Source organism: Sus scrofa, chromosome 4 (genome assembly GCF_054392235.1).
Source record: "Sus scrofa isolate SSC_HxYL_T2T_F1_AM1 chromosome 4, Sscrofa_HxYL_maternal_Yorkshire_Landrace_v2.0, whole genome shotgun sequence".
NCBI classification, from domain to species: Eukaryota; Metazoa; Chordata; class Mammalia; order Artiodactyla; family Suidae; genus Sus; species Sus scrofa.
Genome location: NC_139386.1, coordinates 92311053 through 92371549, shown reverse-complemented (window position 1 = coordinate 92371549; position 60497 = coordinate 92311053). Strand labels below are relative to the sequence as shown.

General features: G+C 38.6%; 1 protein-coding gene across 4 annotated transcripts; it reads left to right on the top strand.

Annotated features, from left to right (window-relative positions):
* Positions 1–26372: 26372 nt before the first annotated feature.
* Positions 26373–60162, top strand: UAP1 (UDP-N-acetylglucosamine pyrophosphorylase 1). 4 transcript variants are annotated; one of them, XM_005663152.4, is made up of 11 exons: positions 26373–26432; positions 29963–30299; positions 40629–40833; positions 43284–43459; positions 44980–45152; positions 50014–50207; positions 51567–51707; positions 52519–52707; positions 53820–53867; positions 58337–58403; positions 59591–60162. In XM_005663152.4, exons 2-11 carry the CDS (start codon positions 30020–30022, stop codon positions 59681–59683), a joined length of 1566 nt encoding a protein of 521 aa, XP_005663209.1. In that variant the 5' UTR covers positions 26373–26432; positions 29963–30019; the 3' UTR covers positions 59684–60162. The 4 variants fall into 4 exon arrangements, with proteins under 4 accessions (XP_005663209.1, XP_005663206.1, XP_001928678.3 ...); XM_005663149.4 differs by having other exon boundaries at positions 53817–53867; XM_001928643.7 differs by lacking the exon at positions 53820–53867.
* The last annotated feature ends 335 nt before the right edge of the window (positions 60163–60497 follow it).

Here is a 60497-nt window from a genome sequence, read left to right as displayed (position 1 = left end):
CCAAGAATGAGGGTGCTATGGCAGGCTCCTCCCCTGCCTTTGAGCATGCAAGTTAACAATGGGGCTTCAATGGCAGACCCAGATTCCTGCCTACACACACCGCCAGTTGCAGCTTAGACCACAGCCCCTTCGGGCTGTCTCTGGCAGCCAACTCAAGTCTCTCCGGGATCTTTCTGTTAAAGCCAGAGTTTCAGCACCCAGCCCTGGCATGTACCAGCAGGTGCACAACCTAGGCTGGAGAGTGCAGGGAGGTGGCATGGATCTTCTGTTCTGGTCTCTCTGTTTTGCCTGCTGTATGTTGGTTGTATACTCTCCTCTGAGCCTACTCCGAAGTTCCCTTTCTGTCTTGGCTGATCTCCCCGCAGCAAATGGGCTTCCTAGGGTGGTGGAAACTTTGCAGGTTCCATCCCAATTCCTTTTTTTTTTTTTTTTTTCTTTTTCTTTCATCCTGCCCGGTTACATGGTGATCTTCCTTACAATTTTGATTGTATGAGATCTGCTACTGACCAGCAGGTATCCTTTGAGAATTGTTCCGCATGTAGATGTATTTTTGATGTATTTGTGGAAGGAGGTAAACTCCATGTCTTTCCATTCTGCCGTCTTGATCTAGCCCCCTTTGGGAATTTGCCACATTGTTTTATCTCTTGTTCTTCCCCCTTTTTATACATAAATAAATGAAACTCTCTTTTTCTGAGCCATTTGGTAATTGCAGATATCATAACACTTGACCCTTAAGTAATTCAGTAAGACTCTCCTAAGAATGAAAATATTGCCCTCCATAACCATGAAACTTTTGCCACCCCTTGGAATTTAGCATTGATACAGAAATATTCAATATACAGTCTATATTCAGTTTTTCTCAATTGTTACAATATCTTTTATAACCTTTTTTCTCTCTTCCTCAGAACACAATCAAAACTCTTGTATTTTACATACCTATTGAGAATTTGTGGGATGTTATTCTCCACAACACAATTTGGGAAAAACTGGCTTAGACTGTGTATTTAAATCTGTCCCTTTTCTTTTAATTTAATTAAAATGTGTTTTAGGGGAAACAGTGTTGCCTGGACTTTATGCTTTATCCTTTGCATCACTCAATTATGTTCACAGGGGAAAGTAGAAGTATAATTACTAAGTACCCGAATATGCCTGACAAAATAGTAGATATTCAAAAAATTATTCAAAAAAAATTATTCAAAAAAAATATTCAAAAAATTAACGATCTTCAAGAGTATGTCTTGAAATTTTAGTATGCATTAATTGCCAAAAATGCTCAGACTCACAATAGGTTTTTTAAAATTCTATTTTTTTTTTTTTTGCTTTTTAGTGCCACACCTGTGGCATATAGAGGTTCCCAGGCTAGGGGTCCAATCAGAGCTACAGCTGCTGGCCACAGCCACAGCCACAGCCACAGCAACACCAGATCTGAGCCACGTTTGCAACCTATACCACAGCTCACGGCAACACCGGATCCTTAACCCACTGAACGAGGCCAGGGATCGAACCCACAACCTCATAGTTGCTAGTCAGATTGATTTCTGCTGCGCCACAACAGGTACTCCTCTAATGACATCTTTTGTAAATTCCATTCTCACAGAAAATTTGGGAGAACTGAAGTATGTTTCCTTCTTGTCTTTTTTCTATGTCACTAAATATAGATTTGGAGCAGAATGGCACACTGAAAATGGTCTATGTTTCAGGGCCTAAACTTAAAAATATTTTAATGGAATTTGTGACTTTAAAAGGAAAGGGAAGGAACAAGTAAGATCCAAGGAACCATCATAATTGACAAATGTCCTGGTGATCATTTAATAAAAAAATAAACTTTTTATTACACAAAGTTCCATGACAAATAATGCTTCACACATGTTTGGAAATCATCCCAGACAAAATCCCTGGGCCACTGCTGATTTACGAGGTGTAAAATTTTGACTCAGTGAGGCATTCTGGTCCTCATTTGTAGCTAAACTAAGAAATCATTCCCAGTTTCTTTAGCAAAGTCAGTTATATTGCATCCTAAATTTCTGTATTCTATGAAGTAGATGATAGGGTTATCATAGTTGCCCACTAATAGCTGGGTTTTCCTCCAAGAAAACTGAAGGCATGGTATGAATGTTCTTGCTCATCTGGAGTAAATACTACTGTATCAAATTTGCCAGGAGAGGTTTCTTTCTAATAATGTCTGCCTTTGCTCATCACTTATGGTATTAGATTAATGTTTCTAGACCTTAATCATACTTAATAATTCTAAGAGTTAAGGAAAATTCTGTTCTTAACCAAAACTGAAGGATCACTTCTGTTCACTCAGAAATAACAAGTGTTTAACTTCCCTTCAGAGTCACTTTATTGTCTAGATAGCTAATATTTCGTGTCTCCTTTCCTGTGATCTAAGTGATCATAACCATTCTCATTCAGCTTCAATCTATGTGTCCAACACAGGCTAATTTTTTTATCCTAGCCATTCCCCCCCCCTTTTTGTTTAATATAACAAATATCCTACTAGATGTTTCTACTTGGATGTCCTGTGGATACCTCAAATCTTGATATGTCCAAAACCCAATATTCAATCTTTATCCCATACTAGAAAAGCTGAATTATGCCACATGCTAGAAAGCTGAATTGAATAGACCAAAAAAACAGAAGGATGTATCATAAGGACACAGTCAAGTTCATAAAATACAAGTGTAGCAATATAGCCATGTCTCCCACAGAGATAGGAACCAAAAATTGGGGAGCTGCCAGTTTTCTCTTGGGTTAGTTTCTTAGTCCCTGCTAGTTTTGGGGTGTGCCTACTTTAATAGTGTCTCTCCTCTTCCTGCTACTATTACTATTGCTGTCTTCTCTGTTTCCCCACCTGTTGAGTGGCTATGGCTGCCCACAGCATAAATCATTAAAATTCCAGCCGCAGTTAAAAACTCTGGCTTTCCATAGGCCCAGTCACAAATTACCTTTTAGAAAAGAATATCTAATTGGCACAGTGTTTTTAAGTGTCCATTGTAAATCAGTTGGGTATGACCATATGTTGACCTACACTGTGCAAAGACTACTGTGGACTCTTCTTTGGAAGGGGCAGTGCCACGAGAAAGGACAGTGGCTCATTATCTAGGAAGATACCTCAAAACCTACCTTGACCATATTCTCTTTCCTGGTAATAGCCTATACACCCAATGACCTACATGAGAAACATAGGAGCCACCCAATTCTTCATTGTCAATATTCAGTCAAGTCCTGCCCATCCTGCACCTTAAAGATCTTTTAAGTTTAGTCCTTGGTCTCTTTTTTTTAATGATTTTTATTTTTTCCATTATAGTTGGTTTACAACGTGTTCCATCAATTTTCTACTCTGCAGCAAAGTGACCCAGTCACAAATACATATACATTCTTTTTCTCACATTATCCTCCATCATGTCCCATCACGAGTGACTAAATATAGTTCCCTGTGCGATACAGCAGGATCTCATTTCTTACCCACTCCAAATGCAATAATTTGCATCTATTAACCCCAAGCTTCCAGTCCATCCCATTCCCTCCCTCTCCCCCTTGGCAACCACAAATCTGTTCTCCAAGTCCATGAGTTTCTTTTCTGTGGAAAGGTTTTCAGCAGAAATTCTGTTCTGATCAGATTCCTCCACTTCTTGAAGCTCTTCAATGGCTCCCCAAGTTTAGACAGTGTTTCCCAAACTTTCTCAATCAAGAAATTACCTGGAGTGCTGGTTAAAAATACAGAGTACTCCTCCCTCTACATCAGTAAATTTGTGGTAGAACCTGGTCATTTTTGTTTTAACAAGCATTTCAGTTGCTTCCAGTGTTTACCAAACTCTTCTCCATATCCACTGCCTTCTCCTCAACTCTACACTGGTCACTGGACTCAGTGTTCCAATATTTGCCTAGAGTACTTTGTCTAGTTTTGTTCATCATTGCTTGGCAAACAACTACTCATCTTTTGAGAATCAGCCCATGAACCATCACCTTTGTAAACCTGTGGTCTGTGGGTTGATACCAGTACTCTGTTCTTGATGCCTCTGTGAACCTAAGGGTCCACCTCTATTAGAATTTCTTCACACCAAATAACTTTTCTGTTTCTTTTCATTGCATATGAGAACTTTAAGAGCAGTAACTGTGTTTTATTTGTCTTACAGCTAAAAGGACATATGTCTTATTAGGAATGGTACATTATTCCTGTCTGGGAAAGAGGGAGTTAAAAAAATGATACCTGTCTTCTCTGAACCAAGTCCTAAATTTATTGAGATAAAGTGGTCAGGCAAATGGATATCACATAGCTACTGCTTACTGATATTACAGCTGGAGAATGCAGTGTAGGTGCATGACCACAACTTCTTAATATTGCATCATAGAACTATACAGACCTAACACCGAATTTCAGCCTCTCCTGGTAAGTGCAGAGGATTTACTACTAAGCTTACCAAATGGCTGACATTTGCAGAAAGCATCTGCTTTCTGCAGAACCAAAGGAAGTTATGAATGCCCAGTTCCTATTCCAAAATTTATCAGTGAGTTCACTCCTGATACTCTGAAGATGAGTGGGTATGAAGATGAAAGTCTAAAAGTGCTTCTTCCATGTGGAACAGCAGGAATGGAGACTAAGTATTCATTCAACACTGAATCAGAATCAGAGATAGTACCCAGCTTGTGGTAAGGCACTTTCTACTTATCATTGCTGCATATCTATTAAGAATTTTAAATCTGACCTTTAGATTGTAGCCAAGAAAGAGAACTTAGAGGTTTGTGCTCTGATGAAAGGTAACACGAAGCGATAGCCCCTCACCAGGTAACACGGAGCGATAGCCCCTCACCTAGGCTGCTTCGAAGCGGTGGTTTGGAGTCACTTTTATGGTTTTCGCAAATTGGTATTCTATCACTTAGAATGGCTTCCATGAACTTATTCGTGTATCTATTCATGCACGTGACCCAACTATTTCCTTCTTCCCTTCCAAAGAAAAATCAGCTAATTGGCCAATCTTTAGGGATTGGGAGGATCTGGAAAGGCCTGTTGATATTGCAGCATTAGTTGGTATCACAAGTGGACATAATGGCAAGGGTTAAGGAATGGAAGTTTCTTTTGCTTTTTGATGCCTATTCTTTTTAATGTTATATTTTCCCCAGTATCTTTTTGGACAGAGTATCAGGCTTACATGCCCACTTACAAAGGCCAAGTTACTAGGGTGAAAGACAGAGGTAAGCAGATGACATACTTGTGCGATGGGGGAAAGGGATGCAGGGTAGGGGAGACAGAAAGACAGAATTAGAGATTTAAGGACCAGGCAAAGGAGGTGACCTGGAAATGTAGACAGACAGGTAAGTCTGATGATAAGGGATTGTATAATTGATCTCTATTGACGTTTTGGATTTGGAGAGACTTCATCACACATTAATTCTATGATTTAAGCAAGCTGGTTAAACTCTACAAGCCTTGGTTTCCTCATTTGTAACAGAGATAACAGTTGATTTACACCATAAAATTGTTATGATGACTAAATGAGCTAATTCACAGGAAATGCCCCAGTAAGGGATTTTTTTCTTTCCATTTTCTTTGTTCTCATCTTTATCCTAATTACTTTGATCATGTCAGGCTACAGACTGAAATTTTCAAAGCTTTCTTCTTTCGGTATTACCTCCAATTTTCTGACCCTGTTGGTTGAGTACACAATTCACCCGGACCATGTTTGATGTAAGAAACATCCTATATAGCAGGACTTTTTGGCAAAGCCATACCTTTAATTTCTAACAAATTTACATTTGGAAAATTCATTTCTGCTTGCAATTGTGGGAAACGTGTCAACTACAATATATCCAGAAATATAGTTATTAAGGCTTTTCCCTTTTTCTCTGTTATTACTGTTATTATTATTTTAAGTTCTTAAGCCTGTCTAAGGAATGATTAAAATAAACTATATATTTTTAACCCTTTGATGTAGGCAAAAAATACTGCAACCATCCAATTTTTATTTCATATAAAACTATTATATACGTTAAAGTTAACCTCATTAATTTCACTGTCAGGCAGATCTAAATGAAGATTTGGACAAGATTTTTGGGCTTTTAATATTATCTTTTCCTTCCAAAGATTATGAATTCTTCATTTTGCTCACAGTTTATAGCTGTGATTAGGTGAAAGGGGATTATTATTTCAGGATGAAAAACTCAGTACGTTGGCTGATGATTACTTCACAAAGAATATTTTACTGTTGATGTAGGTGTGGGCCTATGTGGGCTAATTTTTTCTTAAGCTGTTGGTGTAATATGTCAAGAGTAAAGTTTTGTGGCCTAATTCAGTGTATCCCCAGCAGAACCAGAATTTCCAGTCCTAAATCTCTCTTTATTCATACTTTTCACAATTGGCTTCAACAAAGCTGAAAAATTTTGTAGATATGCCCTCCTTCTCAATGTAGATAGATTACTTTGTTTGGATAAAATCCACACTTGATTCATTGCTTATGACATTTCTTTGAGTTCCAAGAACATGATCTGGGATATTAATTTTCTGGTTTTTCGGGAGAAAACAAAACAAAAAAAAAAAATGCACACAGAGACTGGTAATGATTGACTCAGAGGATGTGAATAGCCTCTGACTGTGACATGTCTCAGCCTTCCAGTTGCCTGAGTTCATAGGCTTTTCATTATTCTTGCACCACACCACTGTTCAGCCCTTCCGAAGTTCCTTAGCAACACAGAAACTTGAAACTTTATTTGTAGAAAGACAAGTTCTCAATCAAGGGTAAACACAATAACTGTGGTCTCCCAACCAACAGCCCAACAAGTGCTCAAAGCCCATCTACAGAAGAAGGCAGGTTTGCCCCACCACAACTGAGTGAGCAACCAAGCCTGCTAGGTAACATAATCCTTCTTTTTCAAGTCTAGGGGATTTGTATGATAAATGAAGTTATATTTTTCCCATCCAAAGACACTGTTCAAAATAAAACAGGCACCGCATTATAAAAATCTAGATGGAGTAATTAAGATGCTAGATATAAGCTCCAAATAAGAAACCAAGGAATCCCCAGTCATTTTAACAGAATTTTGGGGTAGCCATCACAGATTGTAGAATGTACATATATATATTTATGATTTTACAAGCTGCCTTTTATAGCTCCAGAAATAATTCATCTCATCTTTGGGGAAGCAGCTTAATGGGCATTTGGGCTATGTAGATGTGGTACTCGCAGACTAATGTGTGTAAATAAGGAGACAAACTACTCCGTATATCCAAGATTGAGTTCCTTGGGTAAAGAGAATGTTGAGTGGTCACCTGATTATTTGCTTATGAGGAACCCAAAAACATGAAATTGGGCTTGTTTTATTTGGATATCAAAAATATGTTGCTTTCAGGAAGCTAAAAAACTACAGTGCAGTTGGGGTACATAGTGTGTCCATTTGAGATTGTTGGAAACTTGTGCTGTCCCCGCATTCATCTTCCACTGATCACTTCACTAGACCTGAGTCAAGAGCAGATCCTCACCTTGGCCATGGGTTTTTAGAGTCCACACTGATTGATCAGTCAATCTCTTCCATACTCCTCTCTTCCCTCAGTCCTCCTCTGTTCTCTTATAGCCTCTCCTCAATTGAGAGGCCCCATAGCTATTCTTCTTTGGGGCAATTCCAGTCCAACTACTGGAGAAGGAGCAATTTCTTCTCAGTCTCTGCCTCAGCATTTCAGGGGAATGCCTCAGTCTTTGTTAGATGGTGATGATGACTTCCTTCCACTCAGAGTGTTTCAGCTTCTAGTGAAAGAAGAACCATCTGTCCTTCCTGGACTAAGGGTCATAGGGATGCTCCAATTCCAATTGTTTCCCCATCCCTGAGAGCAGACAATGATTTCCTACTAACTTTACCTAAAAACTGAGCAAAACTGAAACTAACCAAAAAGAGCATTGATTTAATTTTCCCCTTAGGAACATCATATCTAAGGTTAAAAAATAGACAAAACATTAAAGATTGCTATTGATTTGGCTGCTTCTTTAAAACAACACACCCTTGGTTATTGAAGATTTGCCTTTTTCTGCGCCTGGCTGAAAATTACTTTTGTTTCCTATTTTTTGAAAAGGGGAAGCACCAACTCAAATTAGAATTATTTTCCTCTCTAGTCCAAGTTCTCTCCTGATGGTAGTCTATCCTACTGTCAACAATAATTTTTAAGGGCAATGCAGTCTCAACCCATATTTATATTTTAAAAATTCTTAGAAGATAAAATATGCTCTCACATGGAAGAAAAATTGTACATCTAAAGAGTAATGTAGTTTTCTTGGAGCTAAACATCTGGTTTCTCCTCAAAGAACAGAATCTTTGCTTTCTTTTTGTAAAACCAAAATGTATGTCTTAGGCAGTGTTCAAGTTCAAAGGACTATGGTGTATCTCTTCTATCCCCAGTAGCTGGTATGAGAACAAAGATTTTTCCAAATCTTAGAACCTTGGAAGAGGGCTATGATCTTCAGAGGCGAACAGTAGGAGATTTATTTCCCACCTCCAGCTAAAGTCAAAACAGACAGGAGTTCCCATTGTGGAGCAGCAGAAACGAATCCGACTAGGAACCTTGAGGTTTTGGGTTCGCTCCCTGGCCTTAATCAGTGCTCAGTGGGTTAAGCATCCAGCATTGCTGTGAGCTGTGGTGTAGGTCGCAGACGTGGCTCAGATCTGGCGTTGCTATGGATCTGTTGTAGGCTGGCTGTAACAGCTCTGATCAGATCCCTAGCCTGGGAACCTCCATATGCCTTGGGTGCAGCTCTAAAAAGACAAAAGACAAAAAAAAAAAAAAAAAAAAAAAAAGAAAGAAAGATACATACACACATACATGGATTGAAAGGAAGGAGGGGGAGGGCAATAAGCTATGATGTTAAGTATGTCTTTCCCTAGGTGCTATCATTTTAAGATGTTTCTGGACAGAGGAATCTTTTCTGTATTGTTAAATTTTTTAAAAAGAAATATATGTCTCATTTACAGGTATAGAAAACCCACAAGCATTATTTTAAAGAGGGAATAGAGGGTAGGAGAGTATATCACACCAGTAGCCAGGTATATACTCAGTAAATGTAAATCCTATATTATCCCTGATACAAAGGAACTAGCTGTACTTCTAGTGGGAAAAAATAAAGTTAAAATGTGACACTCTAGAGCAATAAGCCTCTAAAAGGCTGTGAAAATCACCTCTACTGCCTCAAGCAGCCAAAATTATAAAGGGTTATTAAGTCAATGGATGTTCTGTTAAATCCCTTGAGAATATTTAATCTATAAAAATCAGAGAGCAGCACTCCTGGCAGCAAATGCTCTCCCCCCAAAACAACTCTAGAACTAGACAAAATTCCAAAACCCATCACTTCAGGGCTCTGGGAAAAGTCCAAATGACGCATTAAGGAGTATTTTTTCATGAGAGACTGATGAACTTCTGTATAAGAAGCCAGCCTGTGGCGTTCTTGCCTGGGGTGCTTCCATCTCCCCAACCACAATAGCTTGATGTGCCACCAAGGCAGGGCTGGCTATAAAAACGAGCAGCTTCACTGCTAAAAGTGGCTCGCTTGATTTGGGTGGAAAGTGAGAAACCTATTGGCATTGTCAATTAAAATAGCAAATTTGATTAGAAATAAATGGGTTTATTTATTTCTGCTTTGGGAAATATCCCCAGTGTTCTTACTTGCTGTAAGTAACTAAGTTTTTCTTTCTCCCAAAAAGAAAAGAAGAAAGAAAGAAAGAAAGAAAGAAAGAAAGAAAGAAAGAAAGAAAGAAAGAAAGAAAGAAAGAAAAAGGAAGGAAGGAAGGAAGGAAGAAAGAAAGAAAGAAAGAAAGAAAGAAAGAAAGAAAGAAAGAAAGAAAGAAAGAAAAAGAAAGAAAGAAAAAGGAAGGAAGGAAGGAAGAAAGAAAGAAAGAAAGAAAGAAAGAAAAGAAAGAAAGGAAAGAAAGAAAGAAAGAAAGAAAGAAAGAAAGAAAGAAAGAAAGAAAGAAAGAAAGAAAGAAAGAAAGAAAGAAAAAGAAAAGGAAAAAATGGGTGAACTTCATGTTCTGGAAAATCATGCTTCTAAAAATATTCTCATATAAAAAAGCCTTAGGGAATTCTTTGCTAGTAGGCTTGCCTTCAAGAAATACTGAAGGAAGTGTGTATACATGCTTTCTTATTGGAATTTGGACCATAGTTTGCTTTGAAGATATAATTGGGAATTTGAGGGATCTATCTATACTTGGTACATTTATAACTGTTATTATTTTTGAATATTATGTTCAAAATAGAACTTACCTATTAAACATCTAAGCCTGGAATATTAAAAAAAAAAAAGGAAAAGAAAAGAAAGATATACTTTAGGTTGAAAGGAAGTGACACCAAATGGCATTTTGAATCCACAGAAAGAAATAAAGAGCATCAGAAATGGTAAATATGTGTGTAAACATGACTTAGATATATTTTCATCTTTTCTTTAAAAAGAGACCTAAGATTTTATAAAGGAATAATTTTAGCTCCTTACCATTGAGTTTATTTATTACATATAAATATGTAATACATATGAGAAAATGAAGCTATATTGGAGCAAATTTGCTATGCTTTACTAAAATTGTCCCTATTAACCAGAAGTAGATTGTGAAAACTTACAAGACATATTGTATTTTTTTAAAGTAGCCACAAGAAAATAACACCCCAAAATTATAGTTAAAAAATCAATAGAAGAATTAAAATGCTACACTAGGAATTCCCATTGTGGCTCAGTGGTAACAAACCCTACTAATATCTGTGAGAATGCAGGTTTGATCCCTGGCCCTGCTCAGTGGGTTAAGGAGCTGGCATGGCAATGAGCTGCAGTGTAGGTCACAGATGCAGCTTGGATCTGCGTTGTTGTGGCTGTAGTGTAGGCCAGCAGCTGCAGCTCCCATTTGACCCCTAGCCTGGGAACTTCCATATGCCATGGGTGCAGCCCTAAAGAAATAAAATAAAAATAAAATGCTACACTAAAAATATTTGTTTAACATAGGGAAAGCAATAAAGAAGGAACAGAAGACCAACAAAGACATGAGACATAAAGAAAACAAATAGCAAAATGGCAGGTGAAAATCGAATCATATTAATAATTATATTAAATGTAAATGAGCTAAATACTAATTAAATCACAGAGATTATCAAACTGACTAAAGGTCAAGATATAACTATATGCTGTCTGTAAGAGAGAATGCTTCAGAATTAAAGTCACAAATACGCTCCTTAAATTCTCTGGGATCTTCCTAGAGGGCATGGGAACAATCTAATCACATGAGCCCTTCAAAGCAGAGAACTTTCTCTAGCTGGAGTCAGAGATGTGGCAGAAGGTAAAATCAAAGAGATTCAAAGCTTGAGAGGAAATTTACCTATCTTTGCTGGAAAGTGCTGCAGGGAAGTCATGAGAAGATACACCAGCAACTTCTAGGAATAGACTACCCTGGGCTGATAGCAGCAAGGAAATAGGGGCCTCTGTCTTATAATCACAAGGAACTGAACATGGGTAACACCCTAAATGAGTATGGAAGCAGATTCTAGAGCCCCCAGTGAGGAGTGCAGCTCTGCCAACACCTTGACCTTAATCTCTTTAAATACTGAATAAAGGACCCAGTTGAGCCTACCTAGATTTCTGACCTACAAACACTCATGACAAACTTGTATTATTTGAAGCCATTAAATTTGAGGTTACTGGAGTTCCCATTTTGGCTTAGCAGTTAAGAACCCATCTAGTATCCATGAGGATGTGGGTTTGGTCCCTCACTTCATGCAGCAGGTTAAGTATGCAGTGCTGCCACAAGCTGGCTTGGTGTGGCTGTAGTGTAGGCTGGCAGTTGCAGCTCTGATTTGACTTCTAGCCCAGGAACTTCCATATGCTGCAGGTGGAGCTGTAAAAAGAAAGAAAAAAAAATGAGATTATTTGTCACAGAAGGCATATAAAATTAATACATCCATTTATATAAGAAAGATTTTATAACATTTATAAAAATCTGGCAGTAGCTAAATAATGATTTCAATAGCTCCCTGTCAGAGGTGATTCGTGGAATGGTTGGAAGGTAGGACATGACGACTTGTAAAGTTCCTTTGAGGATAAGATTCTGTCCTCTTAAAATGTGTGTCTAGCAAAAGTCACACATTGAGCTAAATGATATGGGTAAATCCCAATAGTTGCTATGGTCTATATACTATATTTTAAGTATTGATAAACACATATTCATGTTTATTTCTTAACTTTTGTTTTGAATACTTTTAGAAAGAAACACTGCAGAAGTCAGAAATGCATTTGTTTTTCCCTGTCCTTAATGCAAAAATCTAAGATCAAATTTCCCCCAAAGTATATGAAATAAAAAAAAGCTAAACATGATGTGAGCTTTCATGAAATAAGGAATGTTTCTGCAAAGTAAAATATAACATTATTTTATGGTAACTTTGTTACTATAGAATGTAGTAGGCTTATTCATTGCATGATACTGATACCATTGTCTTTTTTAGACATTACAATGCAATATTTATCTAAATGGGTAGTGAAGAGATTATTTACTATTTTTGAAATTAAAGGGTTGAATGTATAGATTTATTAAAACAGTAATTGAGAACAAGAAAATTTTAGTTAGGTAATTATGTCTTCAAATTCAAAATCTGCCACCCGTATGAGACCTTGAAAAAGTCATTTACTATTTCTAAGCCTAAATTTATTGACACAAAAGATGAGGATGATATTGATACTAAGCTAGTGGCTTATTATGAAGACGAAATGAAACTATATGAAAAAATCCATTTAAATTTAGTAAAAATCATTTAATGCGTTTTAGTTATTTTTGAGAAGATCTTAGTGCTTTAGAAACATCCTTGCTTTCTATACCATAATTTACTTGATTGATATTTATTTCTTTTGTTGAAATTGTTGATTTCTGAGACACATTATGGCAGCATAGGACCACTTCAGGGGCACTGTTTAAAGAAACTGTATTTTAGGACTACTATTATGCACCTGAGACACAATGGAAAATTACCTATATTTGTAAGTAACTAAAGGATTTGCATATACTAATTTTGTACTAAACCTTTTTTTTTTTTTTTTTTTTTTTTGGCCACACTTGCATGTGGAAGTTCTTGGGCCAGGGATCAAACCCATACCACAGCTGCAGACCTGTGCCACAGCTACAACAATGCCAGATCCTCAACTTGCTGCAATGCATGGGGACTTCCAATTTTATACTAAACTTATCAAATGTACTTTGCTGTGCATAACAAATGTCAATATACTTAATAATGAAATTCTGGAAATCTACCAATCTTATAACTATAATATTTAGGGGATAGTTCATAGCTACTTTTATTGGATCAATCGTGAAGAGAATGGGCAATGAAAAAAATGACTAGAATAATTATTAGAAAATGTTCTTACATTTTTGTGGTCAGAAAACTTTCAAGTAAAATTGGGAATATTTCATATCATTGGTTAATTTAATATGTCCTTTCCTCATTCTAAAAGTAATCCAAACCAGCTATAATCAGATGCTCTATCAATGAGTCACCAACAGCCTTTTGGAAAATTTCATTCATATTTTTAAATTTCTAAATTACTTTTTAATCAAGTTACTATTTCTGTGTATTAAATTGTGGTCTAAAGCTGAATCTTTTATGGCTAACAATAAATTACAATCTTTAAATAGTTATTTAAACAAAAATTATCTCCAAACAAATATCACTTGTTAAAAAATAGTTATATTAGAACCTAATAAAACCTAGCACTAATAGGATAGTATATTCAGTGCTAAAAAAAGTAAATAAATAAAAGGACAAATCTATTTAAAAAAAAAACAGATATAAGTAGAATTCTATTGCGATGTAATTTAATGAGGGATTTTGGTGGGAGGAAGAGAGATTGTATGTTCATTTCAATCCAAAGGATTTATTCTGTTTTGGGGTGGCCTGTTTATATTTTATCAGTCATTTATAATAACTGCTGAAAATACAGTGCAACTAAATTTATTGTTTTTTTCTATCAAGAGAATGTCTTTTAAAAAGAGCCTTATGGCCAAGACAAAGCCTAGTCAGAAGGTACTTGAGTGAAAGCCAAAAAAGTTATAAGCAAACCCTAGGAAGTTTTTTCCAAAGTTTATGGGTGAGAAGTGAGCTCAGCTAGGGGTGTGGCATCCTAGATGAACTCAAGGCTTCAGAGAAGGCACTGTTCCTTCCCCTTCCCTAGGGAGGGGAGGGTTGGAGGTGGTTTAAAAAGTACTTTAACAAACTTGTTAATAGGAACTGTTCTCTGTGTCAGGCCCTTGGAATGATTTTCTTTCCCTTTTCTCTCCACCCTCCTTTCCTTCCTCCCTCCCATCCTCCCTCTCTTCCTCCCTTCCTTCCTTCCCTTCTTTTCTTTCTGACTTTTCTTCATTCTTTTCTTTCTCTCTCCCTCCCCTCTCCTTACTTCCCTCCTTCCCTCCCTCTTTCCCTCCTTCCTTCCCTCTTTTGTACATTCCAAATTTTAGTATTTATAATACTTGTATAATACAAAAAATAAGAAAAAAACTTAAAAAAAAAACACTAGGAATTTCAGTCTTTGCTTTTAATCTTTCTTTTGCCACATAAAGGAAAATAAGAAAGGAATCTCAAGCGCCACCAACCATGCAAAGGGGTCCTTTGTGCCCTTGATGGGGGCAGCAAGGCCCATCACAATAATTTCATTACAGTGCAGGTCTGTGATATTTGCTGTTTATCTTTTGTCCTATGTTATAGGCATAGAAGATAGAAAGATGGCTTATATAAAATTCATTGGAGACTTCCCACTGCACTCAAGACAAATTCCAAGCTCCAATATGGCTGGAGTTTTGTGAACTAGGTCAGGATATGGACAACATAAGGGAGGGAAGTTAAAGAGAGGAGTGTATATGCGTAGAGGCAGAGGAGACCTTGTAGGACCATGTGGGTCATTTGATGATTTTTCACTTTACTCCAAATGAGATTAAAAAGTCATTAGAGGGTTTTGTGCATAAGAGCAATGTAATTACTGAGATCATTCTAGCTGCTACATTGAGAATGGCCTGCAAAGAGGCAAGAGTAGAAGCAAGGAGATCTTTTAGGAGGCTATTACTATAATCCAGGTAAGAGGTGATGCTGGATTAGATTAGGATGGAAGAGAGTGATGGTGAGAACTGGTAGGAGTCCGGATATATTTTGAAGATCGAGCACATCGGATTTATCGTAGAGTGGATCTGGGACAAGAGAGGATGCCAGCGATGATTCTAAGGATTCTGGCCTAAGAACCAGGAACATGGAGTTACCATAGGGATAGAGGAGACTGAGAGAAGTAGGTTTTTGTGTGGGGTAATGTAGGGGGCAGGGGGAAGAATAATAGGAATAGATTAAGAGTTCAGTTGAAGACTGAGCTAGAATGATATCCTCGAGGAGGCATGAGGAGATGGGACCTAGCTCAAGGGTAGAGGGATTGGACCATGATAGTTCATTCCAAGCCCTTGGAGATAAGATAAAAATATGGGTACAGATGTGGGATATGGGCAGATGTGGTGATGGGAGCTTCTGGAATTTCTCTTCTGATTGTTTCTATTTTCTCAATGAAAGGAGAAGCAAGGTTATCTGCTGAGAATGAGGGTGGGGGAGAAAGTTATTATTGAGGTCTGAGAGAGAAAAGATGTGAAATAGTCATCTAGAAGAATTGCGAAGTGAGTGGATTATAAAAATATAGTATATAGTATTTACATATAGTTATGAATTTAAAGTGAGACCAGTCAGATTGATTGTGTGTTTTTCACCAACCTGTTCAGCTATCTGGGGCATCTGGCTCAGGGTCTCTCAAAAGGCTATAATGAAAGTGTTGGCCAGGGCTTAGCTGGGTTTTCTGCTTTAGGTCTCAATGGGCTGCAATCAAGTTATCAGCTGGGCTGCACTCTCTTCTGAAGGCTCAACTGGAGTAGAATCCACTTGCAAGCTGCCATAATCCACTTACAGCTGTAGGACACCAAACTTCAGGGGGCTTTGTTTGCGTTTTTGCTGGCTGGGGGCCACTCTCAGCTCCTAGAACCTGTGTGATGTTCCTGGCCCTGTGTCTCTTTCCATAGACAGTTCTCAACATAGCAGTTTGTTTCTTCAAGGCCAGTAAAAAAGGGAAAGTAAATCTGCTGGCAAGAAGTCCTTAATATAACCTAATAATTGAAGTAACGTCCCACCTCTTTTTTAATATAGAAATATATTCATGGGAGTGATTATCCCATAACTTTTTCCATATTCTATTAGAAACAAGTCACAGGTCCCGCCCAAACTCAAGGAGCAGAGATAACACAATCTAGGAGGCAGGGATCATGGGAGTCACCTTAGAGTTTGTCTGCTGCACATTTCTAGTCCCAATACCAGGTACGTAGTAAGCTAAACTGAGTATTATTTTTGTAAACAAAAACTTAGCTCTTATTCTGAATCAGAAACTTCTATAAACACAGCAACCCTAGTAGGTAGGTTCTATCATTATTCCCACTTTACAAATGGAGAGTTGAGGGACAGAGACACCAATTAAGGTCATCCAAGGTCATTCAGTTAAGTAACTGCATAGCCAGGACTCAAACTTACTGCTGTCTGGTTTCAAAGTCCATATTTTTATCATTAGGTTAAGTGGCCAAAAATATGAATAAATGCTGTTGAGAGATATAGGATATATCCCAGCAGCTCTGAGAACCCCAGTAAGTTTTGAGGCTGCATTTTTGTAGTTTGTGGTTAATGCCAAGTCAGTTGGCACTGTCAAAGACTTTTATCGTAATATTGGGTCTTTCCTCTATTAATTTTAAGTAACACAATTTTAAGTGGAGATGAGGTGCCTGGAAAAAACTGTGAAGAACTTCTTGCTGTGCCTGAGATTTCTCAGAGACGACATGCCATTTTTAACTCTTCCCTATTTAAAGATATTACTCGGAAAATATAAAGCAAATTTTATCTGTAGTAGATTCATAAAGAATAGGTGACTAAGAGATAGCTCCAACAATAATGTGTGATGTACCTTGCATGTGCCATTCATATTGAATTGAGAGGCATAAGAGATAAAATGTACAATAAATCCAGAAGTACCTATAGTACAGCTGAGAAACCATATTACAAGAGATCATTCACATCTGAGAAACCATGCTATGGAAAGTCATCCAGCCAAGCAGAGGTGAGCATTTAAACAATGACAAGATAGGTTGTGAGACAGGCTTGGAACAAAATATGTTGCAGTTCTGGTTTCAATGCTGGCCAGATGCCATTCTAGGTGAAATTTCTGAGGAATTTCCCCAGGGGACAACCACTGTGCATTAGAAATATCCAGCCAAGTGGGCTCCCAAGAGTGGGCAGTAAATATTTGATCCAGGACTCAGAACGGTAGCCATTTAGCTTGAAGCGGAGAAAATATACTTGAAACACTTATTATGGTGGTTGTGATTTTTAATGATTGGATTGTTTTTCCACTAATTACATCCAGGATTGTTTTCCACTCATTAAATCCATATAGCAATAGATTTCTAATCTTGCTTTTATTTTTAAATTTTTTAAAATTTTTATTTTTTAATATTTTTATTGAAGTATAGGTGATTTACAATGTTGTGTTAGTTTCAAGTGTACAATGAAGTGATTCAGTTATCTATCATCTATCTATGTATCTATAATCTATCTACTTTTTTAGACTATTTTCCCATGTATTTATTACAAATTATTGAATATATTTCCCTGCGCTATACAGTAGGTCCTTGTTGTATAATCTGTTTTATATATAGCAGCGTATATATGTTACACCCAAATTCCCAATTCATCACCCCCTCCTCCACCTTTCCCCTTTGGTAACCTTGTTTGTTTTCTGTTTGTGAGTCTATTTCTGTTTTATTCATTCATTCATTTTTTTATCTTTTTAGGGCTGCACCCATAGCATATGTAAGTTCCCAGGCTAAGGACTGAACTGGAGCTATACCTGGCGGCCTACACCACAGCCACAGCAACATGGGGTCCAAGCCACATCTGAGGCCTACACCATAGCTCACAGCAGCGCGGATCCTTTAACCTACAGATCAAGGCCAGGAATCGAACCCGCACCCTCATGGATATTAGTCGGGTTCATTACCACTGAGCCACGATGGGAACTCCTGTTTCAGTTTATAAATAAGTTCATTTGTATAATTTCATCGGAGTCCAGATATAAGTGATATCATATGCTATTTGCCTTTCTCTTTCTGACTTACCTCACTTAGTATGATAATCTCTAGGTCCATCCGAGCTCTTGCAAATGTCATTATTTTGTTCTTTTTTATGGCTAATATTTCATTGTATACATATACTACATTTTCTTAATTCATTCCACTGGACATTAAGGTTGCTCCCATGCTTGGCTATTGTAAACAGTGCTACAATGAACATTGGAGTGTATGTATCTTTTTTGAATTGTGATTTTCTCCACATATGCCCCGAAGTGGGATTACTGGATCACATGGTAGCTCTATTTTTAGTTTTTCAAGGAACCTCCATACTGTTCTCCAATTTCCTTTCCTATCAACAGCATAGGAGGTTTTCCTTTTCTTCACACCCTCTCTAGCATTTATTATTTGTAGACTTTTTGATGACGGCCATGCTGACTAGTATGAGGTGGTACCTCATTATAGTTTTGATTTGCATTCCTCTAATAATTAGCAATGTTGAACATCTTTTCATATGCTTTTGGCCATCTATATGTCTTTTTGAGAAATGTCTTCAGGAATTTGATCTTCTGCTCATTTTTTTTTTGATTGGGTTGTTTTTTGATATTGAGTTACATGAGTTATTCGTATATTTGAGAGATTAATCCCTTGATTGTATTGTATGCAAGTATTTTCTCCCATCCTGTAGGTTGTCTATTTGTTTTGCTTATGGTTTTCTTTTCTCTGCAAAAGCTTTTAATTATTCTATCCTTAGGTAAACCACTTAACTTTTTTTTTTTTTTTGCAGGGAGCAGCGGGGGGGTGGTTGTTTCCTTGTCTATGAATTAAGGGAGATGGACCAGACAATCTCAGGCCGACAGCACTGGAATGGAATTTAAACTTCACTCCCCCAAACCATAACAGCTCACTCAGTTTGGAGTCCAGAGTCTGTGTATCTCTGTAATTATTTTACACGAACGCTCTCATCTACACTTTTCCTGGTTCATTTCTTTGTTATTTATGTAATTCCTAGATTATAGTCAGTTTAGGGGAGCTGTACTTTGAGTAAAAAATATATCATTTAACAGGGTGTATTCATTATTTCACAGTATTTCAAAACATACCCTCGAGCTACAGAAAATTTAGAGTGTGGGGGCAGTGGTGGGGCTGTTAAGTCAGGATGATTCCTGGGGAGAATGAAGTACTCAAGTCTTAGGAAAACATCAACAAGAAAGTCAAATCCCTAATTCCTCCACCACCCATTTGTTTGTCTCTTGGAAACAGTGATCTCATGAAATGCTCAGGCGTGGCTTTGAACCGAGACTTGAGCTGAGCCAGAATCTTGTGGTGACCTGATGTACTTCTGGGAAACAGCCTGGGTCCTTTTAGGAGTTCAGTGGCCTAGCTGAAGCCTTCACATTCAGGACAGCGAAGGGAGGACTCTGGTGTATGTTTGCTAACACCAGCCCAATGTTTGAAAAATCTGTGTGGCTCCTCATTGGTTATACTACAAAAGAAAGTGTGGACAGGCTGGTGTATATCTGACACAACTGCTGGGAAAAACAAATGAGCAGGCAGGATTTTTAGTTGTTAAGTAGCATACTTGCTTTTCTAAAATTAAAAAATATATTCTCTCCTAATTGTCAAATACTCTCCACATTAATAAATTTAGGAAAAGCCACCCCCAAATCACCATAATCCCATTGTCCCTAAAAGAACTTCTTTGGGATATACTTATGAATTTTTGAATTTGTGGTTAGTAATGGCCCATTTAAAACACCTGTCCTGGAATCAGAACATGATTCTGTATTTTTAATAGAGGACTATTTTAATTCCTTATTTTCTTTATTTTTTTTCCTTCTCTAATTTACTGATCTAATGCTTATTGAATAACTAACTTCTGTGTGCCAGATCTTTACCCTTTTAATTCTCTTTCCAATGCTGTAAAATATATTCTATGTATTCTTATCTCAATTTTGTAGGTGAGCAAATTGAAGTTCAGTGAATTAGGGTGATTTTTCCTAATCTGATAGCTTCTGTCTAGCTGGCATGTTATCTATTTAATTTGACTTAAGTAATTTGACTGGCTGAGTAGTATTCCACTGTGTATATGTACCATATCTTCTTAATCTAGTCATCTGTCCATAGATATTTAGGCTGCTTCCATGTCTTGGCTATTGCAAGTAGTGCTGCTGTGAACATTGGGGTGCATGCATCTTTTCAGATTATGGTTTTCTCTGGGTAGATGCTGGAGGAGCAGAGTTGCTGGATTTCCCCCCGTTATCTACCTATCTAATTAATGAAAGTATTACCTTTTTTTTTTTTTAAAGCCAATCTGGGATCATATATACTAAAACAAACAAACAAAAAAAACAAAAAACTTCCTCTTTGATAAATATTCCCCTTTCAACGACTCTGACTTTACAGTTGGTATAGTACCAACCCCTAGGTAGATCTCTTACTTTCTTTTTGTTATTATTTTTCTTCTTCTTTTTTTTTTTGTCTTTTTTGTCTTTTTAGGGCTGCACTCACAGCACATGGAGGTTCCCAGGCTAGGGGTCAAATCGGCCGGCCTTCACCACAGCCACAGCAACACCAGATCTGAGCTGCATCTGCGACCTACACCACAGCTCACAGCAACACTGGACCCTTAACCCACTGAGCAAGGCCAAGGATCGAACCTGCAACCTCACGGTTCCTGGTCAGATTTGTTTCCACTGCACCACAACAGGAACTCCAGATCTCTTACTTTCTATGTTCTCTACCTGAATACAAATTCCTTGGTTTCTTTTGCCTAAGAGGCAGCAGATGTTGCCAGTGTGAAAACAAAAAACTGGCTCCTAGAAGCCTCATTATCAAGGCTGAATGTTGAGGGGTAGTTTCCTTAAAAAGCGAGGCTTCTCTCACCCACTGGCTCTTTCTCAAACCAGTTTATCCTTTTAAGAAATTTCTTCATTTCTTTGTTCTCTCTCACCTCTGAGCTCTGAAATCTTTCATTTGTGCATTCACCAGGGTGTTTATGGCCCCCTAGTTTGAAAAAGGAATATGTTCCCTTTTTTATTTTGGCAGTATATATTCCTTGGGGACCCAGATTGATTCCCCATGGCACCTATCACAAGGATTGGCACAGATTAACTCAGTAAATGTATTTTGAACAAACATCTATTTGTTCTTGATTGAACACTGAAAACACGCCAGTTTGTTCTTAAGAGAACTGTTCAACCCCAGGGACCTCTGTATAAACATCCAGGGATTCCAGGCAGTCCCCATTCTGCACATCAAGTTTCCTTATTCCTCATCTTAGTCTCACTGTCTTCCACTGGAAGGTTGAGAATCGGAGAAAAACTTTCCTTGCATTATTCCTCTGCCAAGGGAGCACAGCTGCTACCATAAAGAGCACTCTGTGACATTCACAGCTTCCCAGGTGATGTGGGTTTCCTACCCAGTCCTGGAGGGCATGTGACATGGGACAGGCAAACTATTTTGATGATTCTCACACCCTTAGTCCTTTCCTCCAGAGCTGGGTGCTCCATGGGTTAGAAATTTTCTTTTGTGTTTGGACTGATAGTGAAGAACTCCTCCATTAGTTGTGATTTAATTTTTTGTACTTTAATTTTTATTTTTTATTTTTTGCTTTTTAGGGCTGCATCTATGGCAAATGGAAGTTCCCAGGCTAGCGGTCAAATTGGAGCTGCAGCTGCCAGCCTACGCAACACCAGATCCAAGAAGCATCCCTGACCTACACCACAGCTCGCAGCAGTGCCAGATCCTTAACCCACTGAGCAAGGCCAGGGAATCAAACACACATCCTCATGGATACTAGTTGGGTTTGTAACCTGCTGAACCATGAAGGGAACTCCCTTAAATTTTTTATATAATTTCAACATGACAGGAAATTGTTAAGCAGTATAAATAAGTTCATATACCCATTACCCAAATTCACTAATTGCTAGCATCCCCCCCATATACATTTCTATCACATATACACATGTATCTATGCCAATTTTTGTATTTGGATTAATAATCATGAGTTCATACTAACTTCACTTCCAATCTGCCACTAAAGAGGTAATTCTAGTCTTGCTCCATTTCCATATTTGTAATTTTCTTCTCCAGAAGTAAATACTCTCTCTTTCATTATCTTCAATATAGTCACATTCTCCACAATACACACACACAAAATGGCTTCAGAATTGCTAACCAGATCACTGAGAAAAGCCAAATTACTAACTAGGGTTTAATATTTGGTTACAGTTCATTTTGTCTTTAGTTTGAGGGTAAAAATTTAAAATACTGTGATTACAAGTATATTCGTATGTCAACAAATTGTCCACTTTAAATATCTGTAGTTTATTAAAATAATTGATTTAAAAATCAATCAAAGTTGTGAAAAATACTGTCTTCAAAAGTGACTTGGGTTAGTTCCCTCAAGGAAACTTTTTAGGCAATTTTGCTATTTAAGATACAGTTAGGTTGACTTGTTTCTGTTTACTTTCTGTTTCAGGATTCAATCTCTGTTATTTTTATTTCATATTTTGAATATGTAAAGCATTAACATGGTTCCAAAAGTCAAAACTATACAGAAAGTTATATTTAGAAAAGTGAAACATCCCTTCGGGTTGATTCCTACCTACTCACTGAAGGTAAGCAATCTATTAGGTTTTGGTTTGTCCTTCCTGTTTTGTTTTGTTTACAAAAATAAGCAGATATGTGTACATGCTTCTTATTTCCCCTTCTTTCATTTATGTTACTTGTCTGCACTTTGATTTTTTTTTCCATGTGTCTTGAAAGTCACTCCTTTTCAGTTCCTATCAGTCTTTCTTTTTTTGGCAGCTCTGTAGTATTCCATGTTTTCTTCCAGTACCTGTATGATTTCATACTTTACTCTTTGATCTCTGATGTATTTGGAGTTTATTCTTATGAATGGTGTGAAGTATATGTCTAGTTTCATCTTTTTCCAAGTGGCTACTCAGTTGTCCCATTTATATAATAAGTCAATTATTTCCTCGATTAGTCTTATTGATTTTCTAGAGTTTTCTAGGTACCCTCATGCCATTTGAATTTCAAAGCAGTTCTATTTATTCTTTTCTAATTCTTAAGCTTCTAACAATTTCTCTTGTGTAAATGCATTAGCAGATATCTTTAGGGTAATGTTAAATAGTTGTGGATAATGAGCATCTTTGCCTTCTCTGCCATTCACTTTTAAAAGACTATGAATATAAAAATATTTTAAAGAACAGAAATAACTCTTTAGTAAAAGAAGTTTCTGGATAGTCATCTGATAAGATGGGATTAAGGCCTTTCTTTTTTTTTTCCGTCTTTTTTTTTTTTTTAGCTATTTCTTGGGCTGCTCCCGTGGCATATGGAGGTTCCCAGGCTTGGGGTTGAATCGGAGCTGTAGCCACCAGCCCAGCTGTAGCCACCAGCCTACGCCAGAGCCACATCAACGCGGGATCCGAGCCGCGTCTGCAACCTACACCATAGCTCAAGGCAACGCCGGATCGTTAACCCAGGCCAGGGACCGAACCCTCAACCTCATGGTTCCTAGTAGGATTCATTAACCACTGCGCCACGACGGGAACTCCTGATTAAGGCCTTTCTTATACCTAGTAACTAGAAAAAATTTTTTAGCACAAAGGGTAAAAGTAAAATTTTGATTTTATAATAATTCATTGAAAATACTTGTGTTGGGCCCGGTTCTAACTTTTTTCTTTAATGAACTCTTTAATGGTGATTTTGTTTTTTATTCATTCATTCATCTAAGATTTATAGAATGCATATAATACTCTAGAAAGTATTACAGAGTCTTTATCTTTTAATTTTTTTCTCCTTTTTTCGGCCACACTTTCAGCATATGGAATTTCCCAGACCAAGGATCAAATCCGAGATGCATCTGTGACCTATGCTACAGCTGCAGTAACACTGAATCCTTAACCTGCTACGAGGCTGGGAATTGAACTGGCAATGTCACAGAGACAAGCCAGATCATTAACCCACTATGCCCACAGTTGGAACTCCTTTATCTTTTAGTTTTTGCTATGCCCATGTGAGGCAGGTATTATCCTTATTTTATGAAGAAAGACATCAGGGTTGAATGTGATTTTGAATCTCATCTCCTAGCTTGAATTTTTCTAAATATTCATCTATTTCCTTTTTTTTTGCTTTTTAGAGCCATGCCCACAGCATATGGAGGTTCCCAGGCTAGGCGTTGAGTTGGAGCTACACCTGCCAGCCTACACCACAGCTACAGCAACACAGAATCTGAGCCACATCTTCGACCTACACCACAGAACATGGCAAGCCAGATCTTTAACCCACTGAGCGAGGCCAGGGATCGAACTCGCAACCTCACGGTTCCTAGTCTGATTCATTTCTGCCATGCCACAAAGGGAATGCTAAAATCTTCATATATTTCTTTCTCAGGGAGTAGAAGTGTGGAAGAGTAAGAATCAGTATATTTCTAGAAAGCAATTGTCTTAAACTCTTTTCTTAAAGGTCACAAAGATACATTCAGTTACATTATGGTGGGCACACTTCTAGGTCTCTTTAAATGGGATGTTGGCAACATTAATGGGAGGAATTTTGTTCCCAGTTATCATACATGATTTGAGAGAAATGTTCTTTATGTTACCAAGGATCCAAACAACAAAAGGTTTTCCAGATGATGATAAGTATATCAAAGTATCCAGAACCTAGAACAGTGCCTGACACAGCATAAGAACTCACATAAAATAATTAAAATTTATTTAGTATTTACTCTGTTCTACATTCTTTTCTTATATTCATTGGTTTAATCCTCATAACAACCCAAAGGGACCATTTTTATTACTATCTGTGTTTTACAGATAAGAAAACTGATGCCTAAGAGTTAACTTACCAAAGATACCAAGCAATAAAGAAGCTGCAGTTCTGTCTTAAGATCCCATGCTTATAACCACTATACTATAAATTTTTCAAACAAATAGATGACATTCTGAGATCATGTAAGATAGAGTATTCAACCTTCCGAATGTGTATCTACAATCATTACTTAGCCAGTGTAAATTTTTCTGTTAACTTAGTGCAGTGCATGATTTTGAAATTGCTGAAAAAAATTAAAAGGCCCTTGCGCTAAAGAAGAAAGAAGACAGGCACCTAAAATGCCTGAAATTCTTTTTAGGTATTTTGTTAAATCTAGATGTTTTTGGTATTTCAACATATTGGACATATTGCAAAAACTGTGCCAAGTGCTATGTAACTTTTAACATAAACACAGCTTTTAAAGGTACAGGGCCGAGCACATAATCTGCATGCGCACTTCCACACAAGGTAATATGTATACAGGCAATTATAAACAGTGGCACTGCAATGGCCTTGGAGGTCAAGCAGTCCAACCACCATTTTCGTATCAAATGCTGATGCCCAAGGAGGTTAAGTTCACAGTCCTGCAAAGCTTACACCTGGCTTCAGTCTCACAGACTCGGTTTTCATTTCATCAGGTTACCTAATACATTTGCTTGCATTTCCTCTGTTGTTTATTTTGTGCCTCACGTGCTTAAGACCTGAAACACCATAAAACAGAAAGACGATGGGGCCCCGCCTATCTGGCCAAGTCAATAGCTAGCCCAAGGTCAGAGGGCAGGCCCGGTCCACCCTCCGGGTTCTGCGCTGGGATGTCCGCCGCCCCTCTTTCGCAACTTTCGGTGTGGGCGATCGGAAATCCGCCACCCGATGACACAGCTCTCCACCCCACTTCGCGGTCCGTTTCTGGAAAGGTGGGACGTCCTGAGCCGCGGTGCCAAGAGGCCGAGGGACGTCACCTCGCGGTACCACACCGTGACGTCAGGGCTCTTAGGACCCGCTCACGATACCTAAGTGGGGCTCCGGCGTCGCCCCTCCCAGCCGACGCAAAAGACACCCCTCCGGGACCAGGAGGGAGCTCGCGGGGTAGGGAGGGGGAGGGCGGGAACGGGGCGGCCTGCAGACTGGACCCCTGAGCTATCCCTATTGGACCGGAGAATGAGTGACGCGAGAGGTCCCGCCTCTCCTCGCCCCGCCCCGGCGCCCCTCTCGGCGCGGGCCTAGTGCTTGCGTTCTGGGCGCTGACGTGTCGGGGCGGGTGACTTCGGCTCCTCCCCGTGCGGGCAGCCACTCGTCGCGGCGACAGAGGGGCGGGGTGGCCGGGGCCGGCGCTCCCCCTGGCCCCTGCTCCCGGCCCGCCCCGCCGCCCCGGCCCCCCGGATGAGGGTATATATTCGGAGCGGGCGCGGGAGGCCGATGAGTGGCCGCGCCGAAGGAGCCAGAGCCGGGCGGAGCAGCGGTCGGTCGCGCCGAGGGAGGTGAGGGGCTCCCAGCCCAGTGGCTATCTCTTTCTCCCCGCCACCCTGGAGGAGACGGCTGGACCGGGTCGGGTGGGGGCTTGGTGCAGCCACGCACACGCTTCCACGGCCACGCGCACAGACGTGGACACGCGGCGCGCCTACGTGCTCTGAGCCAACAGCCTGGCACACGCCAAGGAGCCCGCCTGCCCACCCACACCACTCCCCGCATGCCCATCTGCGTTTCTCAACCTTGGCAATCCGCTGGGAGTGCTGGGATGCGGGCGCCCGGATGGCCTGGGGGCTTTGGGGAGGGGGTTTGGGGCAGTGTCTGGATTAGGGGTTTGCCAAGCGGTTGGGAGTGGGGCCTCACCTGGACTGGGATAGGGGCCTTGAGGCTCTCATGCTAGGGCCTTGTGGACAGTTATGCCCAGCTTGGGGGTGGGGTGCCACAGTGGGGACCGGTCGTTGGAACTGTCCGGTGGAAGCGAGTTGGGGTGTCTTGAATACATGAGGAAAATAATCCGAAAGCGTTTGCAGTAAGGATTGGTGATAACCTGTGGGGGACGTGAGAGTGGGACAAAACCTGTTTGCCACTTTTGTTTTGATTTGGTAAGGGGAGAGGGTTGAAATATCTGGTTTTCCCTTGCCGTGACCAAGCAGAAGAATGGGCTTGAAGGGTTGAGAGCAACATGTTCTGAACATATGGCTTCCTGAGGATTTTATTAAGTTTGGCCTGACGCTATGCTATATTTATTTGTACATGGAGTATGAAATCTGAAATCAAGTAATAATGATTATGATAATAGTTATATATGATTATGTAGTGCCTTTCCTTTAAGTCCTTTCAGGTGAAATGCACTAGGTGTGGGCTGTGTTCGCAGGAAACTGGAGGTAGTTTATATTCTTTCACTATTACTGAGTTGGCTTATTTAGCTGGGGCTGAAAAAGACTTCATTGTAAATGCTCCTCCCCAAGACTACTTTTCAAAAGCTCTAAGAGGTTTACATATCAGTTGTGGGGGGAGGAACATAATATTTCAACAGAGATGAGGGTAGGAGACCAGAAAAGGAGGGGGGAAATACTGAATTTCTTTTATACTGGAATTTAAATTCTAATAACAGTATATTTGATAATGGGGGACTATTAACAAATATGCCATTGATTTTTTATGCAGATGCATTAGGCTATGGGCATATAGCAAGTTCTGTCATAATTTCTAGATCTTCAGCTTTTTCAGACGTTGGTTGTTAAAAATCCTAGCCTAATTCTCCGATTCACTATTCTTATCATTATACACATGCACACATTTCTTGTCAGAATTAATGGGGAAAATGGTACTATTTTCACGGCATGGAAGTGATTACATCTGTTTCATCCTGTAAAGTTTCCTCTCCTACTTGTCCTGTACGTTTCCTTCCTTTCTCCATTTCTACTGGCTTATGAATTGTTTGCAAAGTGACATCAATGTGTCTATATTTCTGAATAAAAATATAAATTATGTGTTTCTTTCTCTTGCCACTCCTCTCTTTTACACATGCACACACATACACATACACAGAGAGAGAGAGAGAGAGAGAGAGAGAGAGAGAGAGAGAGAGAGAGAGAGAGAAGAGAGAGAAAGTAGTCTTTCTCCTGAGAGGCAGTGTAGCATGATGGTTAAGAGCAATTACTTAAGAGTCAGGTTGTCAGAGTCTGAATCCTAGCTCTGTCTCTTAACTGGTTTTGGACCTTGGGCAGATTATCTCTGTGGCTCAGTTTCTTCCTCTATAAAGTAATCTCAATAACGGTACTTTAGATTTGTTTTGAGGATTAAATGAACAGCTATCTATAAAGCAATTAGAATTGTGTTGCCATATATATGTTAGTGTTCATTGTTATTGCCCCCTCAGGGGACCCACAGATGTAGGTTCTCTTAACCTGAGTGTGTAAATGGTGTTTGATGTTTAATAGTCCTGATGAGGTAGATAGTATAATTAATCTCACTTTACAGGTGAGGAAATGGAGGCACAGGAAACTCCATAAATTTGTTCAGAACTACCTCATGTGTATCTTTCACTATTCTTACAGAAGGTAGTTGGCTGTTTCTTTGGTACCTACTTTTCTTCTGTCCTTTGTCTCTAAGCTAAGCAGGTATAATGCAGTGTTGATTCTTTATAGTGTGCTTCAAATTTATCCCTTTGATTCTTCTTTCCTCTGCAACAAATCCGGTTTAGACCTTGGGTTTTTCATACCTGAAATTGTCTTTTAACTTATTTTCCTGCTTCCAGTTGTCCCTTTTTGCAGTCTGTTTTGTGCCATTGCTCCTTTCTCTCATCTCTCCAAAGCATGGTGGCACTGCCCTGTTTGATAATCCTTGTTGGTCTAAATTCCTTTGCTGAGTTTTCAAGGATCTTTTTGGCCTAGCTCTACCCTACCTCGTTTCCCACCATTCTTTTACTGCTCTCCACCCTACACAGAATTACTTCTCATGGCCACCAGGCTATGCTCATTTCCTAATCTTATCTGTATAATCTGCTCAACTCTTGAGGCACAGCTAGACCATACTTCCTTTGTGAACTCTTTCTGGGGAACTCCTGTCTTCCTTTGCATTTATCTATATTAAATGAGTGGATTAAATATCTCCTTTTCTCTTATTTTTTATTGCTATGCTATTTGCTATATTATCATGGACTGCTCTTTAAAAGCATTTTATCCATTGATTGTTAATCTGTGTATTGCTTGTCCTGTTGGGTTCAATTCTTAGTAAGGACAACGGACGTATGTTATTGCTTGTTTGGAGAAGTCGTTATTGAAATAAATGCATTTTTTATGATTATGGATGATCCTGTCTTGATAGTGTTGTATTCCGAATTCTGTATTTCTGTTCTTAGAGATTAAAGGAGAAGGGTTGAAGTATTAAGCAGTTGGGTGTTCTGGCAGTAGTAGCTTAGTGTTCAGAGGAGTAGTACAGAAGCAACTCAGTATGGTAGTTGGAGTGTGAGCTCTGGAATCAGACTGCCTGTATTCACATCCAGCTTCACCAGTTGGCCAGGTTGCTTTGCCTCACCGTGCCTCAGTTGCCTCAACAGTAAAGTGATGATAATGATAGTACTTATGTCATAGAGTTGTTGAAAAGTAAATGAGACACCATAGGTAAAGTAACTGAACTGGTCCAGTGCCTGGTATATAATGCTAATTAGCATTGTCTTACAAGTTTGATCTTGATCCCTTTCTGTCAGGCTCTCTGCCTTTCTCTCTCTCTCTCTCTTTTTTTTTTTTTTTTTTTTTGGTGGTGCCTGTGGCATGTGGAAGTTCCTGGGCCAGGGATCAGACCTGTGCCACAGAAGCAGCCCAAGCCACAGCAATGACAATGCTGGATCCTTAACCTGCTTAGCCACATGGGAACTCCACAAATTTCATCTTTTGTGAGTGTGATCATGATAGAAAGACAGAATTTCTTTAACATCAAGTTTTTTTTTTTTAATGTACTTATTTTTAGCAGGAAAAATCTCTTCAGGTTTCAAGATTGGACTTTGACCTGGTTGCTGTTCATTGCTTTTCTCTTTTAGGTTTACAGGTCTAGAAATTACACCCGTGTTTTCACAGAACTTGACTATTAGAGCATTATGAATGTTAATGACCTCAAACTCAGGTTGTCCAAAGCTGGGCAAGAACACCTGCTACACTTCTGGAATGAGCTGGAAGAAGCCCAACAGGTAGAACTGTATGCAGAACTCCAGGCCATGAACTTTGAGGAGCTGAACTTCTTTTTCCAAAAGGCCATTGAAGACTTTAACCATTCTTCTCAGCAAGAGAAAGTGGACGCGCGGATGGAGCCTGTCCCTCGAGAGGTGTTGGGCAGTGCTACCAGGGATCAAGACCAGCTGCAGGCCTGGGAGAGTGAAGGTACTGAGCATCTCAAGTGTATTATGAGATACATTGAAACCCTTAAAGTAACTGATCACATCACTGATAGTTTGACTCCCATCAGACTTTAAACCAGGTGATTGATCTGAGAGTAACAGATTGTGAGGCCAAGACTCTGCCATGGCTCTTATGGCCAATCCCTCCCATTCCCTTCTCATTTCTGGTGCCTGATTCAGTCACCATTTATTCAGTCATTTCAAGTCGTAATTTGCCTCTAGTCTCTGTCCTTTCTCAATGTCCATGCTTGTCTTAGATTTTCCTTTCTGGAGCACAAGCTGAATGTAGTTTATGCTTCCTTTCTCCTGAAACCTTCCCTGACCTGGCCCTAGCCTCTCCCTCCAATTTTGTCTCTTAGATTTCTCTCCACTCCTGCTGCTCCCCCCGCAACCTTTTAGCTGGACCCAATGATTCCCCTTTCTCTGAGCATCAGGTTATGCCTTTCCTGCCTTTGCTCATGCTTCCTTGAGTCTGGCCCTGCCCCTTCTCTGTGTAGCTGGATGACCTTGGGAAGCCGTCCATCTCCTGGGGCTGTGCAGTGCCGTGGCTCTGCTACGTGGGGAACTTACACTCATTCTCCATGGATCACCACATATGCTATTTGATCCATCACCTTTCCTTCAGTGCCCCAACTTGCAGTGATTCGTTCATTCTTCCCTATAATACGGGTTGTTTAAGTCTGTCTTCATCATTACATTGTAAACTCGTAAAGAGCAGATCATGTCCTAGTTGTCTGTATGTGTCACATAGCATTTAGAATGGGGTTCTGCAGTTAGATGTTGGTTGATGAATGTTTGTTGAATTTCCCCAGTGCTTTTTCCTCTAAAGTGTATCATAAAATCTGTCCCCACAACTAGTACTAATGAGTACTTTTGAATATGTCAAAAAAAGCTAAATTTAGTTTTTATGGTGGTGTTGAGAGTTGTGATTTTTATAATCTTCTATTCCTCTGTAAGTACAGGTGACTGAATATTGCAGCCCAGGCCCTTGAGTGTCTTTGTACATGCTCCTGTCAAATCTAGACCTCAGTTCCTCAGCTGTAGAATGAATAAGTTGTACTAGTAATTTTCTTTCCTTTTTTTTTAAACATTACTTTATTACAGAAATGATTTCAAAATGACAGAAGTGCTATAGATAAGTTGCCCCAAACATCATCAAATCTATGTGTATGTGTTTTTTTGTTTGTTTGTTTTTTGTTTTTGTTTTGTTTTGTTTTGTTTTGGTCCTTTTAGGCCTTCACCCATGGCATATGGAGATTCCCAGGATAGGGGTTGAATTGGAACTGTAGCCACTGGCCTACACCACATCCACAGCAACGCCAGATCCCAGCCATGTCTGCGACCTACACCACAGCTCACGGCAGCACTGGACCTTAACCCACTAAGTGAAGCCAGGGATTGAACCTGCATCACGGATACTAGTCAGATTTGTTTCTGTGTTTTTATTTGCCCACATTACTACCTAGTACTTTATTATACACACACTTTTTTCTTTTTTTCTTTTTTGGCTGCCCCTCGGCATGTAGAGTTCCCCAGGCCAGGGGTCAGATCCTAGCTGCACTTGTGACCTATGCCTCCTTTAACCCACTGTGCCAGGCCGGAGATCAAACCTGCACCCTAGTGCTACTGAGACTCTGCTGATCCTGTCACACCACAGTGGGAACTCCTATACCTACTTACTTTTATAGATGTAATTCATAGGCGATATTTGTACCACACCATGGCTATTTTTATTTTGTATTTTGCTGTTTGGCACTCTCTGCACCACCCCCCCCAAAAAAGAAACATAGCTGCCATTATCAACTTTCTTCTCTGCTGTTATCTCTGCATCTTTCTCTGGGCTTACAGATTTACTGTTCTTCAAACTATGTTCCAAAGACCTCTAGGGTTTCACCTGAAGGTGAGACTGTCTCATGTAGGGAGGTCGGAAGAGATATTAAACAGGTAGGTCTCCAGCCCCTTCATCTCCCCACTTCAGGAGCATTTCTCCTTTGACCTGTTGTATGTATTTGATACATATAGAAATAAACCTCTTTACATGAGGTTTTGTTTAAAAAGGATTGGAGATTAAAAACACTGAAAATAATTGGATGATCTTCATAGAGGGCCCTTTCAGATTTAAAATGCTTGATAGTGGCTAAGCTAGCTGCTTACTTAGAGTAGGGATCTGCCACTAAGATGTGAGTAGTGACTTCCAAATGGATCCTGCTGGAGAACTATAGTGATACTGTGGCCCCACTAACTTTGAATTCATTAATCCTTCCTTCCCTTCCTGGGTTTTAAAAAGGCTGCTGCTCCAGACCAAAAGCTACACAGGGCCATTTCTTACCCTCTGGTATCCCAGCTGCCTGTATTTCTTCTTGTGATTTTATGAGGATAAAGTCTTAGAATCAACTCTCATGGAAAGCGAAAACTCTGACCTGTGTAATGGGGACCGTGAGCAACAATCAAGACTTTGTATAGTTTTTGTCTCTTTGATGAGCTTTTTGTTGGGATCTGTGAAACGACTCTACATTTATGGCTTTCTATTTAAATTAAAACCCGGAACTATTATAAGCAAGCCTAGTATAAGAAGGTGCAAAGCAAACTTCCTTTTGGCTTGCTGTCAAGGGAACAGTATTTATTTGTTGCCTTAAACAGTAGGGGTGGAGAAGCAGACTTTGTAACTGTCAGTCCTTTTGACTTCAACAGAAACTGCCATATTTGTGCAAACTCATAACAGAGTGAAGTTTCTGCAGTAAGTTATCAAAGGAAAGATTGTCATTGCAAAGATTATGATGCTCTACTTCAGATAGCAGGAAGATCCTAATAATTGCATCAAAGGCAATACCACCACTCCCCTCCTGCCCCAGTCCCACTGCCCCAGGACAGGGGAAATAAAATACTGTATGGTAATTTCTAAGTGTCTGGTGGCTATTGACATTAGACATTTTAACACTTAGGCTGGAAAATTTTTGCTGAAGGATAAATGCATAAGGAACCACTGTGCTCCTTGTTGAAGAGAGAGCTTGTTTTAATTTAATTCTTAAGGTTTTCTGGCTAGTTATAGAAAATAGAATGCAGAGGAGCAACTGAAAAAATCTCTATCTTACGAAACTGAGATTTTTTTTTTTCTTTTATAGCTGCACTCATGCCTATGGATGTTCCCAGGCCAGGAGTCGAATTGGAGCTACCCCTGCCAACCTACGCCACAGCCACATCAACGCCAGATCTGAGCCATATCTGCTACCTACACCACAGCTTTCGGCAATGCTGGATCCTTGACCCACTGAGTGAGGCCAGGGATCGAACCTACATCTTTATGGATACTAGTAGGATTCTTAACCTGTTGAGCCCCAGTGGGAACTCCTAAAACTGAGATCTTGAAAAGAGTAATTTAGAAGCTTTGATGAGAATATCATTTTAGTAAAGATATTCACTAGGGGGAAAGATACTTGCTTAAAGAAATCCCATTCTTTATTAAAAGATACGCATGATTAAATAGAACACAAAACAATCTTCTAATTTTATGTTACAATAATAAATTAGTATTCAGTATTAGCCTTTTTTTTTTGCCTGTAAGACAATTTAAAAATTACTCTTAATGGTTCTGTTCTACTGTATAGTATTTATAGAAAAGTACATGGATTGTTTAGAAAAGGTGTATTCGTAACATTAACTCCTACATTTTATGAAATCTAGTACAGTGATTTTTCTAAAAGTAACACATGCTTATTTTGGAGAAATTAGGAAATGCAAAAAATTAAAAAGGAAACAAAATCCCTGCTGTCCCACAATCCAGGGATAAATACTCACAAGTAATATTTTACAGTATTTTCTTACGTATACATACACATGTACATTGGGATTATAATTTATGTATACTTTTATAATCTTAAGAATTTTTTATTATGAAAAATTCAAGCATATTTGGAAACAAATATTTGGAGACAAAAAACTGTAATGAATTCCCACATATGCATTACCTTAATTCAATAATTATCAGGATTTTGGTTATTTTGCTTCATCTGTCCATTTTATTTTTCTCTGCTGTGGTATTTTAAGACAAATCTCAACATCATGTGATTTTTTTTTTTTTGTCTTCGTAAAGAGCAGTAAGCATTTTCTTCTTAATCACACTGCCGTTAACTAAACCTAATGAAATTCGCAATAGTCCCCCAGTGTCTAAAACCACTCCAAACAGAGATTTCCCATTAGTCTACTTTTTGTGTTTAACATTTTGGGGAAATAGTTAATCTATAAAATAATAGTTTTCACCTGTTAAATAAAATTCAAAATTAAGGACTTAAAATTTTATCTCTAACTTTCTGAGAGTCTTCCTTTATTTCCACCAGTTGAATAGCTTTTTTACTCCACTTCTTGCCCAGGAGTACTGACAATTTGATAGGAAGTTTTGGCAATATTCTACAAATACCTATGCCATCCCCCTTGTTTTAGGCACATGCCCAAATCAAAGTGTATGTATGAGAGGAACTGGTCCAAGCAGGATGTTATCCAGGAAGCAGCTGACCCATGAGAGGCCACTGTAAACTCTTTTTTCTGTTGTAAATGTTATCAGGAAAAGTGCTCTGACTCTTTTGGGTCCACATGCTTACTCTCCAAGGAGAGAAATGTACCCCAGTCCTGGAAACAGCTTGTTCTGGCTGATTTTTAGGGAAAAAAAATCAAGTTTTATTGAGGTATAGTTTATTTACAATATTGTGATAATTTCTGCTGTACAAAAAAGTGATTCAGTTATACGTATACACACATCCATTCTTTTCCCTTATAGGTTATCACAGAATATTGGGTAGAGTTCTCTGTGCTATACAGCAGGTCCCCATTGGCCAATCATTCTATATACCATAGTGTGCATATGCTAATCCCAAACCCCCAATCTATCCCTCCCCCCAACCTGTCCCCATCGGTAACCATAAATTTGTTTTCAAAGTCTGTGAGTGTTTATGTTCTGCAAATGAGTTCATTTATATCCCTTTTTTAGATTCCACATATAAATGATAATCATGTTTGTCTTTGACTTTTTTAGTGTGATAATCTCTAAGTCCATCCATGTTGCTGCAAATGACATTATTTCATTCTTTTTTATGGCTGTAAATTTAGAGAAAATTGAAATCCTATCAAGAATCTTTTCTGACCACAAGGCTGTAAAACTAGAAATCAATTACAAGAAAAAAACTGCAACAATCACACACTGTTGGAGACTAAACAATATGTTACTAAACAACCAGTGGATCACTGAAGTAATCAAAGAGGAAATAAAAAAAATACCTAAAGACAACTGAAAACGAAAACACCACAATCTGGCCGATTTTTTAAATTGTTTGGTGTGTGTCAGGTTCTGACCTCTGTGGATATGCTACTAATTCTTGTGTCCTCTATTGAAAAGAGGGAAAGGATGATGTAGTGATGTACTTCTCAGGTTTTGTTTTTTTGTTTGTTTGTTTGTTTGTTTTGCATATTTCTGCAGAAGTTTTAGGATGGAAGTTCATTATTTCTTAAATGTCACTCAGGTTAAGTACATTTATAATCAGTTAACAGTTTTCAAATAGATGCAGTGCTGCCTGTATAAAATGTATGACACATAACAATTTGAGATTTATCTGTCATTGTAAGACAGATACTAATTTGTGTGTTACACACTTTTGATAAACATTGCAGTTTTACTGTAATGACACAGAGGAAGTGGGTGAATACTTCACCTGGCATACACATGACTTGATATTCTTAACAACAACTGCATTTAGTTCTTTTTTTTTTTTTTTTTTTTTTTTTTTTTTTGTCTTTTTTCCTTTTCTAGGGCTGCTTCCACAGCATATGGAGATTTCCAGGCTAGGGGGGGTCTAATCGGAGCTGTAGCTGCTGGCCTACACCAGAGCCACAGCAACTCGGGATCTGAGCCACGTCTGCAACCTACACCATAGCTCACGGCAACGCCAGATCCTTAACCCACTGAGCAAGGCCAGGGATCGAACCCGCAACCTCCTGGTTCCTAGTCGGATTCGTTAACCACTGAGCCACGACAGGAACTCCTGCATTTAGTTCTTGAATTGCAGCTGGTTTTGATACTCTAGGGACTGCTTTCTTTTGTTGTTCTCTGTCTGCTCATATGTATAAGCAGGAAGAAGTTAATGCTGACACCTTTTTATCACAAATATTTATAGATTGTGTTATAATTCATTACTATAGTTGTGGCTAGTTGGAGATGAGGTGTAAATGTAGATCCATCTGGAAATGCACACCTGGCAAGCATGGTCTTAACGCTGCTTTTAAGAAATAGTGATTGGATGGGTTACAAGGGCCATAGATGGAAAGAAGACTTGGAGAAAATATGTCAGCCAGGGACTTAGGAAACAAACACATGCCATTTATTTGAATAAAGAATAATGCCATCGTGAGCTGCTGGTTAGCAAAACTTTAAAATGGAAACATTGGGAAATCTGGAACGAAGCTGTAGTTTGGGGAACAGATCCAAGGAAGACAAGAGGTTGTACAGTGATGTTTTGAGAATGAGTTAACACCGGGGGCAGGTGCTGATTGGTGTTGGGAGGCCACCAGATGAGCAGGAGCCCTGGGAGTGTGGCTCCTAACCTTGTACAGGTACGAGAGCTGAGAGAAATCGCTTACCTTTGGACCAAAGGTAAAAGTAATAAGGATGACCAGAGCCACATAAATGGTAAAACTACTTAAAACATGTGTGGTCTGTGAAGAAAAGAACAAAGATCTCTCTGTCCAGAGTATTTACCTGGGACTTTTGGGAAAGAGACTGGAGTTATGTATCTGCCATTCTAAAATGGTATAAAACCTGACCTGAACAGACATGAGACTATTGGTTAAACTTTTTTTTTTTTTTTTTTTTTTTTTAAATCTCATTTACTGTGATTGTAAGATACTGTCTCGGATCTGCTGGAGTAAACTATGTTGTATATGTATTATATTCCTTTTCTAAATTTCGAAGAGTTCTGTATTTTGAAACTTATCTGACCCATGGGCTTAGATAAGGGATTATGAATCTGTATTCTAAAATAATGCTTTTTGGGTTAGTGGTAGCAGAATTAAATTTATTTCCTAGAAACTGTAGTTTCTTAGATAACTCAAGGAAACACTGAATGTAAAACAGTTTCGAAAATGCTTTATGTTGTTCCCTCTTCCCTTCAGTTTGCTTCATCTGAGCCAGTCTCTATCACATGGTGGTTGCGGGGCTTGTTTCAGGGCAGCACAGAGCTTGAATGTTCTTAGAAATTCAGTGTTTGGCAAGTTTTGGGGAATGTGGGCTCTTCCCAGCTCAGCAGCTTTTCCATGTAGGGTGATGGGTAAGATAGATAAGGGAAAGGCAGCACAGCCTCTCATGAATTCAGTGGAAAAGAGAAAGAAGGGCAAGAAGGAAATAGGAACAAAGTTTACACCCCTAAAAATTATAGTGCTGCATGAGTTATCTGCTAAATGTTTGGGTGTGATAAGAGACTGCTGGAGGCAGAGTAGTGCTGGTGAAGAGGCCCTGGAGTCAGGGTCTCATCCTGATTCGCATTTATTAGCCCTGTGAGCTTGGGCAAGACCCTTAACTCCTCTGAGCCTGTTAGCTCTACGGTGGAGGAAATCAAACCTATCTCTTGGATTATAGTTACTGTTTTGGGGTCTACCATTACCCCTGATATCATATTTTCAAACTCTGTTGAGGTACAGTGAAATGCAGCAGAGAAAATAACAAGGACCATCTAGCTATAGGCAAGGAAGAAAGGAAATGAATGGTCAGGTAGCTAAGTCTCAGCTTCCTATCAAAAATGAAAATTATGGAAATATGTAACATGCTTTTAAATTATTATTATTATTATTGTTATTATTGCTTTTTAGGGCCAGACTACAGCATATGGAAGTTCCTTGGCTAGGGGTCACATTGGAGCTACAGCTGCTGGCCTACACTAGCCACAGCAACACGGGTTCCGTGCTGCATCTGTGACCTACACCTTAGTTCATGGCAATGTGGAATCCTTTAACCCACTGTGCAAGGCCAGGGATCAAACCCATGTCCTCATGGATACTAGTTGGGTTCATTATCCCTGAGCCACAGTGGGAACTCTCTTAAATTATTTTGATTGAAAAAGTTAAAAAGTTCCTGCATAATGTCCTTGGCTACACTTATTTACTGTAATGAAGATAGATTGTAGATTCGGGACTGAGACAGTTCTTAATAGTCTTAAGAATATTTCTTGGAGTTTCCTTGTGGCTCAGCAGGTTAAGGACCTGGTGTTGTCACTGCAGCAGCTTGGGTTGCTGCTGTGGCATGAGTCTGATCCTTGGCCTGGTAACTTCCACATGCTATGGGTGCAGCCAAAATAAATAAGAATATACATGTGTTTTTTTTCTTTTTTGGCTGCACCATGGCATATGGCATTCCCAGGCTAGGGATCAGCTCTGAGCTGCAGTTGCAATCTATGCTGCAGCTGTGGCAATGCCAGATCCTTTAACCCATTGTGCTGGGCCAGGGATCAAACCTGCATCCTGGCATTTCAGAGATGCCACCAATCCTATTGTGTCCCAGGGGAACTCCAAGAATATTTCTCTAAGTTCATGACATATGAGCGTATTAGCTTTAGGGAAAGCCTATTATATCAAAAACACATAAAGCACACAGTTGGTAAATTAGGCAAACACCACATACCTAAAGATATAAAAAACAGCAACAAAGATAATAATTGATACTGGCCACCACTGTCTCCTCTGGCTTGGCCTACAATTGTGGATAGTGGCCTGCCTTGTTCATAGAAATTCTGAGAATTTTAATGAAAGTATGAAATTTGGAAAATAGGACAAGATCCACCAACTGTTGCTTTATCTCATCTGACCTCTTACAGCTTTTCTAGCTTCCCAGAGACCCAGTCCCTGTGATGCCTCTCCCCAGAAGCTTCTCTGCCTTCTGGTGTTGAAACTGTCCACCTTAGAGTGAAGAAGTAGCTCTTAGAAATGGTATATGGCAAAATTTTGCTTTTGCTCTTTTTTTCATCCAAACTGAGAACGTCTGTCTTTTAATAACATTTATAGTTTCATTTATAGTTTCAAAAAAACCCATTAAGTTTCACGTCCTTATGAGCTGCAGTAGATGGCCTATTTATTTATTTATTTATTTGTCCTTTTGCTATTTCTTGGGCCGCTCACGCAGCATATGGAGGTTCCCAGGCTAGGGGTCAAATCGGAGCTGTAGCCACTGGCCTACGCCAGAGCCACAGCAACACAGGATCCGAGCCACGTCTGAGACCTACACCACAGCTCACGGCAACGCTGGATTGGTAACCCACTGAGCAAGGGCAGGGACCGAACCCGCAACCTCATGGTTCCTAGTCGGATTCGTTAACCACCACGCCACGACAGGAACTCCAGATGGCCTGTTTAAAAAAGAAGGCATCATGATCAGTTTTATTGAAGTATAATTACATACAATATATACTAGTATGTACTATACATTTATAGTACATACAATAAATGTACTAGCTTTGGAAGTCCCAGGTGGCACAGCGGGTTAAGGATCTGGCGTTGTCACTGCTGTGGCTCAGGTTGCTACTGTGGTGTGGGTTCGATCCCTGGCCCCAGAACTTCTGTATGCTGTGGGTGCAGCCAAAAGATTTTTTAAAATGTACTAGTTTTGAGTTTCTAATAATTTATACACTCATGTAACTGTCACCCCATCAAGATATAAAATATTTCCATCATACCACAAAGTCTCCTAATACCCTTTTGCAGGCAAATCCCCTGAACTCATTCAGTTGTGTTTCAAACCCAGGTGTCTTGATTTAAGAGCCTGGCTTATGTAACCATTGTCCTGCACTACTTTCCCAACTCAGGGTTTCTTTTCTTTACGTTTACTGGATGGTAGGTAGCTTGTCTAGTATGTTTGCATGTTCATTGATTAATTGTATCAATTGATTTATAGGCTGGAGGTAATATAATGGTGGCATCATTCATCCTGAAGCCTAGGGATCTTCTTTCATCCTCTTTTTCTTGACTTGCCCTATCTAAGTTGTCAAGTAAATTGTCAAGTATTGGTAAAACATTTGTAACATTTCCTGGTCTTTGCCTTCCAACCTTATCAGAATAAAAATTATTAATTCATTAAAGTATATTATTTATATTATTTATGGTTTGGTTGAGTTTTATAAATTTAACTTTTAACAAAATGTTTTTATTAGCAAGATACTCATCCATGTATCCTTGTTCTTTATGCCTTTTGTACATAGGGTAACTCTTTGCAGCTATGTTCGTATTTGTAGTCCTAAAGGGTTGAATTACAAAGGTTTTATGATACAGGTGTTTTCTTTTTTAGGACTTTTCCAGATTTCGCAGAACAAAGTGGCAGTTCTTCTTCTCGCCGGTGGGCAGGGGACAAGACTTGGTGTTGCCTATCCCAAGGGGATGTATGATGTTGGTTTGCCATCCCATAAGACGCTTTTTCAGATTCAAGCAGAGCGTATCCTGAAGCTTCAGCAGTTAGCTGAAAAATATCATGGCAACAAATGTATCATTCCATGGTAAGATAGATCCCTTTATGGGAGAGGGTCTGAACTATTGGTTTATAGTATTCAAATGTGTATTTACTTTATTCATAGGCAGAATTTCCTGTTACTACTGATTTTCTTGGGAGCTATAATTTACTATCCATGTTAAAGTAATATGTATTATAGCTAGATGATGATCACTATAGCCTTAGTGAGCCATATATACTCACCTCCAACTCTCATTCCCTACCTGAGAACCTTTGAGAACTCAGTCTAGAAACTTCATGCTGTTTGGAAGTTTATCTATGTATAGAATTTCTGATTGAAAATCAGTTTTTTCTGAAATTTGAAGGCATTGCTTTATTGTTTCAGCATTGCTTTTGAGAAGTCCACTGCCATTGGGATTCCCAATCTTTTTTTTTTTTTTTCTTTTCAACTCTTGCTCTGAAAGCATTTGGGGCCTCTTAGCTTTAGCATCAAGTTTCATGTTGACGTGGTATGGATCTATTTTCTTTTTTCTTTTTTGGCTACACCTGCTGCCTGGGGAAGTTTCTGGGCCAGGGATTGAACCTGCGCCACAGCAGCGACCTGAGCTGCTGCAATGACAATGCCAGAGCCTTAACCTGCTGCACCACAAGGGAACTCCAGTATGGATCTATTTTCAGTTATTACTCTGGGCACTCAGTGGGTTCTTTTACTCTAGAAACTCATATCCTCAAGTATCGGGTTATCTGGTCCTCCTGAAACTGCCTTCTCCCGCCCCACTGATTTCTCTGCTCTGGACTAAGCTTGGTCTCTGCTAGTGTGCCGAGTCCTCAGGGCTCATCTTGGCCAGCGTTTGTTTGCTAAATGCCAAGAGATTACGGGAAGTTCTGGTCTGTTTTTTAGAAGGTTTTGATTTAGTCCTTTAATCTCTTTCTCAGAGCAGCTTGGGAAGTTGTTTTGAGAGGGAAACCAGCTGTGTGCTGGATTCCCTCAAGTCCCTAGTCTTGTTATTTTAGCCCCAGGTGACCAACAAAAGTTCTGCTGGTTTCTCTGTCCTTCTGCCTGGTCCAAGCTCAAATTCCCTAGCTCTAGCCTTTACCCCAGATCAGCAGATACCTACAGGGAAAGACCAGCTGCATATTCTTAGCTCTCCTTTGAAAGACTCACCCAGTCTTGAATTTTAGTTTTAGTCCCTGTTGCCTTTGTAGCTCTCTGATGCATTTAAAACATAGGCTTTTTGTGATTTCCTCCGTGTTTCTAGCTCTTAACCAGGATATTGGCCAGCTGTGAACTATTTCCCCCTCTCATCTTGATTCCCTTGGGGATTTTTGAAGACATCTGTGTTCTAAGTGGCCAACATTTTACTTTCAGCCCTGGCCCCCCACCATTATGTTGGATTTTCTTCTCTCTCTTTCTTCTCACAACTCAGAATTTATGTGCTTTTCTTATGTGGAACAATTTAGCCACTACTTTTGTTATCTAAATCACAATACCCAAAGTTTTTGTGCCAGAGTTCATAATACCCAGGATAATTTGTTAATTGGGCAGATGTTGACTATGCTGGAAAATTATGTAATTTTCTTCATTTCCTCATTTGACAGATATTGAATGCCTACTTTTAGATACTGGGACTATATCGCTAACTGAAACAGTCAAAAATCCCTCCTTATATGTAGTTTACATTTTAGTAAGGGCAAAAGCTATTGCAGTCACTAATTGTGGTTTTAGATAAATTTTTTTTTCTCTTTTACTACACTGTTATGGGTTGAATTTTTGTGACCACAGAGTATAATTCTACTTTTATGATTCTAAATAAAGAGTGAACAGAGCCCAGGTTTCATTTCAAAATTTTAGTATAAAGAACCATGAGATAATTAGACTGTATTGCATTTACCCTTTCCTTCTGTTTAGTAGAATAGGAGCTTTTAAATTAGAATACGCTTTTCACAGAGTTCTAAAATGTTTTATTGAACAATTACAGGCTCTCTGTTGCAGGAGATATATTTTAATATTGCTACAGATTTATTTTATACATAAGGATTGATGAAGTTACTGGCAGAAATCCCCCTTGGATAGCAGCTAATGTTACCTTATCCAGGAATTGGATGAAGGGAGTTAATAAGAAACAATGCTCTCAGATTTTCTTTCTTTCTTTCTTTTTTGTCTTTTTAGGGCTGCACCCATAGCATATGGAAGTTCCCAGGCTAGGGGGTCTAATCGGAGCTGTAGCCACTGGCCTATGCCACAGCTATAGCGAAGCCAGATCTGAGCTGCATCTGTGACCTACACCACAGCTCATGGCAATGCCGGATCCTTAACCCACTGAGCAAGGCCAGGGATCGGACCCGCAATCTCATGGTTCCTAGTTGGATTTGTTTCTGCTGTGCCACAACGGAAACTCCTCTCAGATTTTCTTTAGCTTAGGAAATAGGCAAGACTTTATTTTGCCCTAATTCACATAGCACTATTACTTAGAATATCTACTTTTCTCTTGCAAGGTATATAATGACCAGTGGCAGAACAATGGACTCTACAAAGGAATTCTTCACAAAGCACAAGTACTTTGGTTTAAAAAAAGAGAATGTCATCTTTTTTCAGCAGGGAATGCTGCCTGCTATGAGTTTTGATGGGAAAATTATTTTGGAAGAGAAGAACAAGGTTTCTATGGCTCCAGGTTTGTAACCGTGTTTATTTAATGGTGATTTGAAATGGTAGTAACATAACTCATTAAATTTTTTTTTTTTGAAGTATGGTCAATTTACAATATGTAACTCATTACATTTTGAGTTTCTGTTTTAGTGGAAATGGTGGTTTGGATGTTAAAAATTAATATTTTAATTTCTCTTCAATTTGGCAGTGATATTAAAAAATGGAGATGCCCATGGGTGAAATAGATATGCTTTTATACTTTTCGTGGATGTCTGCCCTTGAGAGCCATTTGAGCAGCATTCTGAATATTTATTCTCTTTACCTAGTATTTTATATACAGTATTCATGCTACATTATTTATTGGAGTGAAATATTGGAAACCATCTACTGTTTAGTAAATAAGAGTCTAGATTTTAGTTTATCTGTAGCATTAATTCTTGAACAGTATTAAAATAACTGGAGATATTAAATGACAAAGAGAAATAATCTCAGTAGGTTAAGTAAGAGAATGAGAAATACAGAACTGTGTGCACACGATGATTAGGGCCACTACTTTACACAATTACTGCATGCACATTGTGGTTTGTTAATGGCACCCCTAAGATTGGGTACTATATTGCTTGTGTAGACACATGCAGTGACCCTTAGTATGAGCCCATCTATAAAAGTAAATATGTTGACAAAGTCGTATTTATGTGAATCTCTACTTGGAGGAAATGCTGAAGGGAAATAAAAAATAGTTTACAGTAGTGCTCTGTAGATGTAGGTGTTTATTTCATCCAAATCATTTTTCCTCCAACTTAATTCCATGGGTTAAGGATCCGGTGTTGCTGTGAGCTATAGTGTAAGTTGCAGACATGGCTCGGATCCTGCATTACTGTGGCGTAGGCTGGCAGCTCTAGCTCCAATTCAGTCCCTAGCCTGGGAACCTTGAAGTGCCGTGGATGCGGCCCTAAAAAGCAAAATAAACAAACAAAAAAACAGATAAATAAAATAAAGGCAAGTCTCATATTATCTAAGCACTCAAAATAGATGAGGAAAGTTAGTTCAAATCATCATAGACTTTCATATTAATCTGATTTCTTAACAAATTATTTGGCATAAATGCTCACGTATTTTTAGTTTTGAGATGGGTGAAATTGTCAGTGTTGGGGCTGTAAATACAGAGCTAACTTGAATCATACAAATGTTAAAACTTGAAATGTTATGAAATAATCATTGCCTGATAAAGAAATTTTATGCTTCACAATATATTATAGGTCAAATTGTTAAAAGGGCTGAGTTAAAAAGAAAAGTATGTTCTTTGGAGTTGCCTAGTCCTACGTTAATAATGTTATTCTCTGGATACTTATGCTAAATTACCTGCAAAGTCATGAAGTATAACTTTTTGACACCTGAATCCTTCCTTATGCATATTCAGTTTTCTTGGACCTGTCATGTAAAACTGGTTTTCAAAGATCTTCATCCAGTTTAGAAATTTAAACTGTCTTTGGGTTACCTGCATACTGAGTTTTGGTGCTACTAACAGGCTATTTTATTTCCCAGATGGGAATGGTGGTCTTTATCGGGCTCTTGCAGCCCAGAATATTGTGGAGGATATGGAGCAGAGAGGCATTTGGAGCATTCATGTCTATTGTGTTGACAACATATTAGTAAAAGTGGCAGACCCACGGTTCATTGGGTTTTGCATTCAGAAAGGAGCAGACTGTGGAGCAAAGGTAAGGCCTTTCTCAACTATAGTAAGGCTTTAAATGGTTTTTTTCTGTCAGTATATACATTCCAGGAGTCAACTAGATTCATTAGGTCATTAGGGTGATTTCCATATTTTAGAACCATTCATATTCTTTTTCTTTTTTTGCTTTTTCAGGGCTGCACCCTCAGCATATGGAAGTTCCCAGGCTAGAGGTTGAATTGGAGCTACAGCTACCAGCCCATGCCATAGCCACAGCAATGAGGGATCTGAGCCATGTCTGCAGCTTACACCACAGCTCACAGCAACGCTGGATCCCTGACCCATGAGCACCATGAGCAGGACCAGGGATCAGACATGCATCCTCATGGATACCAGTTGGATTCCTTTCTGCTGCACCACAACGGGAATTCCCCAGAACCATTCATTTTCTAAAGTAACTATACTCCAGTAAAATGAGAAAAAAAAAAATAAGGTAGCTAAACTATCCCACATCCAGTTTTTTTCTTAAATTGGCGACATTTGATTCTTTCTGATTAATCCATCACAGGTAAGAGTTTAAAATATGTGAAGATGATTTGTAGGTACCTGGGAAAGTAAATGGTCGGCACTAGGCCTGGGATGGATTTATTAATATCAAGGTGTTGGATTTACTCATATCAAGTTGTATTTGATAAGAGTAACCCAGTTTCTTCCTAAGTTTTTGGAGTAGTAGATAAAGCATATGTGATAGAAATAGCAGATTTGGACTTCAACAAGGCCTTTGACAAGGTAACTCACGATAGTCTTGTGAATAAGGTAGAAATTTGCAGATTGAGGGTAAGGGCAATTAAGGAAATAAAATAACTTCTTAAATGACCATAAACATGCTGATATTGAGACAGAAGGAGGTTTGTCATGCCACATAATGAGTGTAACGAGGGTGTCCTTGGTATAGATCTTTTTAACATTTTTTTTTAGTTGCATATATGATAATGTAAGAGACTTGCTTTTATGACATGATAGGCCTTAATAACACCTGGGAAGATTTATAAATATTAATATAAATATTATTTTTCTAGAAATCTTTAAAAGTATCAGTTCGCACTGAATTGAAGTATAACACAGTCCTGATCACAAAGTCCCAATGAAACTGTTTTGGGCACATTTAACAAAATGATTATAAAGTTTAGAATAAACATGTAAAGATGGCCAGGAAAATGTTGAAAAAAGATGATGATAAAGAAGGAAGCAGTCTATCAGGTATTAAAATAGATGATAGATAAAAAGTAGCTAGGAGTGTAGTGCTGAAACCAGAATGTAATGACAGATTAATGAAGCAAATCAGTCAGAAACAAAGCCACACAGTAGCTCCCCTTGTGGCTCAGTGGAAATGAATCCGACTAGTAATTATGAGGTTGACTAGGAATTATTAGGCTGTGGGTTCCATCCCTGGCCTCGCTCAGTAAGTTTGGGATCCAGCATTGCTGTGAGTTTTTGTCTAGGTTGCAGACGTTGCTTGGATCCTGCGTTGCTGTGGCTGTGGCGAAGGCTGGCAGCTACAACTCTGATTCGACCCCTCACCCAGGAACTTCCGTATGTTGTAGTTGCATCGCTAAAAAAAAAAAAAAAAAAGAAAAGAAAAGAAAGAAACAAAACCATATGTATGTAAGAATGTACTTTTTTAAAATGTACATTTTTTAAATGGCATTTCAAATCATTGGGGGAAAATGAATGGGATAACTGGCTAAAATAAAGTAAGATGTCTTCTTCAGAGCTTATACCAGAATCAATTTCAAATGGATTACAAAGTAAAAACCATAAAGATGTTAGAAGAAACAATAATTGTGTAATATTGACACTTTCTGCCAAAAGTCAAAACCATATAGACTTCTGACAAAAACAAATTAAACTACATATAAGTTTTAAATATATGAATTTAAGGAGAAGAGCTGCTGTAAGAGACATATCATATTCCTGATTGGCGACTTTCTATTATAAAGATGTCATTTCTCCCAAAATTAATCTACAAATCTAATGCAAAGTCATCGAAGCCGAAGTCTTAAATTTACAAGCACAAGTTTTGAGAGATCAGGCTGGCAAACCTAATAAGACTCCTCCTGGCTCTGAAAGTAAGTGGTTGGTTTAGTTCATTGATTGAATACCTCCACCTGCTTCAGTACTGGGAGTGTCTGTGCTGTATTGTAAATAAATACCTGCTAAATTGTAATAGATACAAGTGCATTGGATTGTAATTATGTAACTATTGAGCTTTAAAAAACAAATCAAAACTGTGTATTTCTGCTTTGTTCCACTTGGTGTCACTCTTCTTTCTAAAACAGAAACTTAAATTTTACTGCTGAGTTTAAGAATCAGTTTAAATTCTAAATGATTAGAGAATGTTGAACCTGGAAGGGGCCTCAGAGATTACCTGGTCAACCTCTTTGATCTCAGGAATGAGCACCCTGAGTTCCAGGACTCATTAAGTTCCAGGCTCCAGGTCCTTTATCACATTAGCAGAGGACTAACTAAGAACCAATTAACTAAGAACCTATTCTTAGTTCTAGTATTAACTAAGTGTTAGTTCTAGGATTAATTAAGAACCAATTCTTAGTTCTAGTATTATATCACATTATAAAACCAAACTCTTCAATTGTGTTTTTGCTTGGCAGCTCAAGAAAACTTTGAATTGGTGTGCTAACTTTTATGAGCATGCTAAAAATCATACAGGGCTGTAAATGTAACCATCCTCTCTTCTCCACGACCCCTGGCTTCTCTAGGACAAATTCTGTCTCAGGATTTCCTCTAAGACAAATCCTGTTTAGTATTGTGTCTGGCGTATAATGTAGTAGTTTACTCAGTGAATAAATAAATGTTCAGATGGAACCAAAATATGACAAGACTGGTATATGTTAAAAACTTTTATAAATGTTAGAAACCATTTATGTAATCTGCCCTCCCACCCTTGTAATTTAAAAATCAAGATATTAAATATATATTTTTTAAATCACTTAAATCAAGGAGTTATTCTTAGTGTGGTAGTAGAATTCTTTGCAGTACTTTTTTAGTAGGCTTCTGTTTTGGCGAATTAAGTATGTTTTATGGAGTGCCTTGAGAAAAGACTTAGTGGAGTGGCTTACAAAAGTACACAGCTGGAAAAGTAGGAGTGGTTGTTAAAGATCATTTTGTAAAGTAGCTGCAGCAACTTTGGGCCTGGACTGTTATTTTCAACTCAGCTTTTCAAGATTTAAGTTGTAGGAAATTAAGAAGCTTCATAATTTTAAACTGAATATCTTTTCTGTATAATATAAACTGACCTTCAACTTTATGCACTTTCCAAATGCTTTCTTTTGTAATCTAGACTTTTATAGTATTTGGAGGTTCATGGTTGTTATAAAAGTAAACCTTTCACTGGCAGATTAACACTTGGGAAGTAAAATGTGTATTTGCTTCTTTTCATTTTCCATGGCTAGTCAGGAATAGGGGTATATAGAAGTGAATGGAAAATACATCTCTATTCCAGCTTCCCTGTCTACTAAGATACCCACTGTGGAGTATACAAAGTGAGAGGTGGTGATGGCTCGATAGACTAGAATTGCAAATAGGCTCATGATTGGTTTAAATCAATTTTGCTGTATGCTTCCCCCCAGTTTAATCCATTTCCGTGGTAGAAAAGTTTCTTTTCACTGAATACTGTACTCCTTTCAGGGTGGCAAACAGTGAAACTACACAGCAGGCCTGCGTATCCAGTAGCCCAGCCTCACTGAGCTACACACAGTACCTATATCTCTAATTGCTGTGTAAACGTAGTGCTCAACAGTGGCTTTAGTTGTTTGGAAGGGACTGCTCCTGCTGTATTTATTTTAAGGAATCAATTGCTGCAGAAAAGTTTCAACTTTATTGATATAATTCTATGTATACTTTGGATAGACTTCAAAATGGGGACAGATTTTTCAAAATACTCTGAGGCACGCTAAATTATTAATCAAACACAGCAAAAACATCTGTGAATCTTTTAATTGATTCTTCTGCTGGATATTCATATCATCTGAGGCTTGATTTTTATGAGTGCATTGCATACAGTTCTTTCATTATTTTATTCTAAACACTTAGTTTAGGTTGGTGGTATATGATTAGGGTGGGGGAGGGGTGTCAAAATCACCTGTGAGGTTTTTTAAAAAAATTACATGCTCTTCTGTTTTCCTTCTGATTTTGATTACATGCTCTTCTCTCAGCTCCCTGAACAGCCTGGAGTCACTGATATATCATCCAATCACTGGTTTTCAGATTTTTTCAAACAAAATCTAGTTTGCAAAACAGATAAATATGTGTGGGCTTCTCTGCTTGAAGTAGGAGTGAGAATCCCATGACTTGCCTATTCTAAGCTCCCTACCTCCTAGCCAAGTCCCTGAAAAACAAGGAATTTGTTGTATTCATGAATGAAAATGAAAGAAACATCATTTTCAAATGAAGTAATGACTTGGGCAATATAAAATGGAGGCAGAAAGACTCCTTTTGTCTTGTGAATCTCAGGGAAATTTCATTTCATTTATTCTCAAAGTAATTGAGTGTGGTTAAGGATAAATTAAAAAATAAAATATATTTGGGGGGAGGTAGACTCCTCATTTAGTTATTCCCAGTTTCGTGTGCTTTCTTCTGGGCCCTGTGTGTATGATGGAATCTCTATGGTTTAGTTAGATGATAAATAGGAGGGAGATAATTTACCTCTTTCCCATTGAAAAGGAGTCTGTCAGATACAAAGATGGGTAGATGATTATCTAAAGTTAAAGGTTCCTCTTGACTTAATACTTTAAGCAAAGTTGTAAATGTGGTCTTAGAAAAATGACAGATCTCCAAGGGAGCACTTGATTAAATTTCTTTCATTACTGTTGTCTCTCTTTGGTGGTCAGGTGGTGGAGAAGACGAATCCTACAGAACCAGTTGGAGTGGTTTGCCGCGTGGATGGAGTCTATCAAGTGGTAGAATACAGTGAGATTTCTCTGGCAACAGCTCAAAAACGAAGCTCTGATGGACGACTGCTGTTCAACGCAGGGAACATTGCCAACCATTTCTTCACCGTACCATTTCTGAGAGACGTTGTCAAGTATGGGCAGGATGGGGGCTTTTCAAATGTTTATTTATTATTCATCAGAAGCTAAGTCTCATGAGAAATAGGAAGAAACTTCAAGTCCATTCTTACATAATTCATCTTTCTGAGGATCACCTTTATCAAGTGGAAGTTTACCTGATATTGCAGTTGCTTTTAGTAAGATATATCATCGGGTGCAAATTTGTAGCAGCCCCATCTCCCCAGTGCATTAACTAGAGTCCAAAGCAGTTTTCCTTTTTCTTCTCTCCCTTACCTCCCTCCAGCTGTCCTAGGTTGTGGGGAAGCAAAGAATGAGAAAGGAAACACCCCCTCTTTACCACAACTGGCAACATTAAAAATTACAAATGTCTACCCTACATCTACTGAGTTGGAATTTCTGGAGGTAGATGCAGACATTTGTGTTTTGATTTATTTATTTATTTAGTCTTTTTAGGGCCACACCCACAGCATATGGAGGTTCCCAGGCTAGGGGTTGAATTGAAGCTGCAGCTGCCGGCCACAGCAATGCCAGATCCAAGCCATGTCTGCGACCTACACCACAGCTCATGGCAACACTGGATCCCCAACTCACTGAGGCCAGGGATTGAATCCCCATCCTCATGGATACATGTCAGATTCATTTCTACTGAGCCACAACGGGAATGCCCAACATCTGTGTTTTTAAAAAGCTGCCCACATAATTTAATTTAACTGGTTCTCAGACTAGCATTTAGGAACTAGTGCATTAGATAGTGAGGAAAAAAGAACTTGAGACAAGGATGGAAATCAGCATAGTAGTGCCAACTAAGGATAAGATAAGAGCTATTTTATCTCACCAGATTTTTAAATGAAGGATATTCTCAGTATCTGATTCTTCATTTGATTGTAAAAAATATTCAAGATGACTGCTTTTTAAAAAGTTATCAGCTTTACTTCAGAATTTCAACTCCAGTTCCAAAATATTTCCCATTCCACTATGCTTTTTGTAGCTGTGTTATTAATTCATCCGTAGTAACTATAAATACTCATCTTTCCATCCAGCACTTGAAGGGATCTCTGTTGGGAAAGTTGGGGCTAATAGTGGAACATTTTATAAAAGACATGGAAATTATGGCAGAGTCGGTGTGAGCTGTGTGTGTGTATACATTTTTTTATTGTGGAGATTATTATTTGATTTTTTAAAAATTTAGGTAAATGAATAGGAATATCTATTCATTTAATATTTAAATGTGAACTGAAATGTAATAATGCTCTTCTGTTTGAAAATCTTAGTATTTGTTGTTGATACATTTGCTTCTGAGTGTGATTATCAGATTCTCTGACATTCATTTTAAATTTGGAAAGTGATTATGTCTTTTTTTTTTTCCTATTTAGCATTTATGAACCTCAGTTGCAGCACCATGTAGCCCAAAAGAAAATTCCATATGTGGATTCCTTGGGGCAGTTAATTAAGCCAGACAAACCAAATGGAATAAAGATGGAAAAATTTGTCTTTGACATCTTCCAGTTTGCAAAGTATGTTTCAAATAGCATCAGTAAGATTAAGTATATATCTTAAAATGTTGCCTTTTACTCTCCTAGGCAGGACACTGTTTTCAGAAAACAGTTGACAGCTTATATGTCAGGTATGGCATTTCGATGGTGAGTATATAGTCTAGATTCATTGTCATTCTCTAGTATGAAACCACCAATCCAAGAATATGGTTTGAGTTGCCTGTGAGTATTTTTTTTTTTAATTTCAATTAGTTTATTATCTGTCTCTCCTGAAAAATTGTTAAAGTCATTTATTTTGACTGAGAGACCAAAACCGTTGAGATGGAGAATGAGCCCATTTGTGTTTAGGATGTCTTACTGACCTATGAGTCAGTGTTTCAGTGAACACTGTTTAGCTTATGTAGCCCTCTATTAAAGATCACACTGATGCTGAGATTTGTGTCTCATAATTTGGCCAATATGAAAAGGCAAAAGATTCATCTTCCCATATACATTTCTGAATCATTCTTTTTGCCTGTTTTTTTTTTTTTTTTTTTTTCCTCCCAGAGTAGATACTCATAAGATCTTTCTGCATTAGGGTTTCTAATCTTTCTGACTTAAGATGAAGTATTTTATTGCTAGGGGTGGAAGTGATTTTTTATTTTGCATGGGGAAGAGAACTTTCACTTTATTTCATCCAGGAATAAACATCATTTCTTTCAGCATTCACTTGAAATTGGATTAAGAGAACCTAATATTGAAGACCAAGGGCTTAACTGTGTAGAGCAAGGCCAGAAGCTATGTATGCAGTTTTGTTTCATAATAAAACAGTGTTTGTATGATTCCACTCTAGGAAGTTTGTGGTGTATGAAGTATTACGGGAAGATGAATTTTCCCCACTGAAGAATGCAGACAGTCAGAATGGGAAAGACAACCCTACTACTGCAAGGCATGCTTTGATGTCCCTCCACCATTGCTGGGTCCTCAACGCCGGCGGCCACTTCATAGATGAAAATGGCTCTCGCCTCCCAGCAATTCCCCGGTAGGTCACTATCATTTCTCTGTTGTGTGGTTGCCTCCTGGGCTCCTCCTCTTGGACTTCTTTCTCTTCTATCTCTGATGTATTCCTAGAACTTTTAAAAAAGCAAAAGGTTGATGTGGGCAGTTCCTGATGTGACGTAATGAAGACTTTGCCCTTTACAAAGAAAAGCCTTACTTCCCCTTAAAGAGGAATCTTCTAAAGCTCTTGGTTTTTTTGGATGCCTCGCCGCTGTGTCAATGAGCCGACTCCTACTGAGTAAAGTCAGAAGGTGATTCTTTTGGTGTACCACACGGTTAAACCCATCAGTGTCCACCGTACCACAGGATTGGCTGCTGCTGCCCGTGTATCTGTGGTCTCACTTCAGTACTATATGCGAGGCCCTAACCACCCCCCAACAAAGACCTTCTACCCACAGGATGCTTACAAGACATAGGCTTACTTCAGTTCACTGTGGCTCTTCCAGACTGCTGAGAGAGCTGCCAGGAATGGATGTGCATGCTACTTATATTTTTTGAACTGTGGAAATGTTTGGGGGATTTTAGAATTAAAAGAAAAAAAAAGATCCTTAGAGCTATTCAAATCTGAGATAAAGCTCTTTTAAGCTCAATCTTATACTTTATGATAAGACATTCATTGTACTGTACTTTCATAAAATGTTTCTGTACTTTCATAAAAAATATTCTCCCATATAATTTATATTCTTAAAGAATAAAATGGCTGTCCGCATGCACAAAAGCACTAGAATGCCTTGGTAAATGCTAGAATATTGGGCATTGGAACTTACTTGTCCATAACTGTGTTTTTATAAGAAGGAGGAGTGGTAGACTGTCTCCCAGTTCAAGGCCACCTTCAGGCTCTGTCTTGTCAACAAGCTTGCTCCATGGCATGTCAGATTGTCCTCATGCTTCATCTTTGACCACTGAGGGTTTTTTTTTTTTTTTTTTTTTTGTTGTTGTCGTTGTTGTTTTTTACCCCCACAGGTCTCCTTTGCCAAGTTTATAATTTACCATAAATCCATGCTTTGTAGTCAAGTATATTTTGCAGTTCCACTTCACTTTTATTGTTTGGTTTGTTTCCATCCCCATTAATGCTTATTTATTCCTACATAGCAGTGCTACCAATGGAAAGTCAGAGACCATCACAGCTGATGTCAATCACAAGTAAATATACCAGCCTGCCTGCAGTGCATGGTGGTGGGGCTGTGCTTCCCTCCATACTAACAGCCATTGTAGTTTAGTGCTCTCTGCCTTTTGGTGGTCTTGGGGGCAGGGGTGGATGGTTGACGCTTTGGTGGGGTGTGCTGCTTGGTGGCAGTTATCTGTCTGGATGACACTAACTCAGAATCTCAGTGCATGCTGGAAATGGGGAAGCATGCTTGACCAAAGAATCTGACCATAGGTATTTGAACCCATAGTGACAAGTTTAAAAGGAAAAGATAAAATCTAAAGCAGGTTACAGGTCAGGGAGAGCAAATTTGGATTCCAGCTTACCTTTTTTAGCCTAAGCATAAGCTCGCTAAAAAGAATTCTGCAGATGTGTCTTATTGAACTGGATATGTGCTCTCGGTATAAAGGCCACCTTCTCCTGACATATTTGATGGCTCTGAATATGGAGAAACTGTTCTTCTGATCTTTTCTCTTAGTAATAGCTCCATTTTTGGTCTCTGTTGATTTTAGTTGGTTATTATCCTGCTTCTAAAATCTTTTGTCTCAGTGGTAGATAATTTCTAGCTAGAAGTAACGTGTATCCACTCTTGTTTGGGTTTGAAAACGCCATTTTCTTTATAGCTAAAGGGACAGCTTGATATTCTTGTTACACTTTAAGAGTTGTTAGATGTAGCTTGAATTTTAAGTTTTTAAGATAATTTGGAAAAATGTTTACAGAGCCAAGGATCTGGAGCTGGGAGTTATCACAGAAAGAGAAGTAGCCGTGATGTCAGTTTCATCTGTCTGTTTTTTCCTGCCTGAGTCACTCATCTTTGAACTGTGGACATACGTTCCTGTGGTGTCCGTATTCCTGGGATGTGGCCCTGGAGACAGGGAGGTCGATTCCCAGAGCTGGCCAGTCTCTTATAGGAGCCCTGGTGACTTTTGCCCCTCATCCAGGCAGCTGGGATGCAGAGCCTGTCATCATTTTCTGTCCCATCCATTGTTTTTAATATGTGGAAGCAAGCTGTGTATACAATTTAAAAAATATATTTTTGACTTTGAATTTCTCATTGAACCACATATTTCAACCTGTAAAAATGAAATAGTTTCTTAATTATACAATTGAAAACAACATCCAGCTGTCTCAGTTAGGATACAAAAGTTTTAAACATTATTTAGTTGTTGTTTAGATTCTTTTATTTCACACTCCCCTTATCCCATTTATTTCATTTTAGCCATGATTTGTAGAATAATTAAACTGAAATCAAAGTTTGGCCCCAGATGAGATCATGGACTTAGATATAAGTTCTGTTGAGATTCTCAGCATTAAAGAATGACCTTAGAGAACAGAAAAAAAAGTTTATTACAAAATTAGAGATGAAAAGGAGATATTTATTGTAAAAGAAGAAACAGCTTGGAATTATTCTGAAAGAATGGAACCAAGATGCTGAATTTTGACAAAATGACAGTATTTTCATTTTTCACCTTTATACCTACACAACAGTATTAACTACTAAAAGGGTGCTTGACTAAAGAATTGGGGGATGGCACCATTTTGGGCTGATTTGCCTATCTTCTGAGATTTTATATTTGTTGATGGAAGCGTCTGTCTTTCCTCCTCTCAAGCACCCAACTTTCTGTTTCTTGGGTGTATCTTTGTGGTATTAGGAGGGAAGTTATATTCAGGTCAGCTATGTCTTTCTTAGGTTTAAAAAATCTTCTGGTCCTGTCACATCAAATCCTTTAGAGGTTCAGGTGGGACTGGGTTCTAGACATCTTACCAATGGAATGTGTCCTCAGTTTTCCCATTTGGTTTTATATGACTCCAGGCTGCTCCAGAGGGTCTGGACCAGATCTCTTAAGCTCTTTTTGATGGAGTCTACAACTCTGGCTGGAGAGATATGTGCTCTGTCTTTTAATTTGTCTTTTACCTGAACTAGTCTGTCATTTATCTACCCTTATAGTTCATTTATTCATTCATTCAGCCAATAAACACCTGTAGGCCCACACACAGACCTGTAAGTACTGTTAGTATCCCAGATGCTGAGGTAATTTACACAAGAGAAATGAGTCATTTCTTACAGCCTACTAGAAGACTCAAGATGCATGTACATAAAAGTTAAGTAATCAGGCAGTATGTGTTTGTTAAATGTGTGGTGTAAATAATCATTATACTTATCACACGTCTAATTTATTTTTTTGTACGAATAAATGAATGAAGGCAATCACTATGAAATGCAGTCATCAAAGGAAGGTTGAGGCTTGAGTTGAATCTTGGATGTGATTTGGATAGTTAAAGGGACCGTAGTTGAGAATGACTTGGAATAATCAAAAGTGCGTGTGACTCGCCTGGTTTGAGTGAGAAGTAGCAGGACCAGTGAGTTGGAGGATGGCATAGAGTGCCTTGAAGCCTGGCTAAATGGTTCTGTTTAGAGAAAGAGTGGGTGTGGGTCACCTCAGAAACCCTCTGATTTCATTGACTCCACCAAAGCTTCAGACTACATGTTTGGTAAAACAAAGGAGAGCTAAGGTTGAGGCTATGAAAGACTAGATTTCTGTGTGCCATGTATCTTATTGGTAAAATTCTTTTTCTTAAAATTTTGAAATTTTTATTTTTTTATTTTTTAAAATTTTATTGAAGTTTAGTTGATTTACAATGTTGTGATAATTTTTACTGTGCAACAGAGTGATTCAGCTATCCATGTACACACATCCATTCTCTTTCAGATTCTTTTCCCATATAGGTTATCACAGAATATTGGGTAGAGTTCCCTGTGCTATATATAGCAGGTCCCTGTTGGCCAGTCATTCCATAAACCTCACTGTGCATATGCCAGTCCCAAAACCCTGAGCCATCCCTTCCTCCATCACCTGTCCCTTTTGGGAACCGTATAAGTTTGTTTTCAAAGTCTGTGAGTCTGTTTCTGTTCTGCAAATAGGTTCATGTGTATCCTTTTCTTAGATTCTGCATGTAAGTGATGTTTGTCTCTTGCTGTCTGACTAACTCCACTTAATATGATAAACTCTAGGTCCATCCAGGTCCAAATGACATTACTTCATTCTTTTTCATAGCTGAGTAATATTTCATTGTATATACATACCATATCTCTTTATCCATTCCTCTGCTGATGGACATTTAGGTTTCTTCCATGTCTCTGCTATTGTAAATAGGGCTGCAGTGAACATTGGGGTGCATATATCTTTTCAAATTATGGTTTTCTCCAGATGATGCCTGGGAATGGGATTGCTAGATCATATGGTAGTTCTATTTTTAGTTTTTTGAGGAACCTCCATACTATTTTCCATAGTGGTTTAATCAATTTACATTCCCACCAACAGTGTAAGAGGATTCCCTTTTCTCCACACCCTCTCCAGCATTTATTGTTTGTAGACTTTTTGATGATGGCCATTCTCGCTGGTGTAGGGTGGCACCTCATAGCAGTTTTGATTTGCAATTCTCTAATAATTAGTGATGTTGAGCATCTTTTCATGTATCTTCTGGCCATCTGTATGTCTTCTTTGGAGAATTGTGCTTGAAATGATGAAAAGCCTAGAGGCTAGTGACTTCAAACATATCAAAAGCACTGTTTATTGACTTTTGTGTTACATAATTTAGAAACTGAGAATGCCAAGTGGCTGTAAATGTTAGAACGTGACATCGAGGAAGCACGTGGTGACTTCAGCCTTGCCTTCACTTAAGTGCCTTCTGCCTTAGCTCTCAAAAAAGGGACTTCCTTCAGTCAAGTAACAAGAGAAGCACCTTGAAGCATTGAATAAATCAGCTCGACTAATCTAGGAGATTTGAGCTGTACCGAAGAACATGTGCTGGGAAATAACTGACCTTTTAGTCCAGTAGAATTTTCTGCAGTGAAGAAAATGTTCTCTATCTGTGCTATCCGATTTGGTAGTCATTAGCCGTTCGTGGCTACCGAACACCTGAAATGTGGTTATTATGACTGAGCCTCTGAATTTTTAAATTTTAATTAACTTTTATTTTTAATCTAAGTTTAAATAACCATACATGGCTAGTGGCCACTGTACCGGAGAGTACAGCTTTAGCATATTTATCAGTGTGCAAGGTTATAGTAAAGACTAAAATGAAATGCAAAGGATTCAAAGTGTCTAGCAGTGGGCCTGGAACATAGCATATACTCAATGAATAGTCTCTTCTTTATCAAATTAAACTTTGCAAATGATAAAAAATTACATGTACATCGGGGGTAAGTGTATCAGTGTTGGCGAAGTATCTTGAAGAGCTACTGGTAATTACTGGTACATACCCCAAATAGTGTCTTCTTGCACCATTATGATTTTGTGTTAATTCTCAGGGAGTTTAGTGATCATGAGGATATGTTCTGTCGTATTTGTTTAGGGGAATTTTGGAATCTGCAGGCTTTTCAGAAAAAAGTTATGGTCTGTATTGTCACTCAGGCAAGTAACATGGGAAGCAGAATCTTTAACATGTCTGATTTTTTTCTTAGCTTGAAGGATGCCAATGATGTACCAATCCAATGTGAAATCTCTCCTCTTATCTCCTATGCTGGAGAAGTAAGTTTGCTTTGCTCTTTTCCCTATTCTTTTAAAAGCAGGATTGTGATATTGTTTTATGTTGAAGTAGAGTTGTCCTTAAAGAAGATACAGCATTTTCTGGGAGTTCCTGTTGTGGCTCAGTGGAAACAAATCCGACTGTTGTCCATGAGGATGAGGGTTCAATCCCTGGCCTTGCTCAGTGGGTTAAGGATCCAGCATTGCTGTGAGCTGTGGTGTAGGTCACAAATGTGGCTCAGATCTGGCATTGCTGTGGCTGTGGTGTAGGCCAGCAGCTGCAACTCTGATTTGACCCCTAGCCTGGAAATTTCCATATGCTGCAAGTGCAGTGCTAAAAAAAAAAAAAAAGAAATACAACATTTTCTGATGGCCCTCCCCCCAAGGAGCTCATCCTGGGAATGAGAATCCTTCTCTTTGAGAATTTTCTTTGAGAATAGGCTTTGTGTCTGTCTCATCGTTGCCATGAGCAGAATGTTTAATGTTTAGTCCATTTTAACTATACATTGAAATGCACAGGCTTTTAAAAAATAAGCCTTGTTTTTTTTAGGTAAATCATCTGGCTCTTTTTAGTGCCATGTAGCTTTTCCTTTTAATGAGTCTCTTTTGTTCAGATGCTGAGTACTTTCACTATTAAGACCGGGGGATGCAGGGGATCCCTTTATTCTAATACATAATATTTTTTTCTGGAGATCCTTATCAGATTGCTTAGTTCTACCCTCAGAAGCAGCCACCTTACTTAGAATATTATCTCTTTTGGGCGATGATCGTGGGAAGAATGACTATCATCTTAACTTCGAAAATTACCTTATAATCAGAATGATTTTCCCCCTTTTTGTTGTTTGTTTTATGCTTCCATAAATAGGTCATTAAGCCCAGTTTAAGAAGTATACTAAATAGGAGTTTACCGATGGCCTAGTGGGTTAAGGATCTGGCGTTGTCATTGCTATCTATGGCTCTGGTTATTGTTGTGGGGCAGGTTTGACCCCTGGCCTGGGAACTTATGCATGCCACAGGTGTGGCCAAAAAAAAGTATACTAGGTAGACTTTTTAGTGACTTTTAAATTCTCTATCTCAGCCCAACTTACTGCATTCGTGCTTTATATCATTGTTATAGCCACCAAGTCCAGCATTCCATGACTGGCATCCACCAATTTTCTAACTGTGTTTCACTTCACCCCTTCTTTTAGGGACTAGAAAGTTATGTGGCAGATAAAGAATTCCATGCACCTTTAATCATTGATGAGAATGGAGTCCATGAGCTGGTGAAGAATGGTATATGAGCCAGATAACAAGTTCCACCACAATAAGAATAGCTTTTATTTTTGATAGACCAACTGTGAACCTACAGGACCTCTCCTGGAATACTCATTTGAATATCCACAGGCTTTCATTTTGGTTATTGAACTCTTGTAACTACTACATATTCCCCAAGATCCAGATGACTGAACTTCAGAAGGTGTTTTCATGATTCTCAGCTGATTGAAGGTCTTATTTATATTTTTCAATTGTATAATTTTTTTTTCCAACCCAAGGAAAACATCGACCATCTAGGAAATTTCCTACAGCTTAAGTATTGCTAGATGTTCACCATCACTTTACTTGAAGCCGGAAGCATTTGTTTTTGAAGTTGTACATAGTAATAATATGTCATTGTACATGTTGAAAGGTTTCTATGGTACTAAAAATTTGTTTTATTTTATCAAAAATTAAATTTTTTTAAGAAAATAATTGGACAGTTAAATAAACTTTTCCTCTTGTCTCTGGAGTGTCATTTGTGCCTTGAAGAAGTTATTCCATTGGGAGAATAAGAAACTTTGAGAGACTTTGAGATAATGCAGAAAGCCAAACCGATACTTCTGTAACTCTGCAATCTTCCAGTTTTTAAATGAATATCTACCTTTGGACTTTATCCTTCTATTACTTTATAATAGTGGCCATCATGGTTTTGCCCTCCTCCAAGGGACATTTGGCAATGTCTAGAGACATGTTTTGTTGTCATAACTGAGAGGGTGGTATGGTGGTACTGACAGTGAATAGAGACCAGGAATATTTCTACTCATCCTAGAATGCACAGGTCGACCTCCAAACTTTCAA

Excerpts from the sequence above, each read along its gene's own strand:
- UAP1 (XM_005663149.4), top strand. The coding sequence starts at position 30,020 with ATGAATGTTAATGACCTCAAACTCAGGTTGTCCAAAGCTGGGCAAGAA. Across the intron at positions 52,708-53,816 it reads CGCCTCCCAGCAATTCCCCG|CAGTGCTACCAATGGAAAGT; the intron begins GTAGGTCACTAT and ends ATTCCTACATAG. Across the intron at positions 53,868-58,336 it reads ACAGCTGATGTCAATCACAA|CTTGAAGGATGCCAATGATG; the intron begins GTAAATATACCA and ends TTTTTTTCTTAG.